General features: G+C 46.2%; 3 protein-coding genes and 1 non-coding gene across 7 annotated transcripts; 3 read left to right on the forward strand and 1 right to left on the reverse strand.

The window, feature by feature from the left end:
• Positions 1-29,366: 29,366 nt before the first annotated feature.
• TRNAA-AGC (transfer RNA alanine (anticodon AGC)) lies at positions 29,367-29,439 on the forward strand. Its single transcript has one exon. It is a non-coding gene; the product is annotated as a tRNA-Ala (tRNA).
• Positions 29,440-31,783: 2,344 nt separating this feature from the next.
• On the forward strand, positions 31,784-47,718 carry LOC123046659 (uncharacterized). 2 transcript variants are annotated; one of them, XM_044470067.1, is made up of 8 exons: positions 31,789-31,968; positions 45,811-45,941; positions 46,039-46,098; positions 46,173-46,223; positions 46,341-46,994; positions 47,108-47,281; positions 47,416-47,501; positions 47,578-47,718. In XM_044470067.1, exons 2-7 carry the CDS (start codon positions 45,819-45,821, stop codon positions 47,461-47,463), a joined length of 1,110 nt encoding a protein of 369 aa, XP_044326002.1. In that variant the 5' UTR covers positions 31,789-31,968; positions 45,811-45,818; the 3' UTR covers positions 47,464-47,501; positions 47,578-47,718. The 2 variants fall into 2 exon arrangements, with proteins under 2 accessions (XP_044326008.1, XP_044326002.1); XM_044470073.1 differs by lacking the exons at positions 47,416-47,501; positions 47,578-47,718 and having other exon boundaries at positions 31,784-31,968; positions 46,341-46,435; positions 47,108-47,245.
• On the forward strand, positions 47,599-51,444 carry LOC123046647 (uncharacterized). Of its 2 annotated transcripts, none has more exons than XM_044470049.1 (15): positions 47,599-47,746; positions 47,862-48,181; positions 48,267-48,354; positions 48,455-48,517; positions 48,613-48,833; positions 48,939-49,010; positions 49,106-49,219; positions 49,344-49,490; positions 49,606-49,888; positions 49,970-50,138; positions 50,229-50,318; positions 50,421-50,552; positions 50,650-50,762; positions 50,888-51,065; positions 51,166-51,444. In XM_044470049.1, exons 1-9 carry the CDS (start codon positions 47,728-47,730, stop codon positions 49,807-49,809), a joined length of 1,248 nt encoding a protein of 415 aa, XP_044325984.1. In that variant the 5' UTR covers positions 47,599-47,727; the 3' UTR covers positions 49,810-49,888; positions 49,970-50,138; positions 50,229-50,318; positions 50,421-50,552; positions 50,650-50,762; positions 50,888-51,065; positions 51,166-51,444. The 2 variants fall into 2 exon arrangements, with proteins under 2 accessions (XP_044325984.1, XP_044325992.1); XM_044470057.1 differs by having other exon boundaries at positions 51,172-51,444.
• A 469-nt stretch (positions 51,445-51,913) lies between these two features.
• LOC123046673 (protein FAR1-RELATED SEQUENCE 5) lies at positions 51,914-56,648 on the reverse strand. 2 transcript variants are annotated; one of them, XM_044470088.1, is made up of 7 exons: positions 56,385-56,648; positions 55,304-55,375; positions 55,157-55,204; positions 54,969-55,067; positions 54,770-54,874; positions 52,271-54,668; positions 51,914-52,191 (listed from the first exon to the last, which is right to left on the reverse strand). In XM_044470088.1, exons 1-6 carry the CDS (start codon positions 56,520-56,522, stop codon positions 53,142-53,144), a joined length of 1,989 nt encoding a protein of 662 aa, XP_044326023.1. In that variant the 5' UTR covers positions 56,523-56,648; the 3' UTR covers positions 51,914-52,191; positions 52,271-53,141. The 2 variants fall into 2 exon arrangements, with proteins under 2 accessions (XP_044326023.1, XP_044326017.1); XM_044470082.1 differs by having other exon boundaries at positions 51,915-52,191; positions 52,271-54,674.
• Positions 56,649-70,693: the final 14,045 nt, after the last annotated feature.

The following is a 70,693-nucleotide window of genomic DNA, read 5'->3' on the forward strand; positions in this document are numbered from 1 at the left end:
AAAATTCCTATGGTTTATAATCCTAGGAATCAAACAACCATGATAGGAAAAATTCCTAATGATTAGAATCCTCCAAAATTCCTTTGAGAATCCTTTGAATCAAAGAAGCCCTTAATCTATTTTATGATTCATGGAATTGTGTGTTGTAAAGCATAAAGTAAAAAAAAATAATGGCAATTCAACTAGAAAAAAATTGGGCAGTTATGATACGGAAGATTCTAGAACAAAAGAGAACCACTATTGTTTTGAGGTTTGTGCATTATGCTTAAGTTCAACCATGGAGTCTGCTAGATTGTACATGTGGCAAAATCCGATGGGGGCTAGAAGATGGTGCGAGGGGCCTAGTGGAGGGAGACTATGAAGGAATGCACAAGTGCGAGATCGATATTTAGAGAGAGGGGGCGAACACGTGCGATGTTGCGCGAAGTGGCAGAGCCATGAAAAATAAATGAGCTAGGGGACCAAGCATTGCTAATCCTTTACGAGGAGGGTCAATTCATGAACTTAAACCATTTTTAGCAGCAATTGTCTAATGATCACATTCATATTAGCCTCGATATATAGTGATGTTAGGGGGGAGGGGGGCAGGGCCCTTACTGCCCCCTATCTTCGCCATTGTGCACGCGTCTGAGAGATGAAGCAGAAGGCATGGATGATGAGAGGGGGACGTTGGATATAAAATTAATGTGGGTGTATTAGCTATATATGTTAATCCTATATAGATAGGTATAGATTGATCGATGTGGACGTGGGAAAGAGGGTGAGACCTCACTGGATATATCGATTGATCGGTTTGTGTGGAAAACTATGAAAGACCTAGCTATATACACACATACAAAGAGGAACATCGATCGTTGCACATGCACGCGTGAGAGATAAAGAATGCCCGATATGATGGAGAGGGGGATGTGTGTGGGTGTGTGCCTTCATGGGAGACCGACCTGAAGAAAAATATTGCATGCGTGTGATGGATAATGTCGATTGGTAGTGTGTGTGCATGCATGCACGAGAGAAAGTTAGTGGTACAATTATAAAGAGAAGACTACTGTGTGGGTGTAAAAGAATAGGTGAGGTCATAATCAATGTAAAGTTGAATTCAAATATTTGAATAAGAGATCCTGATGTTTGAAACCCATGCATGCCTGAATATAACGGAGATCTGCGCGGTGTGGTTTGGAAACGAGCATGTTGTAATGTATACACATTGAAAAAGGTCAGACTGATTTGAATTTGAGATACCGATGGCAGACATCATTTCGCCACGTCGCATCCGTGCATGGACACACTATTCTAATTGGAGACGATGGGCGGCTTTCGCATCACATATCTATATCTATACCCCTATATATATTATATTATATATTTTTATATTATGTGCGGGTAACTTTAACTTTGAAAGATGGTCGTTGGATGAGGCGAATCCAATGGTCCAAAGATTGCAAATTTGAGCACTAGTGGCCGTTGGATATCATCTAGATTCCACCAGATTTCGCCACATGTATAATCTAGAAGGCTCCATGGTTGAACTTAAGCATAATGCACAAACATCAAAACACAAGCACTTCTTATTTATTCTAGAATCTTCCGTATCATAATTGCCCAAATGTCTTTCTACATGATTTGCCATTAGTTTTTTTACTTTATGTCTTACGACGCACAATTCATGAATCTTAAAATAGATTAGATTTCTTATAAAAACTAGATGATTTTGAATGAAAGGAACTATAAGAATTAAATGAACATCTACATCATGCATATATGACTCAAAGCTTTCATGCTATAACGTGGTATTTATTCATAATTTGGTTGCCAAATCTCATGCGTCCAATGCACGTGTACCTTACTCTAGTCTAAATGGTGTTTGTGTGTGTGTTGTGCGTGTTGAGGTGCAAATTGTCCTTTTTTGGTACACGTTAAGCTTGTTCTTTCGAAATTTCAAGCCGCGCCTTGTTATGCCGAAAATTCAAGCTAGTGTCTCTGTCTATCGTGCTGCGAAACTCCCGCCTCTTCAACCCGCGCCTTGTTAGCCCGAAATATTGAAGATATATCTTTGTCTCGTTGTGCTCCGACAACTCCCTCCATCTCAACCCGCGCCTTGCTATTCCGAAATTACAACGTGCGCAAAAACTACCACCTCCTGTGAAATCCCGACACGCGAAATGCCCGTTGTAACCCTGAACCGAAAGAACCGCCTCAAATTGGTGGGGGTACTTTCGTAACTTACCCCACATTTTGGACAAGCGCGTCTCTAAGCCATGGTTCCCCACTGCCATCCCATCCGCCCACCCATTTGTACACCGAGGCCGCAAAAACCCGCGATGAAATCCCACACCCTGCTCCGTCCGCCACCCAGCCGGAGCCTCTTCCCCGACGACGTCGTCCATAGCAACACCTCGATGTCCCTCATCCACCGTACCGGATGAGGATCCATCGTTGATCTCATCGTCCCGCCGGTTCAGCCACCCCGTCCTCCACCTCCAAGGAGCTGCCCCGACGTTCCCCTCGTCTTTCGCGCCACCTCCATTCCCACACCGCCATCTTCACCTACACCACCGGAAGAGCATCATCATCACCGTTTCCTCGGATGAAGCTGCGGCCTAATCGGCGCCACCAAAGAGGTTGTACACTAATCGCCGCATTTTCTTCTTGATTCGATCTCACGGTGCTACTGGTGCTCGGTCCCGAGCCGACACAGCGCGGCTCCATCCACGGCGGCGTTGCCGGCCACTTCCTCAATGGCGTCGCTCCCTCGGTGGCGACTTCCACATCAGTAGGAGTTGCTGCTGCTTTAGCTCTCGCTCACGCTGCTGCTCTCCTCTTGCTCTCGGTCCCCTGCCTGGTCTGCTCTTGCTATTGCTCTTGCTCGCGCTGCTTCTCTCGCTCTTGCTCTTGCTTGGGATGCTGCTCCGATTTAGCTACACTTCAGTCGACAGAATCGACTTTTGGGTTAGTCGATTTTCAGGGGGTGGGGGGCTCGCCGGGGTGAAGGAAGAACCAGCCTTAGCGGGGAGGGGGGCTCACCGGAGAGGTACCCCACTATCTATCTTAGGGTTCAGGATGGGGGTGGTGGTCGCCGGCGGTGGCGGGGCGTTGGCGGGGCGGTGGCATGGGGATCGCCGGAGAAATTTTTTGGCACGGGGGGCCTAGAGGGATGGCCGGGGCGGTGGCGGACCGGCGGTGGGGAGTGTTTTCGGGGCGGGCGGGGCGGCGCACCGCCGGCCGCGGGCGGTGAGGGGCTGCTATTTGGCCGGTGGTGGCTGGCGGCTCAGGGGGTGGGGTTGAAGATGAACCGCAGGCCCTTGATTTCGTATCCAACAGCTGCAAAATCGACTGACCAGAGATGGAAAAGTCAGTCGACCGACGCGTAGCCTCACCTTGCTAGTGCGTTCAGTTTTGACAGCAAAATTCAGTTTCGACAGTTAAGTTCAGAGATGAGTGGCTGATGTATTTTACATCTAGCACTTTGTGGTTATGTATTTTATGTCATGTATTGGACATGCTATTAGAATTCCACTCAGGTTAACGTTGTTCGTTGTCTCTCTTGTCCCGCTTCAGCCTCGGCATCGTACAACTCACCGGAGCTGCTCTAACGACGAAACCCTCCATCACAGCGGAGCAGTACCTCGCGCTCCATCTCCATATGCCTAAGATCTTCTTCCCCTCCTCCGACATCCAAGTCAGCCGGAGCATCCTCACCGGTCAACCCAATCACGCTGAGATCGACATGGCTTCACCAAAGAGGTTTTACACTTGTTGCATCTCTTTTTTACTCTACATGTTATATATATTGTCCACTAAGCACTCGTAGTAATGGGAAATACGGTTATTTTATCCTACTGTATGACAAGCAGTGAGGTACCAGGCAACTTAGCTATCCGTGATGGACTCTCTTGAATGCCATCATCATTTATCTCTGCGCGTTTGTGCTGTGCATTTGTCGATGGGCCTGGGAGTTGAGCTAGTATGGCAGTGGCCTGGGTCCAAAGTAATAGAAGTAGCACAATAACATTTTTTAGTGTAGGATTTTCCTTGCTCAAGCCTGCCTACTAGAATTGCCAGTGCTTGAAAGGAAAAGTGAATGAAAAACATCGGAATTGGAAAGTTTCCTATGGAACTACTTTTCATGAATTTGGTGCAAAGGAATGGAGCAAAGGAAAACTGTAGGATTTGTTCCTTTAGTGTCTCCTTGAAAGAAAAACCATAGGAATTCTAATTTCCACTTCTACTCCTTTTCATATTCTTATTCATCAAGCACAAGACTAAGAGATAGTAGCATAATAGCATTATAACCATACATTTTCTTGTGGTTTGACTTAATCTCACCATGCTTTTTTGCATCCTGTGGTCTTCCAATTGTTGTGAATCAAACACCCAGATTGGCAGAAATCCTGTGTTTTTAAATTCTCTGTTTTGCACGTGCATTCCTATCCTATTCCTGTCTATTTCCTATCCTTGCATTGTTAAAATTCTCAAATTCAAACAAGCCCTTACTCAATTATTTCTGTTACAGATATGTGTCAAAGAAAACCTTGTGTGGTTTGTCCTGCTCCTGCGGTGTTGTGTTCCACCCCAGCTCAGCTGCTCCAACGATGGAAGGGTTCACCACAGCAGGGTTCCGCTCTCCAGACTGTCTTTCACCGCCTCAGATCTTCTTCCCCGCCGCCGGCAGCCACGGCAACTGCATTACCATCATCAACTGAGCAGATGACCTTGAGGACTACACGGGTCCGCAAGAGAGGTCGCACTCTTCCGTGTCTGCTTATGTTATGCGTCGCTTAATATGATGACATGCTACATTATCGTTGTGTTCACCTATTAGACTCCGAGTCAGGTCCAAACAAATGCTGAAACTTGAGTTTTTAAATGGTTGTGGGGTACATATTGGGGCAGCAATCAGTACTATCTGTCTACTATCTGGTTAATCTCTGGTGTCTACTATGAGTTTCATGTTGGGTGCAAACAAACATTAAAGGAGCCATTATCTGTATTTTTTAACTAAAGCTATTATCTGCCCGCTATCATTGGTTTTGGGTCTATCCATAGTTTGCTACCATCACTCTGGATTTCTGCATGCACTCCTTACATAATCTCACTATGTTTTATTCCTATGCATGCCAGTTATTGTACACAATGAAACTAATCATGTAGAGCAAAAGAGACGAGCCTTGTGTGGCAATACAATTTCATGCAGACGTCGTTCCATGGTGGGCGCAAAGGCAGCCCCCCTCCACCCATTTCGGATCGTAATCAAGAGGAAGACAACTGTTTTGAGGGGGATTCAGAAGGAGAAGACCACTCCTTTTACCCCATGAGGTCTTCGCTCTAACTTGGCATGCTGATGTTGGTAATATCATGCATATGGTGCCTTGCATTGCTTACTGTATACATTAAAGATGTCATCTGCTTAGTTTAGACATGCTTTGTGTCAATGCCATCTATTTAATTTCTTTATCGTATATGTGAATCATGCAATGCCATCTTGTCTAGCCAGGCATCATATATGTGAATTTTGCAATGCCACCCTGGTTAGCCAGTCATCTTATATGTGAATTATATCATGCCATCATTTTTTTATTACATGTTAAATTTGCCAACAATTTTAGTACATTCAATTACTCTTCCTGTGCATCAGCCATTCGGCACGGTCATGGAAAAATCTGGAGTGGAAACAAGGTCTTCAGAGGAGACAATGCTATCTGACGAAGCGCATGTTTTGCTGGTTACCGATATCTCCTCAGAGCAGGATTCAGAGACAGATGACCAGTCATATCCCCCCCCCGAGGTGCATGCCCTAACTTGGCAGGGTTATGTTGCTCATATCGTGCGTATGGTATCTTGCATTGCTATGTCATTTGCTTAGTTTAGACATGCTTTGTGTGAATGCCACCTGTTTAATGTCTAATTACCATATATGTGAATTATGCAATGCCATCTTGTTGCAAGACATTATATATGTGAATTATGCAATCTTATTGCAAGGCATTATGTACGTGAATTATGAAATGCCATGTTGTTTAGGCAAGCGTCATATATGTGAATTATATCATGTCGTCCTTTTTTGTATCTCTCATTGCTTTTGTCGACAATGTTTGTATATTCAACTGCTCTTCCTGTGCATCAGCCATTTGAATTGGTGATGGAGAAATCTGGAGTGAAAACAAGGTCTTCAGAGCAGACAATGCTACCTGCTGAAGCAGATATCGTGCTGGTTACAGATAGCTCTTCGGAGGAGGATTCAGAGGCAGATGACCAGTCCTATTATCCCCCTGAGGTGTATGCTCAAACTTGGCAGGGTTATATTACTCATATAATGCATATGTTGTATTTCAATGCTTAGTTTTTACATCATATACACAATATTGAATGCCATCTCCTTAGTTGACACATCATATATGTGATTGCCCTTTGCTCACTTCCTTAGTATATAAATCATATATTTGAATTATATCATGCCATGATATTTACATAGACAGCATGTATCTGAATTATGGCATGCCAACCCATTTTCTAAAGACATAATATAGTTATATCATCTCATCCTGTTTACATAGTCATCATATTTTAAATTATGTCATTCTATCCGTGAATTATATCATGCCATCATGTTTCCATCAACGGCATGTTTGTGATTTATGGCATGCCAACCACTTTAATAGACACATCGTATAGTTATATCATGTCATCTTGTTTACATAGTCATCATATTTTGAAGTATGTCATTCTATCCTATTTAGTTAGCCATCATACATGTGAAATTGTGTCATGCTATCCTGTTTAATTAGCCATCATATATGTGAAATTATGTCCCGCTATTCTGTTTGCTTAGACAACATAAATGTGAATTATTTCATGCCCTGTTTTCTTCCCTACTATCCATTGCACCTGTCTATCTTACAATGTCTGTACATTCAATTACTTTTCTTGTTTATCGGCCATTTCAATTGGAGGGAGTGATGGCAGTATCTGTGGGAGTAAAAACACGGTCTTCAGAAAAGATTGTGCTACCTGTCGATGCAGATAGAACCACGGTTGTACTTGCCCAAGAACCAACCCCACCACACATAACCCAAACTCATGCAGATTGTACCCCTACCCAGTTGGACAGAGAACCAGCTACACCCCTTCTAACCCCAACCCCAATAGATAGACACCTAGTTCCCATTGACACAACACCGTCTCCACCACAGAGCACCCAAACACGAGCAGTGAGTAAGGTAACTGCAGTGCCCAAATCACGAGGACCACCACTCCGAACCCGAAGTCAACGCTTAAAGCAGAAGAAGAATTGTTCTCAGGTCAGGTTCCATAGCTATGGTTCATACTACTTTGCTCTTGCATCACTGTATTTACTGATACCAACTAATTTCAAATTTGAAGGATGCAATTGAAACTCCAATGGCGCAACCGGTATGTTTTAAACCTGTTTCTTCAACATGTTTGGCTGTTTGCTGTTGTAACTTGCTCTATGTTGATTTCAGTTTCAATTGAATAAACAGTTATGTTCTCATGCCATGCACATTACAAGTGTTGTTATTGCTGTGTAGTTTCCCACACTTATATTCTGTCTATGCTGCTTTGTCTTAAATAGATATGATTCGAGTTGTATCTATCTTGATTTGGCAACATAAACTAGAATGATATAGACCATACAGTGACCATACTACATAGATATATGTTTGTTTCATGCTGTTATCCTGTCCACCTTACTACTGAATTGGTTTACCAAAATGACTTTCATATACTACATTGTAAACCTAAGATGTGTTTGTTTGTTTCTCTTTTAGAACGCGGATAAAATATTGGAGAAGAGTACCCTGTTATGCAATGGTAAAGGAAGTAATGCAGATAAGGTTCAAGATAGTGATACATCCCTGTTGGTCTCCAAGAAAGCTGATAAAAACTATATTGAAGACACTGAGACAACCCCAAAGTCCTATCTTGATGTAGTGTTCGAGTTACTGGCTACCACTGCTGGCACCAGCTCTTTGAACTCGTTGCCAGAATCAGTTCGTCTTCTTGAGTCTCAACTTCAAGTTGAAAGACATCGATCAGATGTTATGCGACAGGAAGCCGAAGGACTGAGGAAGTCCCTGCAGAATTCAGATGCATACTTTCTAGTGCAATAGTAGCGCTGGAGGACTTAAGCGCCAAACAAGAGAAAGTTAATAAGCTTGCTAAGCATCTTGCCAGCATTATGGGTACCCAGGATATTGTTGCTTGAGCTCTTCTGAAGTGGTTTCAGTTCTGGACTTGTTTTGCTGCGGCGTTTATATGCTGTTGTGTTCCCTATATTTGCACTGGTGGCGAACTTTGATGCAGAGTGGATGTAATATGTGTAATAGCCGTGATAGCCTAGTGTAAGTTGCTTGCTTATTTATTTCTTTGTTGTCTTGTTTATTTGTTTGCTTGTAGTCAGTGCAGTTCTTTTTCCGCGGTTTGCTAGTGGCTGCAATAACCTATTTTTAAAAACTAGGCCACAATAACCATGGGCTAATATTTACAGTAGTGACACTGGGCCTCCTACGGGCCGTAGAAACAGTGGGCCTTCTACGGGTCGTATAAACAGTGAGCCTTCTACGGGCCGTAGAAACAGTGGGCCTTCTATGGGCCGTAGAAACAATGGGCCTTCTACGGGTCGTATCGTCAATGGGCCTTATACGGGCCGTATGATCGATTGGCCAAACATGGGCCAAACAGACCGCATTCTGGCCGTAAACGGGCTAGAGTTGGAATCCTCCGTTCATGGGCCGACCATAACGGGCCATCGTTAATAGGCCGTATTTGATGACGCTATGAAAACGGCCCAGCGTATTAACGGACCACAAACGGGCCGACTGTAACCACGGGCTGAATTTGGCCCACAAGCAGAAAATTACAGTAACGTGTCGTAAGTAAACGAATGCTGGAAAATAGCCCAAGAATAAATGGGCTCTGAGAAGGCCGAAAGATAACGTGGGCTGGAAACGGCCCAATGGAATAACGGGTCGTTAATGGGTATAAAGTGATACACTGTTCTTTACGAGCCAGTTTCACCATGGGCCATTAATGGGTGTAAAGTGATACACTCTTCATTACGGGCCAGTTTCACCACGGGCCGTTAATAGGCCAAGAGTTACATAGGGCCTCATATGGGCCGAAAGACGTCATGGGCCATACATGGGCCAGAAGTGAAAACGGGTTGGAATCATATTGGATGGCTTAGGGAGTCCTGGATTAGGGGGTGTCCGGACAGCCGGACTATAACCTTTGGCCGGACTGTTGGACTATGAAGATACAAGATTCAATACTTCGTCTCGTGTCCGTATGGGACTTTCCTTGGCGTGGAAGGCAAGATTGGCAATACGGATATGTAGATCTCCTGCCATTGTAACTGACTCTGTGTAACCCTAGCCCCCTCGGGTGTCTATATAAACCGGAGGGTTTAGTCCTAGGACAACAACAATCATACCATAGGCTAGCTTCTAGGGTTTAGCCTCTCTGATCTCGTGGTAGATCTACTCTTGTACTACCCATATCATCAATATAATCAAGCAAGAGTAGGGTTTTACCTCCATCGAGAGGGCCCGAACCTGGGTAAAAACATCATGTCCCTTGTATCCTATTACCATACGCCTAGACGCACAGTTCGGGACCCCCAACCCGAGATCCGCCGGTTTTGACACCGACATTGGTCCTTTCATTGAGAGTTCCACTGTGTCGTCGCCAGAAGGAAGGATGTCTCATCTCGTCTTTAAATACGGTACTACTGTTGGGGGAACTTTGGCTGTCGGCCAAACTCTCCGGCTAGGCGGTTTCATCATGACCGCCTGTTCGGCCACCGCGCCGACGATGACTTCTCGGGTCATCGAAAACAGCCTCCACGTCAAATCGGCACTCGTCGAACAGATGGATCCAATGGAACTCGCCTCCCTAAACGAGCCCTTGGATCGCATCACCGCCCTGGGAGTCGCTACGGACTATGATCGGATTGGGCTTAAACCCGATCAAAGGGAGATTAACTCTCCGCCGGTCACCCATCATATTGCAGTGGTGGAGGAACAATGCGGCGACCTTCCTCCATATTGAGGACCAACTATGTCCGGATTCCTGAGCTCTCCGAGCCGGATACCCGTTCACGGGAGGACAACATCCAATCCCTGAACTTAGAGTCAGGCAGCGGGCCAGGATTATCGGGCAACACCCCGGAACCAAAATTTCCAAAATTGGAAATCCTCGGCCCTGGATCCCAGATCGGGTAAGGGTTCGGATTCAATTCCACCCACCCACCCAAACATAAGCGATCTTTCCCACATCAGGCAAGAGCCCCAGGAAACAGTACATCACTATTGGGCCAGATTCCTCCTTGCGATGAACAAGGTTAAGGACTGTCGCGAGGAAGACGCAATCTTATTTTTCTGCAATAATTGCACGGACAAGGGAATCCTTAACGCCATAAATCGCCGTGAGATATCACGCTTCGCTGACTTGGCGTCCATAGTACGAAAGTACTGTGCGATGGAAAGTGCCTGGAAAACCGAAACAAACTTTTGGGATAATCCGGCCCTAAATACGAACCCAGTCCGAAATAAAAGGGTGCACTATCAAAAGACACCCGGGTCAACTACCAAAAAGCAAAAAACCCTCTATAGGGCATGGAACCGTACTGGAGGGATGGCTCAATGGACCCTGTAAAATTCACAGTACAGAGGGCGCCATACCAACACATAGCCTTAGAGCATGTTGGATACTCCGGCAGGTAGCCAAAAGTGGCGAGGATCTCCTAATTCCAGAAGCCACAGAGCACCATCCCAGGAATACCAGTACGGTATTAACAGTCTTCGAGACCTTCGCATCAAATAATAGGCGAAAGCGAACACTCCGCAGCCTTGCCGAAATCTACCACGTGGCAACAATAAACCCATGGAGTGACACGGCTATTACTTTCAATGCCAGTGACGAACCTAAATTCCGAACAGCCCGAGCACCAGCCGCATTGGTCCTCAGTCCAATTGTGGACGGCTTTCGACTCACCAAGGTACTCATGGACGGCGGCAGCGGATTAAACCTCATCTATGAGGAAACCCTTCAAAAAATGGAAATAGACTGGAACCGCATCGAGCGAAGCAGCACAACCTTTAGAGGAATAATCCCCAGTCGGGAAGCGCGCTGTACAGGCAAAATCACACTAGATGTGGTGTTCGGCACGCCGGAGAATTACAGGTCCGAAGAGATTACGTTCCAAGTGGCCCCGTTCAGTAGCGGTTACCACGCCCTGTTAGGGCGGGAGGCGTTCACAATCTTCCAAGCCATACCCCATTACGGGTACATGAAGCTCAAAATGCCCGAGCCCAACGGAATTATCACTCTTGCTAGTGATCCGGACACAGCACTCCGCGCCGAAAACAAGACAGCCGCACTGGCCCTCGAGGCATTATCCGAAGCCCTAGCGGCTGAGGAACTGACTGCGCTGCGCTCCACGGTGAATAGGGACGATGTGATACTCGATAAGAGATCCAAGTCCACCTCCTTTAAACCGGCGGATGAAATAGTCAAATTCCAAGTCCATCCAACGGACCCTACAAAAACAGCTTCCATCGGGGCACAATTAAACCCTGACGTAGACGCCGCACTACGAGAGTTCCTACGCGAGAACTGGGACATTTTTGCCTGGCACCCTTCAGACATGCCAGGAATCCCACGCAGGCTGGCCGAGCACAGCCTCAATATTCTAAAGGGATTCAAGCCGGTCAAGCAGGCTCTTCGGCGTTTCTCTGAACCTAAGAGACAAGCCATGGGAGAGGAACTAGCCAAGTTATTGGAGGCCGGATTCATTAGAGAAATAAAACATCCGGACTGGCTAGCAAACCTGGTGATGGTACCAAAGAAGGACAAATCCTGGCGCCTGTGCGTCGATTTTAAGGACCTCAACAAGGCTTGCCCAAAGGATCCCTTCCCCCTCCCCCGCATCGATCAAATTATCGACGCTACCGCAGGACACGATTCATTGTGTTTCCTCGACGCATACTCCGGCTACCACCAAATTAAGATGGCGGAGCCCGACCAAGCCGCAACGGCATTCATCACACCATACGGCCCCTTCTGCTTCAACACAATGCCCTTTGGGCTCAAAAACGCCGGCGCAACATATCAGCGCATGATTCAGACATGTCTGGCAAACCAGATCGGCAAAACAGTGGAGGCATACGTAGATGACGTGGTCGTCAAAACCAAACATGTCGAATCTCTAGTAGACAACTTGAGGCTCACATTCGATAACCTCCGAACATATGACATCAAGCTCAACCCGGAAAAATGCGTTTTCGGTGTGCCAGCCGGAAAGCTCTTGGGCTTCATTGTATCCGGCAGAGGAATTGAAGCAAATCCGGCCAAGATCCGAGCTCTGTCACAATTGGATATCCCAACGGACCTCAAACAAATCCAGAAATTAATTGGATGCGTGGTGGCTCTAAGCCGCTTTATCTCCCGCCTGGGAGAAAAGGCATTACCCCTTTATCGCCTCCTTCGGCGCACCGAACACTTTGAGTGGACGGATGCCGCCACAGCCGGATTGGAAGAAATAAAAGCCATATTGGCAACCTACCCAGTCCTGGCCGCACCAAACATTGGCGAACCAATGCTGTTATACATTGCGGCAACTCATCAAGTTGTGAGCGCAGTGCTCGTCGTCGAACGAGAAACGGACGGACATAAATTCCCCCTTCAAAAGCCGGTCTACTATGTATCCACTGTCCTTACTCCATGCAAGTCACGGTACCCGCATTATCAAAAGATAGCATATGCGGTATTCATGGCATCCCGGAAGCTGCGACACTACTTTCAAGAGTGTTAGATAACAGTAGCCTCGGAAGTGCCACTTAATGATATTATAAACAACCGCGATGCCACGGGCCGGATTGCCAAATGGGCCATTGAGCTCCTCCCGTTTGACATAACTTACAAGCCGCGGCGAGCCATTAAGTCGCAAGTATTGGCCGACTTTGTCGCCGAATGGACGGAAGCCGAACTCCCTAAAGATTACGGCGCATATTCCAATTGGATCATGCACTTTGACGGCTCCAAAATGCTGGCTGGTCTGGGGGCTGGCGTCGTTCTGACGTCCCCAACCGGAGATACAGTCCAATACGTACTCCAGATAATGTATACAGACTCCAACAACGCAGCCGAATACGAGGCCCTTCTACATGGTCTCCGGATGGCAGTATCCATGGGCATTCAACGCCTAGAGGTGCGGGGGGATTCGAACCTCGCAATATCCCAAATAAATGGAGACTTTGATGCCAAGGATCCGAAAATGGCGGCTTATCGCAACGCCGTCCTAAAAATGTCAGCTCGGTTCGAGGGGCTCGAATTTCACCATATAGCCCGCGAAAACAATCAGGCGGTAGACGTCCTCGCACGCATCGGTGCAAAACGCGATGCGGTCCCCCCTAATATCTTTTTGGAGAGGCTTTTCAAGCCATCCATGGTATGGGAAGGGGACACTGGTAACAACAAACCGGACCCAACCGCAATGCCCGATACCTTACACTCAGACATAATCGGAGGCTCTGCCACCGAAATAACATCCCCAACCCACGTTATAATGGCCGTCATCGCCCCGTGGACAGAACCATTCCTGGCCTACTTAACTAGGCAGGAACTCCCTGAGGACCAAAACGAGGCACGCTGCATAGTGCAGTGATCTAAAGCCTACAGGGTCCATGAGGGAGAGCTTTATAAGAGAAGTACCACCGGAGTCCTTCAAAGGTGCATCTCCGAAGAGGAAGGGCGAAAGCTTGTGGCAGAAATTCATGCCGGACTCGGCGGCCGCCACGCCACAGCCCGGGCCCTTGTAAGCAAGGCCTTTCGTACAGGTTTTTACTGGCCTACGGCCCGGGCAGATGCACTGGACCTGGTCCAACGCTGCGTGGGTTGCCAGCTTTTTGCAAATCAAAGTCATATGCCGCCCACCGCCCTCCACACAATCCCCATTACCTGACCCTTCGCGGTCTAGGGCTTGACATGGTTGGACCCCTTAAAGGAGGAACCCACAAGAAAAAATACTTGCTGGTCATGGTGGATAAATTCACCAAATGGATAGAAGCCAAGCCTGTTAAGACGGCCGAATCCGGACCGGTGATAGACTTCATATCCGGGGTCATACACCGTTATGGCGTCCCCCACAGCATCATCACTGATAACGGCACGAACTTCACGGCCGACGAGGTAAAACTGTGGTGCAAAAACATGGGCATCAAGCTCGATTATGCTTCCGTCTATCACCCACAAACCAACGGTCAAGTCGAATGAGCAAATGGTCTTATCATGAGCGGCATCAAACCCAGATTAGTGCGGTCCCTAAAGGAATCTAACACGCACTGGGTAGAGGAGCTCGACTCCGTACTCTGGTGGCTGCGGACCACGCCGAATCGCACTACCGGATACACACCATTCTTTATGGTATACGGCGCAGAGGCGGTTCTGCCCTGCGACATAATTCATGACTCACCTAGAGTGCGCATGTACGAAGAAAGAGAAGCCGAGCTCGATCGGCAGGACAGTTTGGACGCCCTGGAGGAGGAGCGTGACGTGGCAAAAGCCCGTTCCGCATTCTATCAACAGCAGGCTCGAAGATACCAAAGCAGAGAAGTACGGGCCAAAACTTATAATGTTGGCGAATTAGTTCTACGCCTACCGGAGAAGAAAAAGGACAAACTCAAGCCCAAATGGGAGGGTCCCTTCATTATTGACCAAGTTCTGACCGGTGGGGCGTACCGTCTGCGGGATGCATCGGATAACCGACTCGAGCCGAACCCATGGAACGCAGCCAGACTCCGAAGATTCTACGCCTAGCGCCGGACTCTGTGTTCGTCTCCTTCCTCTGTCCATTTTTTATACACTATCTGTCTTTTATTTCTCTCCTTCTCCCCTTCTTTTATCACAGCCTTTAGGGGCCAATTTGTGCTTTGTTTGCACACAGCTGACGCGCTATCCGCGCTCATTATACCTGGGGGCTTCTTTCACAGAAGCTTATTTATTTATACGGGCTTCATGCCCAGCACATGTGTCATCCTTCCGCATGTACCTTTTATTCACCATTATATGCATCGATATGACTTAAGTTTTGGCCAAGCTGGGTTGCCTGGCTCTTGTATTTATGCCCTACGTTCCCGTTAATTCGGCTAGGGCATAAGGGGAGCACCTCTGCGATTGTTACTGCCGGGTCAGCCGGATGTGTACCTCAGACTGGGTGAAGCCGAAAGCTAGCGTTCTTAAGGGAATATTCGGTCGGTGAACAAAAGACGATTTTTTTACCTATTTTGTATATTTGCCCCCAGATGTTTTCTACTGCGATTCTTTTAGCAGTCCGGACATGCACTTTAGGGCATGCATACCCAGGGAAAGGAACCCCTAACGGAACTATTCTCCCTGGAAGATGTTTCTTACTAACCATGTAATATAACATAACTAGTTGGGCACTTGTCTGTTCAAGCACTGATGAACCCTACGCTTGGTTTCCAAGCATGCCCCGGTTCTTATATAATTCGGATACACTCCGGACTATCGGGTCCTGAGGTTGAAGCGAAAAGGTCTGCCATGACAAATGATCTACAATCCGACTAGAAGGCATTATACATGTCATTTTAATTACATAGTCAACTGGACTGGCTAAATTCCTCTTCAATACCATCCAACAGGTTGTCTAGTCTACAATCCTGTTGGGAATACTTTGCGGCCAATTCTACTTGCTCGTACACTAGGCTAACAAGTATCTCTTTCCCATCGGGCCCCACAGGTCCGACATCGGCCATGTGGTTTGGGTCAGCCTTGGTATACCGCGTCTTCACCATGGCCCAAGCTTCCCTGGCACCTTGACGGCAGGCTGATATCTTCCACAATCGGAAGCGACGCCGTGCTCCCTTCAGCTTCTCTGCAAGCTCTCCAAGGCCTTCAGGCACGAAGGCAGATGGCCACAAGGCCTGGGCAATGCCTTGCATCGCCTGCCAAACTCGCTCGTGCAGCTGTAAAAGCTTGGGCAGAAGATCACCCGCAGACCCGGGCATTTCTTCCACGGGACGACCTATTAGCATACCTACAGACGTAGCTCTGTTAGTCAACTTCTTCACCGAACTCTTCTTAAAAGTTCGTTCAAGCACTTATGAAAATGCCGCGTCGAAGCCGCTGATTCTCCTTCACGGAGTCTGACAGTTGGGCATGAACATCCTTTAGTTCCACGCCCAGTTGGGTGTTGGCATCCTGGAGATTATTCTTCTCCTGCCTAACCCTCGTAAGCACGCTCTCGCCAGCCTTTAGCCGGCATAGGAGATGTTGCTCATCCGGATTTCCTCCGACGTCATCTACAACTTCATTGTAATATTTGCACATATGCCGCACTTTATATGGTATCTATCATTTTAAATATGTGTTACCAGCGGGGGTCTTCTTGGACTTCTCTTCTGCGGCCAGTGTGGCCTGAAGTTGGGCTTTGCACTCTTCAAGCTCATGGGACAGTTGGGTATTCTTTTCTATAAGAACCTTCATAACAAATGATCCTTAAATCAATTATTCTAACTGTTTCAAGTCTCAGGGGCTACTGATATATATAACCATCAAATTTTCTCACCTGTATGTCCTTTACATACTGATTCGTGGCTCTGGCTAGACCATTTTGAGCAGCACGGAGGTACGCGTCTCCCGAGTTGAAGGCATCAAATGCCTCTTGGGAGAAACAAGCGTCACGGAGAACGGCTTGGCGATGCCTGTGGTTCATGGCGCTCTCCACCTCGGAATTTGTGGCGGACAGTCTTTCCGCATCCTCTGTTGGAGGAGCATCCGGCGTGCGCCTCATATTCACTTCCGCTTCCGGGTCCGGCCTTGGAGCCTGACTGGTGGAGACGTGATTGGCGACCTCTACGGATATAGTCCGGCGAGCGTTCTTCTTCCTAAGAAAGCGCGGGCGTTAATATGCCTTTAAAGAATGATATCATGGAGTAAGGCGGCACGCCATACCACTGCGTCGGTGTCTCAGTCCGGACTGCATTTCTTTTTAGCCTGCCCGGCCTCGCAGCCCCTTGTTGGCTAGTCGCCGCGGGCTCGGCATGACGTCCCAAGGGCCTCCCGTGCAAAACACCGTTGGTATACAGTAAGCAAAGTACACAAGGACGGATCCTTTTCAAAATGTCGGGACTTCGGTCTCAGTTACCTGTGAAGCTAGGAGCGGCCCAGGGTAATCGGCCGTAATGGCTACCAAGGCATTATCGCTGCTTAATTGGTAAAATACCCTATCAATTAGCTCCACAGATATGTCCGGATCCTCTTGGGAGGCCGGGTCGAGGGACCGCTCTGGATCCTCTAGTTGTGGAGGCGGGCTGTTGATCTCCCTTACAGCCTTACACAGCTCCTGCGTTGGAATCGCAAGGTAAGATACTTAACTCTGGGAATATGGAACGGATGGGCATGAAAAGTGTCGACTTACCCAGCTCGGAGGATTGTACATAGAAAATCCGCCCTGTGGATTGACACGGAGGAATTCCTCCTCTTCTTCCTTGTACAAATCGGACAAGATTTTTGCTAGAGCAGTGGTCGAGTCCGGCCCCTTGCGGCCGCAGCGGGTGGCATCATCCTCCCCGTTGAAATCCCACATGGGGTGGCCTCGATATTGAAGCAGTTGCACCCCCCGCATAACGCATATCGCCATGACTTCGATCATGGTCAGTCCTGATTGAGCCAATAACTTTATCCGGCTCATCAGGTAAAGAACGTCGCTGTCATCTTCCTCCTGGGGGCTCCGTGGACGCCAGCTCAGGCGCTTCTTCAAAGGAGCATTGTCGAACTCAGGAAGGCCGATCCGAATAGGATCCGGAAGGGGGATGTCTTCTATATAAAACCACTCTGAAGGCCAGTCTTCGGACGCCTTCTTTGGGGTTCCGGATAGATATCCGGTCCCGGCGATGCGCCATACTTCGGCTCCGCCCACTTGATATATTGACCCCCTCTAAGAACGGGGCACAAGGCAGAACAGCTTCTTCCACAGTGCGAAATGAGCCTCGCGACCCAAAAACAGCTCGCAGAGGGCTACGTAAACCGCGATATGTAGTATGGATGCAGGGGTAAGGCAGTGCAACTAGAGGCCGTAGAACTCCAGGAGCCCCGGGAGAAACGGATGAATTGGAAATCCGAGTCCTCTTATCAAATAAGGGACATGGCATACCCGCTCTCCTTTGGAGGGATTGGGAAAGCTCTCCGCTTGCTCTCCGCCATTGTAGGTGGCGAGCCCGGCTCGAACCGGGACCATATACGCTGGGGGGAGAAATCCCTGGGTCTGAAGATTCACTAGTTGGCTGTGCGGGACGGAACACCTCTCCCAATCTCCGGTCTTGGGGCTGGAGTAACGAGAGGAGGAGCTACGTCGACCGGCCATGATGGAATGGATTGCTTCCGGGTGCGCTCCGATGAATGCTCGCTAAGGGAGGAGGGTGTGGTTTGGATATGAATCCTCGTCTCTTTAATAGGCAGCTCATTTGCATAGCTAGGGGGTAAGTGTAAAAACACCCTGGCTCTTCACATTAGCTTGACACGTGGAAGGTGGCCATTATTGGGCGTGGAAGCCAAGGAGCGCAGCAGTTACAAGAAGCCGGACACTATTTAACAAGTATTCAGAATTTGGAGAAGAACCCGCCTTGCAATGCCGAAGACAATCTGCGCGGCGAACTCATCGTCATTGAAGCCTGGTTCGGGGGCTACTGAGGGAGTCCTGGATTAGGGGGTGTCCGGACAGCCGGACTATAACCTTTGGCCGGACTGTTGGACTATGAAGATACAAGATTCAAGACTTTGTCTCGTGTCCGGATGGGACTTTCCTTGGCGTGGAAGGCAAGCTTGGCAATACGGATATGTAGATCTCCTCCCATTGTAACCGACTCTGTGTAACCCTAGCCCCCTCCGGTGTCTATATAAACCGGAGGGTTTAGTCCGTAGGACAACAACAATCATACCATAGGCTAGCTTCTAGGGTTTAGCCTCTCTGATCTCGTGGTAGATTTACTCTTGTACTACCCATATCATCAATATTAATCAAGCAGGAGTGGGGTTTTACCTCCATCGAGAGGGCCCGAACCTGGGTAAAAACATCGTGTCCCTTGTCTCCTGTTACCATCCGCCTAGACGCACAGTTCGGGACCCCCTACCCGAGATCCGCCGGTTTTGACACCGACAATGGCCCAGATGACGCTACTGGGCCTAATTCGAATAGGGCGTAACGGGCCTTGGGTTAGCGGGCTGTAAATGGGCTATATGCGAACAGGTCGTTAACATGATTTCCATGGGCCGGCCCGCCACCTTTTGACCAAGTCAAATGGGCTGGCCTTTTCACAGGAATGGGCCTCTGTTGGGTCGTTCCACGTGTCGACGTATCATAGGCGCCTTCTGTCCAATGAGTGGATGACATCTATCCCAACGATGAGCCGACACGTGTTTCCTCCAGCCAATGATGATTTTACACGTGGAAAATCCCTATTGGTCGAGGCTGTTAACGGGCTATCGGATCCAAAACCCGACCCGATAACTTAACAGCATTCCGTTACGGTGGACGCCACGTGTCGGTCACCCTTGACGAAAGCACTTCTGTGACGCGTGATTTATCGTCATGGAAGTGGACACTTCCGTGATGATAATTTTGGTAATGTCACGGAACACTTCTACGACAACACAGGTATGACTATCTTGATTCTGTCATAAAATCGTCATGGATGTACATGTATGACAGAAAACGTGACCTACTGTGACAAACACGTATCGTCACAGAAGTGTATTTTTTTGTAGTGCTCCTCCAGCCTCCATGGGCTCCTGTTCATCCAGTCTCCACCATGCGCTACTCCACCGGCTACTGTTCAACCACCCCTCCATAGGCACCCCTCCACCGTCTACTGTTCATCCAGCCCTCCACAGCACGGGGTCCTGTTCAACCACCCCTCCACCATCTACTGTTCATCCATCCCTCCACACCACAGGGTCATGTTCATCCAGAGGAAACGCCACCGCTCACTGTTCATCCACCCCCCTTGCAACGCTCACTGATCATCCCAGAGGCAATATCGATCGGCTTCAGTTAGCAGCAGTACCGAAGGAATCGCTCGATCGGGTTCAGTTAACAGCCATCGATCGATCGCTCGGGTTCAGTAACGCGTAGCCCACAGTGCAATCGCTCGGGTTCAGTAAGAGCCAATGCCTTGCACACACATGCGTACGTGTACGAGAGAAACGCGCACGCTCGGCCCCCGACCTCCCACCGTAACCGGGAACTCCCCAAAAATTTTCTCGCCCTCGCTTCTACCATGGTTTTTTCCGTCATGGATGGCCCAAAGAATGTCATGCAGCTGCATCTCCGGCCCGCCTAGGACGAAAAGCCCATTTTTTCATGATTTTTTGTCATAGAAGTAGGAGCGCACCACATCTATGATGATACCGGGTTTTGTCACAATTATCGTCATAGAAGTGTCATGTATGACAGAAAAAAATTTTGTTCGGCCCAAAATGTCACGGATGTGTCTTTTTTTTGTAGTGTGTGTGCAAAGCATGTCGGTAGAACCAGTCTCGCGTAAGCATACGCGTAATGTCGGTCTGGGCCGCTTCATCCAACAATACCGCCAAACCAAAGTATGACATGCTGGTAAGCAGTATGACTTGTATCACCCACAACTCACTTGTGTTCTACTCGTGCATATGATATCTACGCATAAAACCTGGCTCGGATGCCACTGTTGGGGAACATGGTAATTTAAAAAAAAATCCTACGCACACGCAGGATCATGGTGATGCATAGCAACGAGAGGGGAGAGTGTTGTCTATGTACCCTCCTAGACCGTAAGCGGAAGCGTTTATCAACGCGGTTGATGTAGTCGTACACCTTCACGATCCGTCTTGATCAAGTACCGAACGTACGACACCTCCGCGTTCAGCACACGTTTAGCTCGATGACGACGGCGTGGTGACCGTGTTGGTGAAGAACAATCTCCGCAGGGCTTCGCCTAAGCACTATGAAAACTATGACAGAGGATAAACTAGAGGGGACGGGGTAGCCGACACACGGCTTGGTGTTTCTTGATGTGTCTTGGGTAGTAGCCCTGCCCCTCTATTTATATGTTGAGCCTTGGGGTCGAAACTTGGAGTAAAAGCCTCCACAAAGTCGGTTTCACCTGAAAGGCAAGAGTCCTTCTCGGACTCCAGGGCCGGACGCCAGGGTTCCCGACATCTGGACCCAGACGCCAGGGACCCTGGCGTCTGGCCCCTGGACTCCGCAAAACTTCCTTTTGCGCTTTCCAAAAACCTTGTGGGCTTTCCCCTTTGCCCCAAATAAAGTGTTCTCGTACCCAAACATTTCGGGAAACATCCGGAACCTCTTCCGGTGAATTCCGGAACCTTTCCGAAGACCAAACACTATTATCCCATATATCAAACTTTATCTCCGGACCATTCCGGAGTTCCTTGTCATGTCCGTGATCTTATCCGGAACTCCGAACAACATTCGGTTACCAACATACATAAGTCATAAATACTATATCGTCTATGAACTGTTGGGGAACGTAGTAATTTCAAAAAAAATCCTACGCACACGCAAGATTATGGTGATGCATAGCAACGAGAGGGGAGAGTGTTGTCCACGTACCCTCGTAGACCGAAAGCGGAAGCGTTAGCACAACGCGGTTGATGTAGTCGTACGTCTTCACAATCCGACCGATCAAGTACCGAACGCACGGCACCTCCGAGTTTAGCACACGTTCAGCCCGATGACGTCCCTCGAACTCCGGTCCAGCCGAATGTTGAGGGAGAGTTTCATCAGCATGACGGCATGGTGACGATGATGATGTTCTACCGACGCAGGGCTTTGCCTAAGCACCGCTACAGTATTATCGAGGTGGACTCTGGTGGAGGGGGGCACCGCACACGGCTAAAAGATCAAATCAATTGTTGTGTCTATGGGGTGCCCCCTGCCCCCGTATATAAAGGAGAAAGGGGGAGGTGCAGCCGGCCAGGAGGAGTCCTACTCCCACCGGGAGTAGGACTCCCTCCCTTCCTTGTTGGATTAGGAGAAGGGGGAAAGAGGAGGGAGAGAGGAAGGAAAGGGGGGGCGCCGCCCCCCTCTCCTTGTCCTATTCGGACTAGAGGGGAGGGCGTGCGGCCCTGCCCTACCCGCCTCTCCTCTTCTCCACTAAGGCCCACTATGGCCCATTAAGCCCCCGGGGGGTTTCGGTAACTCCTCGGTACTCCGGTAAAATCCCGATTTCACCCGGAACATTTCCGATATCCAAATATAGGCTTCCAATATATCAATCTTCATGTCTCGACCATTTCGAGACTCCTCGTCATGTCCGTGATCACATCCGGGACTCCGAACAACCTTCGGTACATCAAAACTCATAAACTCATAATATAACCATCATCGAAACTTTAAGCGTGCGGACCCTACGGGTTTGAGAACTATGTAGAAATGACCGAGACACGTCTCTGGTCAATAACCAATAGCAGAACCTGGGTGCTCATATTGGCTCCCACATATTCTACGAAGATCTTTATCGGTCGGATCGCATAACAACATCATTGTTCCCTTTGTCATCGGTATGTTACTTGCCCGAGATTCGATCGTCGGTATCTTAATACCTAGTTCAATCTCATTACCGGCAAGTGTCTTTACTCGTTCCGTAATACATCATCCCGCAACTAACTCATTAGTTGTAATGCTTGCAAGGCTTAAGTGATGTGCATTGCCGAGTGGGCCCAGAGATACCTATCCGATAATCGGAGTGACAAATCCTAATCTCGAAATACGCCAACCCAACAACTACCTTCGGAGACACCTGTAGAGCACCTTTATAATCACCCAGTTACGTTGTGACGTTTGGTAGCACACAAAGTGTTCCTCTGGTAAACGGGAGTTGCATAATCTCATAGTCATAGGAACATGTATAAGTCATGAAGAAAGCAATAACAACATACAAAACGATCGAGTGCTAAGCTAACGGAATGGGTCAAGTCAATCACATCATTCTCCTAATGATGTGATCCCGTTAATCAAATGACAACTCATGTCTATGGCTAGGAAACATAACCATGTTTGATCAACGAGCTAGTCAAGTAGAGGCATACTAGTGACACTCTGTTTGTCTATGTATTCACACAAGTATTATGTTTCCGGTTAATACAATTCTAGCATGAATAATAATCATTTATCATGATATAAGGAAATAAATAATAACTTTATTATTGCCTCTAGGGCATATTTCCTTCACGAACGTTAAGCGTGCGGACCCTACGGGTTCGAGAACTATGTAGACATTACCGAGACATTTCTCTGGTCAATAACCAATAGCGGAACCTGGATGCCCATATTGGCTGCTACATATTCTACGAAGATCTTTATAGGTCGAACCGCATAACAACATACGTTGTTCCCTTTGTCATCGGTATGTTACTTGCCCGAGATTTGATCGTCGGTATTTCAATACCTAGTTCAATCTCGTTACCGGCAAGTCTCTTTACTCGTTCCGTAACACATCGTCCCGCAACTAACTCATTAGTTGCAATGCTTAAGTGATGTGTATTACCGAGTGGGCCCAGAGATACCTCTCCGACAATCGGAGTGACAAATCCTAATCTCGAAATACGCCAACCCAGCAAGTACCTTCGGAGACACCTGTAGAGCACCTTTATAATCAACCAGTTACGTTGTGACGTTTGGTAGCACACAAAGTGTTCCTCCGGTAAACAGGAGTTGCATAATCTCATAGTCATAGGAACATGTATAAGTCATGAAGAAAGCAATAGCAACAAACTAAACGATCAAATTCTAAGCTAACGGAATGGGTCAAGTCAATCACATCATTCTCCTAATGATGTGATCCCGTTAATCAAATGAAAACTCTTTGTCTATGGCTAGGAAACATAGCCATCTTTGATTAACGAGCTAGTCAAGTAGAGGCATACTAGTGACACTCTGTTTGTCTATGTATTCACAAATGTATCATCTTTCCGTTTAATACAATTCTAGCATGAATAATAAGCATTTATGATGATATAAGGAAATAAATAATAACTTTATTATTGCCTCTAGGGCATATTTCCTTCAATTTTTCCCATGAGAGATGTACAAAGCACTTCTAGACAAGAATCTAAGGAGACTCCTGAACCTGACATTCCGATGGATTATTATGAACAAACACATGATGAAAATCCTGAGGAGGATAATGAGGAAACCCTTGGTAGGGGCAAAAGACAAAGGACTGTAAAGACCTTTGGTGATGATTTCTTCATATACCTCGTGGAGGATAATCCCACTTCTATTTCAGAAGCATATGCATCTCCAGAAGCTGGCTACTGGAAGGATGCGGTCCGTAGCGAGATGGATTCCATCATGGCTAACGGGACTTGGGAGCTTACTGAACGTCCTTATGGTTGCAAACCATTGGGATGCAAGTGGGTGTTCAAGAACAAGCTTAGGCCCGACGGTACGATAGAAAAGTACAAGGCTAGGCTTGTGGCCAAGGGCTACGCCCAGAAAGAAGAAGAAGATTTCTTCGACACTTATTCTCCTGTGGCCAGACTGACCACCATTCGAGTATTACTCTCGTTGGCGGCCTCACATGGTCTTCTCATTCATCAGATGGATGTTAAGATGGTTTTCCTAAACGGACATCTAAAGGAGGAAATCTATATGCAACAGCTTGATGGCTTTGTGATAGATGGTCAGGAAGGAAAGGTATGTAAGTTGGTGAAATCTTTGTATGGCCTGAGACAAGCGCCTAAGCAATGGCATGACAAGTTTAATGAAACGTTGACATCTGTTGGCTTTGTTGTTAATGAGGCCGACAAATGTGTATACTATCGCTATGGTGGGGGCGAAGGAGTTATACTGTGTTTGTATGTTGATGACATACTGATATTTGGAACTAATCTCAAGTTGATCGAGGAGGTTAAGTCCTTCCTATCTCAGAACTTTGAGATGAAGGACCTTGGAGCGGCTGATGTTATCTTGAACATCAAGCTATTGAGAGATGACGAGGGTGGGATTACACTTCTGCAATCCCATTATGTTGAGAAGGTGTTGAGTCGCTTTGGATATTCGGACTACAAACCATCTCAAACACCATATGATTCTAGTGTGCTGATTCGAAAGTCTAAAGGCACAACTATAGATCAATTGAGATACTCTCAGATTGTTGGTTCACTCCAGTATCTAGCGAGCGCAACAAGGCCTGACATCGCATTTGCTATTAGCAAACTGAGCCGATTTGTTTCCAAACCGGGCGATGTACATTGGTGTGCTCTTGAGAGAGTTATGCGCTATTTGAAAGGTACTATGAACTATGGACTTCACTATACCGGATACCCGTCGGTACTTGAAGGGTATAGTGATGCGAATTGGATCTCTAATGCTGATGAGATGAAGGCCACAGCTGGGTATATGTTTACTCTTGGAGGTGGTGCTGTTTCCTGGAAGTCTTGCAAGCAAACGATCTTAACAAGATCGACAATGGAAGCAGAATTAACATCATTAGACACGTCGGGTGGCGAACCGGAATGGCTTCGAGATCTATTGATGGACTTGCCAGTGGTTGAGAAGCCGGTTCCGGCCATCCTTATGAACTGCGACAATCAAACATTTATTGTCTAGGTGAAGAGTTCAAAGGACAACATGAAGTCCAACAAACACATAAGAATGAGATTGAAAGCTGTCAGAAAATTGAGGAACTCCGGAGTGATAGCGTTGGATTATATTCAAACGGCTAAGAATCTGGTAGATCCCTTTACTAAAGGGCTATCACGTGTTGTGAAAGATAGCGCATCAAGGAAGATGGGTATGAGACCCACATGAGTTGCCATGGTAGTAACCCAACCTATGTGATCGGAGATCCCGTGAAGTAGGACCTAAGAAAACAAGCCAGTGGTGAACTGAGGAGAGTAACTTTACTAACCCACTCCGTTGGAGATGCAATACTCTCGGAAACTGTATGGAAGGATGACTATTGTCTTAATGTGTTCCAAGGCTTATATGTATAAGCAAGATGCTATCCTACAGAGCGATCTTTGGAGGAACACACCTATATGAGCCCGACTGCTGGTCACAGTCTATGAAATTGGGGTGATCTCTATCAAGCTCATGAACATGCCAGGAGTGTGACTAATATACTCCACCCGAGGGGTCGGCCTTTGGCAGCCTCGTATCAGTGAGACTTATGGTGAAACTTCTTGACGCCAAATTGACAATTCAAGGCATAGTCCATTGTTCAGTTGTGAAGGAGTGTAACTACTTGGTCTAGGTCGAGCTCAACCTTAATCGGCCTCCACTGAGATGCTGGTATATCAAAACAGCGTTTGGAACAAAGGACAAATGGGCCCCTGAGATCTGGTGGGGGATTGTTGAAATATGAGATGGGCCTAGAGCCCATATGACAATTTCAGATTTAATCTCTAAGGACCCATGTAGGTGGCATGACAAGGTGGTGGGAAGTTTAGTCCCATACCGCTAGTGGAAAGAGAGTTGGAGTGGTTTATAAGGGATTCTCTCCCTCATGCTATTGGAGCTTGAGAAGAAAAAAAGCCCTCGCGCACTCCTCCTCCTTCGCTCGACTCGTCACGCCACGCCACGCCTCGTCACGACGTGCCGCGCCGCGGGTTGCGGGATTGAGCCGAGCCGAGCTCACTCCTATGCGCTTCTTTTTGCTGGCCAGGAACAGAGAGTCTTTAACAGGTAGGGCCACGATCTGAGACATGTGGGGTGCTGCCAACCCTAGCCGCCACGAAACAGAACGCATCTCCATCTCCGCCTCCACGTCGCGGTTGACTGGAGAGCAGGCCTCCGAAACCCTGCCTCTCTGGTTCCTGTACAGGAGAGGGGCGATTAGGTTTTTGGGTACCGACTACGCGACTGCTCACTTCTGTTCATCTACGTCCGCATCGCCTTCGTCATCACCATGTCGACCGACGCCGACCGTGCCGCCGCTGAGAAGGCCAAGGCCGACAAGAAGGCCGCCGAGGATGTCGCGGCTGCTGCCACCGCCACCGCCACCGCCGCCGCATGGCCGATTGGAGGGTATACATCGCTTATCCCTGTCATGTTTCTTTCTGTTGTAGCAGTACTAGCGATATGCGTAGATATTTCTACTATGTGCATAGTACATGCTCTGTTAGATCGTAATCAGTATGTTATCAATGTTGTCCATGTCATGCTCATGATTTATTCATGGATTAATTTAATCGAAAAACTGTCTATTTTCTTATCATGGAGCACCTAAATCTCACGAAACAATTGGACGTTTAGGGTTCTGTAGAGACGCACATTCGTCCTTGGGCAATCCATGTCGCGGAGAACAACCGAACGAGGCAAAATTCCTTGTTTCCACCAACCTCCCTTGTTTGTCAAGAAAAGAAAGGGCTCCTGTCATGGAAAGGTCTCGTCCGATAACAAAACACCCGCAAGCAAACAATGGAACTGCTTTCGTCAATCATAAGATCATGCGCACGCAACTCCCCAACTGATCTAATCTAGATCTGTCTGCAGGCCTTGCTGTCAGATCCTCCGTGACGTCCGTTTTCCGTATAATTTCTCGGTAACTCTCCACAAGGTACACTACACAGAGGTGAAGCGCATGCAGCAGTCACATAATTGCGTTGCGTGATCACTCATGCGGTGGCGCTTTATGATGGCCTTCCCATGTGTGTCCATAAAAGTGCAGACCCCATCCAAGTATGGATGGACTCGAGAGCCTGTCATGCGTGATGCATGCAGCAAACCCATAGATCGATCGCTCGCTCGGCATTCTTCTACGCACATGACAGGCACACGGTGGACTGTTATTACTCTCGTGCTATGGCAGTTGTGGAAACACCGGAATGATATAGTGTTCAATGAAGCCCTGCCATCGGTTCAGGGAGTGCTTGTGAAGAGAGCTGAAGGCCCAAGATTGGAGAGCGGCCGGACTTCTCCGAGAACAGGGTTCCGTCGTTTGTATGGTAGATAGGAAGGACATGGGTGAGTAGTTCGCATGTGGTTTTAAGGCTTTTATAGCCGTGGAGGAGGTTGTAAAAAGGGTTTGTAAAACGTTTGGCCTTTCTTGGCCTCTTCTATCTAGACGCATCCCTTGACAGGCACACGGGCTCTCTCTCTTCTCCTCGGAGCGCAAAAGTTAAGCGCCCCCGGCCGGCCGGATCGATCGACGCGACGTCCCCGTCGTGGTCACCGCTGGGACGCAGCGGAACACATGCGGCGTTGGGCGCATCTCCGGACATCCGGGCCCCGGCCGCTGATCCCAGCCGCGGGGGCCCATTTCTGTTGATCCGTAGGATGGGCCTGGCCCCACGCACGAAACCTAAAAAGAGCAGGACCCAGCTGCATGCAGTTGACAGTACAGTACACCTCATTTTCCCAGGAAAAAACATGCTGGCAGAGAGAGCGAGCGAGAGCGGGCGAGAATAATTTATGGTTGGCTCCGATCATGTGTTTTATTTATATATACACCTACTCGATCTCGACGGAACCATTGATGGATGAAGCAGCATATGCATATGCATATGCATGCACAGCGACAGCGTGGTGATCCGGACTGGATGGACCATTTGCGGTTTCCCAACAGGCAAGCCGCCAGCCTCCACGGGGGTCGACGTGGACGCCCATGCAACTGTTGACAAGAGCCTTTTATCTGTCATGTTCGTGCTTCCTCTGCGGTCCCTTGCCCTTGCACAGATCGACCGATCCGTTTATATAGGCAAGCAGATATCCATGCCATGCATGCACATGCACGGAGACGGAGGACGGAAGAAGCTATAGGCCGAGAGAGATGGATCTCATCTCTAGCTCTAGATCGGCTCCGGCGATGATGCACGACGCATTAGATTGTGGCAGCTACGTCTCGACAGGTACATGCATGCATTACATTATATATGGTTGAGCAGTCTGCGTCGGCCGGCCTGGGCCTGGTCTCGTGCCCATGTTTTAGTTGGAACAGCGAAACACAGACGTGGGCGTATGCACCCTAGTTAATGCACCAACGCGCTGCTGCAGTGACTGGAGTGGAGTACTCTTACGATGATGATTATGGCAGTCTGTTTTTAAGGTGCGATCGATTATGGTAGTCATTAAATTGGAGGACGAACGTAGGAGTACGTATGAGCAACAATATACTACAACTACTCCCTCCTTTCCGAATTACTTGTCTTAGATTTGTCTAGATACGGAGATATCTAGCACTAAAATGAGTCTAGATGCATCCGTATCTAGACAAATCCAAGATAAGTAATTCGGAACAGAGGGAGTACCTAGCAAGGTTATAGATTAAAGTTTGCTAAACTAGGCAAAGATGGCACAATTATGCCTCTATACATTATCTTGCGCGATTGGGGATGTAGCTCAGATGGTAGAGCGCTCGCTTAGCATGCGAGAGGTATGGGGATCGATACCCCACTTCTCCATTTCACTTTTTTGTTTTCTATCATTTTCTGAAGGTGGAGTAGGACGTCACGTCGCATCTGCGAGTTGAATGTCATCAACTGCTTCGATCGAGAAGTTAGCCCGACTTAATTACCCAACTTTTTCATCGTCTTTTCCTGAATGCACTTGGTTAATTAGTACTGCAAAGCTGGTAAGTTCCTAGTACAAATGAGATATCGACCCGCGCAAAAAAAAGAACAGACAAACTAATATCACTCCACCTTAGCATCTACTAGTACTAACTGCAGGCAAAAGTTCCTACCTACGAATGGCACTTAGCATGTTTTAATTTGGTTACATACTACTCCAGTATAGCACCAAGCGGGATATGTGTGTGTGTGTGTGGGTGTGTGGCTTAATTGCGCAACAGCAGAAAGCGTACGTGTTGCAGCCAAACATGTGTAGGCAATAGGAACAGAGCCGCAGATGAGGAATCCCGCGTTGTACCAGTAGTAGTCCTACTGCTAACTCTTACTCCGCTTAATTACTAGCTATAGTTAATGGCCCTACCTTAACTAGTGTGTCCTTACACTTATCATTTTGTTGGGCCAACCCATGTGCCGGGTGATCTTCTTTACAACACAGCCATATGCACTGTGTTGGCGAGAATACATTTCTTCAGGGTAATGCTGAGAGGTTCTTCATTTGTCGATTCGGAAACTGCAACCATTTTATTTTCCTTCACTGGAAACTCACGTGTTGAGACTTGAAACACCAGAATAGATTCGCATGCAGAATTGATCCGTACAATAGACAATGCGGGCTCCTTTGATTTAGCACCAAGACATTTTTTTTAGCATCAACAGTGTTAGCACTTAGCAGGCTGCAGGGAACCAAATAATGATCAGGGAATTTTTTTTTTGCTGTGCTGTGAAGTGCAGGTTTTCTTTGTATTTAGTGTAGTTTTTCTTTTTTTAGCCGTTTTGAAGTTAGTGTGCTTTGGTCACAACTCACAACTGATAGATCTACATGGGCCGACTAGTAGATCTGATAAAAATCTCATGGAGGCCCATAGTCGGCGATTCCTATTTTGACGATTTAGGCGTCAATTACTGTGTATTTTACAACCAGCGTCTGAAGCGCCCTGCACTGGCCGGCCCATCTATCTGTGTTTTAATCCCCAAAACCAAGCGCGTCGATTGAGATTCGAACAAGCAACCTCCCGCATATAGTATGCTGGTGTAACCCCCGTGCCACCCAGAAGGATCCGGTAAGATTCAACTTTTTCCTTCTTTTATTATTATTTTCTTTTCTTCTTCATAGTTCGATGAATTGCTTGCAAATACGTGAAATTTTTCTTCAAGTCGATGATTTTTTTTAAAAAAATTGCACATTTTTTAAAATCATGAACTTTTTTCAAAATCCATTAACTTTTCTTTAAATTCATTGAACTTTTTTCAAATTTGATAAACTTTTTTTCAAAATCAATGAACTGTTTTCAAAATCGAAGATTTTTTTTCCAAATTTGATGTTTTTTTCAAAATCGGTTAACTTTAAAAAAATGCTTAATTTTTTCAAATTGATGAACTTTTTTTCATGTTCATGATTTTTCTGAAAATCCATGAATTTTTTTGAAACCTAGAATTTTTTTGTTCTTTGTGATTTTTTTCTGTTTTCTCTCAAATGTCGACGTGTACATGGGCCAACCCACCAGCGCCGGCGCGTGGGTGCCGGAAGCGCCCCCATAGTGGTATCCTAGTAAGACCAGCTGCCTCCAAGTTGGGCCCATAATTTGTATATTTCATTTTTGTTGTGGGCCTCTGCCCTGTTTTTTTTTGAACTGTAAGAAATTGTTCTTCCATATGAGGTTGTCTCCAAAGTTTACAAAATATGATTTTTTGGGGGGAACAATTACATCGTTTACTAGTTGGCTAAGTAAAAACCCCGAAGGTTCATTGGCCCAACTATCGTCACACCTATTATAAAAATTGAACTTAGCTAGCTCATGAGCGACAAAAATTGCATCACGAAAAGAATGCTTAAAGATGACCTTCCCTATTAACCACAAAATATTAGTTTGTGTAGTTGTGTTCTACTCCCTCCGTCTCATAATATAAAAGCGGTTTTTACACTACACGGATGACCTTATTCCCAGGTTTATTATGAATGTGTATGGTCCTCCTCGAAGAAGAATATTTATAGTCCTGCATATCCAGAGTTATGAATACGGATTTGCTATTTTACAGTCGACTGTTTTTCAATTCGTTGACATTCAAATCTCTGTCCGTTCGGTCTCGCTTTGAGATTCATGCTCGGTCTTGTTTGCTTTGTGTCGGTTTTTAGGTCGGGTTTTTTTTATCGGGCGTGGTTTTTTTGTTTCCGCCCATTTTTGTCGTTTTTGAATTTAGGAGCAGGGTGTCGTTCCCCATTTCCATTCCGATAAGGCAGAGGGGAGAGGTCGAGCGGCGGAGGAGAGGAAGGCGATTCCTTGTGTTCATGGCGATTTCGAGCTCATCCACGGCAGGATACTGACTTCTTCCTCTTGTTTCTCGTCGTCCGCGGCTGCTCTGGTTGGTTGTCCCCTCTCTCGCGCGCTTTTTGCCTGTGGTTTTTGTGCCTTTGTAGTTTCAGATCTAGGTGATTTCGCGTATCCGCGGGCTGCGCATGTTGCTGTCGCGGTGTCGCCTTTGGGGTGTGCGCGTGAATTTCTGGTAGGAGCCTGCAGTGCGCCACGGGCAGTTTTCGCCGTGATCCCGTGTGTTGTTGTTGTGGTCTCACACGAAATCCCTCCCCCCTGCGGTTGTTTGGTTCTTGTTGTTGATGTGTAGGTAGGCGTAGAGGCTAGTTTTCCTGCAGTTGATGTTGAGGTAGGCGTTGTAGGCGTTAGTTTTTAGCGGCGGATCCCGTAGCTTGTCCCTGAATAGTTCCTGTTTGTAGCCCCAGAATTTTGTCATGTTAGTCTCGTTTTCTACCATGTTGTTGTTCATCCCAGATGTTTTACTGAACATCTCTATGTATTTTGCTCCTTTTGTTGTGCATTTTCCTGAATTTCGTGCTTGTTTTTCAGTGTTTTCTCCATAATAGGAAGTGTATGTAAGATCAAGGGTCTGCAGTGGTATGCGCATGAAGTTCTGCTGTGCATTTTGTCTACCTTCATCTCTGTGCAGTTGACCTATATGCATCTCTATGCTGTAGAACTTCACTGCTTGCTTATGTGCCTCATGTAGCTTTGCTGTACTTTCTTCTTTTTTAGTTAATATTGTACCCCTTGCAGTATTTTGCCCAGTGTTTATGTTGTCATAGTTGATGTGCAACTTTCTCCCTAATTAGTGTGTGGGTATTGTATCCTTTGGCCTTTGTAAATATTGTATCCTTTGGCCCTGTTCTAGTCTATAATACCCCTCTTGTTCTTCACTATGCATGTGTAGTAGCACTGCCTTTCTTCTTAGTGTGATTGCTATTGTATTTTTTCTTAATTTTTATTTGATGTATCTCTGACTTAGACTGTACTTCCCCTAGTTTTCTTTTGATGTAGTTGTATGCCCGATGAATTTTTGTAATGTATTTTTTGAAGTTCAGTGTATTTCCCTGGAGTTTTACACTGTAATTTGTGTGGGTGAGGAATGTAATTAACCATATGGCTTACACTGCAACTAACCATAGTGCTTACACTGTAAATTAGCAGAGTTTTCCACTGTAACTAACCATATGGCTTACACTGCAACTAACCATAGGGCTTACACTGTAAATTAGCAGAGTTTTCCACTGTAACTAACCATAGGGCTTACACTGTAAATTAGCAGAGTTTTCCACTGTAATTAACCATAGGGCTTACACTGTAAATTAGCAGAGTTTTTCACTGTAATTAACCATAGGGCTTACACTGTAAATTAGCAGAGTTTTCCACTGTATTTTGTGTTGATGAGGTGTGACGCCCCCGATTCAATCGTACACTAATCATGCACGCAAATGTGTACGATCAAGATCAGGGACTCACGGGAAGATATCACAACACAACTCTACAAATAAAATAAGTCATACAAGCATCATAATACAAGCCAGGGGCCTCGAGGGCTCGAATACAAGTGCTCGATCATAGACGAGTCAGCGGAAGCAACAATATCTGAGTACAGACATAAGTTAAACAAGTTTGCCTTAAGAAGGCTAGCACAAACTGGGATACAGATCGAAAGAGGCGCAGGCCTCCTGCCTGGGATCCTCCTAAACTACTCCTGGTCGTCGTCAGCGGGCTGCACGTAGTAGTAGGCACCTCCAGTGTAGTAGGGTCGTCGTCGACGGTGGCGTCTGGCTCCTGGACTCCAGCATCTGGTTGCGACAACCAGAAAGAAAGGAAAGGGGGAAAAAGGGGGAGAAAGCAACCGTGAGTACTCATCCAAAGTACTCGCAAGCAAGGAACTACACTACATATGCATGGGTATATGTGTAAGGGGCCATATCAGTGGACTGAACTGCAGAATGCCAGAATAAGAGGGGGATAGCTAGTCCTATCGAAGACTACGCTTCTGGCAGCCTCCGTCTTGCAGCATGTAGAAGAGAGTAGATTGAAGTCCTCCAAGTAGCATCTCCAAGTAGCATCTCCAGTAGCATCTCCAGTAGCATCTCCAGTAGCATCGCATAGCATAATCCTACCCGGCGATCCTCTCCTCGTCGCCCTGTAGAAAAGCGATCACCGGGTTGTCTGTGGAACTTGGAAGGGTGTGTTTTATTAAGTATCCGGTTCTAGTTGTCATAAGGTCAAGGTACAACTCCAAGTCGTCCTGTTACCGAAGATCACGGCTATTCGAATAGATTAACTTCCCTGCAGGGGTGCACCAACTTACCCAGCACGCTTGATCCCATTTGGCCGGACACACTTTCCTGGGTCATGCCCGGCCTCGGAAGATCAACACGTCGCAGCCCCACCTAGGCAAAACAGAGAGGCCAGCACGCCGGTCTAAACCTAAGCGCACAGGGGTCTGGGCCCATCGCCCATAGCACACCTGCACGTTGCGAGGGCGGCCGGAAGCAGACCTAGCCCTAGTCAGGCGTTCCAGTCCAATCCGGCGCGCGCCGCTCCGTCGCTGACGTCTGAAGTGCTTCGGCTGATACCACGACGTCGGGATACCCATAACTACTCCCGCGTAGATGGTTAGTGCGTATAAGCTCGTAGCCAACTCAGATCAAATACCAAGATCTCGTTAAGCGTGTTAAGTATCCGCGAACGCCGAACAGGGCCAGGCCCACCTCTCTCCTAGGTGGTCTCAACCTGCCCTGTCGCTCCGCCACAAAGTAACAGTCGAGGGCCGTCGGGAACCCAGGCCCACCTCTACCGGGATGGAGCCACCTGTCCTTTCAGCCCCCTCATCAGAATCACTTGCGGGTACTCAATGAGCTGACCCGACTTTAGTCACCATCTGTATAGTATGTATGTATGTATAGTATATACCCGTGATCACCTCCCAAGTGATCACGGCCCGATAGTATAGCAAGGCAGACTGACAAGAATGTAGGGCCAATGATGATAAACTAGCATCCTATACTAAGCATTTAGGATTGCAGGTAAGGTATCAACAGATGTAGCAACAATGTCAGGCTATGCATCAGAATAGGATCAACGGAAAGCAGTAACATGCTACACTACTCTAATGCAAGCAGTATAGAGGAGAATAGGCGATATCTGGTGATCAAGGGGGGGGGCTTGCCTGGTTGCTCAGACAAGAAGGAGGGGTCGTCGGTGACGTAGTCGACCACAGGGGCATCAGCATCGTCACGGGGTCTACCGAAGAGAAGAGGGGGGAGAAACAGTAAATACATAGCAAGCAAGTGCATAACAGGACAACAAGCAGAGCTAGACGTGTTCTAACGCGGTATGAGGTGATACCAGTGAAGAGGGGAAACATCCGGGAAAGTATCCCCGGCGTTCCGTGCTTTCGGGCAGAGGAGCCGGAGGGGGAAAGTTGCGAGTTCGATAGGTTAGGGGGGTGTGGCGGACGAACGGGTTGCGTATCCAGAATTGTCTCGTCGTTCTGAGCAACTTTCATGTTGAAAATAATTTAATCCGAGTTACGGATTAAAAGTTATGATTTTTTAAAAATTTTATTAATTTCTGTAATTTAATTAATTATTTAAATAAATTCGAAATTAGAGTTATGACATCAGCACGATGTCATGCTGACGTCAGCAGGTCAACCTGACCAGTGGGTCCCACTGGTCAGTGACACATTTTTAATTAGGCGTATTAGTTAACCTAATTAGTATTAATTAGGGGTGGGCCCCACTGTCATTGACTAACTAACTAACTAATTAACATATCAGGTTAATTAGGTAACTAATGTGTAATTAGATTAATTAGTTGCTTAATTTAACTAATCAAAATTAATTAAATTAATTAATTAATTAATTAATTATTAATAATTTTTGTTTCTTCTTTTTTTTTACTTAACAGAAACGTTCTGGGGGCCGTGGGGCCCCCGTGTCATTGGGTCAGGGCACAAGCTGGCACGGGCACGCGTTAACGGGCGCTGGGGCGTGCGTACCCAGCTACCAGTACCCGGCGGCTGGGGGGAAGGAGTGGGCGAGGCCAAGCGGGCGGACCAGCATGCCGCGGCGCTGACGCGGCTTGCTAGAGCCGGCGAGGTAGGAGGGAGGGCTTGCCAGCGGAGAGGGCGGCGATGGCCGGGGCGCGGGGAGGCCTGGGGCCACGGGGCGCCGACCGGTCGCCGGAGAAGGAGGGGGGAGGCTTGCCGGAGCGCGGGTGAGCAGGGGGCCACGGCGGCGTGCTCGGGCGTCGACGGGGTGATGCAGAGCCGCGGCAGGGGCGCGCCTGTGCGAGGACGAGGCCAGGCGCGGCGCTGGCAGATGGTTGCGTGCGCCAGCAGAGGCGGCGTCGGGCGCGGGACCGTTGTGAGCAGGGGAGGAGGAGGAAAGGTGCTCACGGGGAGGGCCGCGTAGGGTCTAGGCAGTGGGGGTTGAGGAGGAGGGCGGAGACGACGGCGTCGAGGAGGCAGTCCGGCGAGGGAGGGCGAAGCAGTCCGGCGGGGGAGGTTCGGCGAGGTGGCCTCCGGTGAGGTCCTCGGGCGGCGGTTGTGTCGTACGGCGACGGCGTCGATGAAGGGGGCATCGGGCTCATTGCCCCTTCCCGATCCAGATCGGATCGAGGAAGAGGAGCGGGGGGGGGGGGGTAGGCGAGCCGGAGACGGGCGGCGGCGGCGGCTCTAGATCGAGCGGGAGGGGTGCGAGAGAGAGTGGGGGGGATCGATCTCGATCCAGGGGAATCGGGGGAGGGAGTAGAGCGCGTGGGGGGCGAGTGGGGGTGTGGTGGTGGATTAGGGTTTGGGCAGGGGGTGTATAGGGAGTGGGGTGGGCCGGTTGGGTCGGTCGGCTGGGCCTTGGCCCAGTTGGCCAGGGGGAGGGGGGTTGTTTCCTTTTCTCTTTAGTTTTGTTAGGTTTTCTTTTTTTATTCCTTTTCTTTTATTTATTTCCTTTTATGTTTTAATTCAATTTAAAATATTTATGTATTCTGTAAAAGTGTGTTTCCTTCACCTTAAATATCTAAACATTATTTGGCACAACCAGAACATTTTATTTTTAATGTTTGAAAACTTTGATGTTTGCCTTTAATTAAATTTGAATTTGGATCGGTTTTGAACTATCGAGAGTTTATCAACAGTAAGCGAGGTGACGTGGCATCGTTAACGTGGGATTACTGTAACCTGATTATCCGGGCGTCACAATTCTCCTCCACTACAAGAAATCTCGTCCCGAGATTTAAGAGGGGGACTAAGGGGAAAATCCAGGTTACGAAATTCTAACGGGTCTTCTCAGCCTTGGTTGCTCTTCTCGAAGAGGCCGGTCCAATATATTGATGTCTTTATTTCTCTGCTTTAGGTCAACATGATGAAGTCGGCGTGCTTTCTTCAGGAACTCCATCGTACTTACGAATAGGTACGGGGCAGCTCTACAATGATAGGATGTTATAAGGGAAATTCATCTGGGGGTATCCCAAGAATGAACATATGATTATCTCTCGAGTTGAACAAATGACACACATCGAGAGCAAAGTAAGACGGTGTAATAAAAAGTTTCAAGCGGATAGGCAATCATTCATTGCCTGAAGCAGAGTGCGAAAGGGGTTCAGAGCAACGGGAATAAGTATTGTGTCCGATACCAGAATAGATCAACAGGCAAGTGGCCCGTGAATTACATACAAAGTCAAGCACGAGGAATAACTTTGACATCAGGTTGTACAGGAGAGTCAGGTTTCGATCCTGTGGAACTGTGGGTTATGGGCCCACCATGTGGTTTAAAAGTAGGAAGGCGGTGATGTCTTGCACGATCATGCAAGTAAGGCATGTCAGAGGTTAGCCTGTCAGTTATATGTCAGCAACTACATCGGTACCAAGGCGAGGGACAAGGAGAACCATTTTCCTGCTCGTTGAAACGAGGCGGACCAATAGGCAAAGTTCTCGTCCATCGGTGGTTACTGAAATGTCATCAACAATAGTAACAGGGTCTTACTGACAGAGTTGTACACCGAGGTGTTTACATAAGCAGGAGAATAATACTGCTTAGATTATATAGACCTCAAGAAAGGTTAAACCAACCAATGGAAAGGAAAATAAGATTATCAGATTAAACAGAACATATTTCAAGGGTATATCCTTCCCAAGGACAAGCAGAGCAAGATATCCATGGCAGGATATAAAGTAGAAAACCATTTAGGTAAGGGGGGAGGAATCTCATGATATTACCCATACCACGGTATTAGGATAAATGATAAATAAAATTTAGCATCGTGCTTCAAATGTTCCTGTTGAAAATCGAAGTACCATTGACATGCTTCGAGATAGCATTGACAAGGTCTCCAGGTGAAGATCAGACTTTGGAAACACGAAGGATCCATCAGGAATAACTTGTAGAATAAGTCTTATAATTTCCTCATGGATGAATGGATAACCTTGCTGAAAAAGGAATCTATAATGATAGGTCCTCCAGCCGGAGGGGGGGGGGTGCTAGGCATGACATCATGTTACCGGGTCATCAAAGGATCAACATCATAACTCTTGGAAAGTTGTCCCAACCATCATATCTGACCGAGATTCATATCCAATTGGTGTCATGAAACCTCAGACTCAGGGGGTCCGAGAGGAAAAAGGTGCAACACAAATCGTCGAAATGACATTGCCAGATCCTCGAAAAATGAACTATGGGAGCGGGTTTCTGAAGCAATAGTTCATCATTAAACCAAGGAGAGGACAAGGAGCTGTCTGGTGAACTCAACGGCAATTCACCGAGATTCCCAAAAGATGGATTTCCACAATTAAGTGAACAAGGAGATAACATTTGTCAGATCAAATGATATAAGGAAGTATGCTCGAGAAAAACATACACAATTAAACATTGGTTGAAAGGTGCGCCCGAAATATGGGTTGGGTTGCACGACCAATGTCAGAATGGTGATTCAATTAGCGAAGGACTTAGAATGAACTATCGCCCATTCACTTCAAAGCAATAGGGTTGTTAGAAGTTTTGAATTCACACGTCATAGCTCCATTGTCGGTATTCCGGTTGAAAACAATACGGGGACCAAGGAATGAACGAAGATGGCAAGAAGTATTATGATATCAAGAATTATTAAAAGGTGGTGAAATTCTCACCACATTCTTGACAAAAGAGATGGTAATACTTCCGAGGTAAGGAAGATCAACTGCTGGGTAGCAGTGATCTCAAGGTTTACACAAAACACGAACAAGTTGTGTTGAACGGAAGGCAATAAAGTGGTCGATGAGAATAGGAATCATCGAGGGCAAGGATGGTATTACCCATCATGAATTCAATTGAATTCCTGGAAGAGCTCATAAGGTTGATGATGATCACGACACAATTGTCGAGAGATTTCATGCAGATGTAGTCAACCAGCGACGACATCAAGTCAAAGGAATGATGAAGCAAGAGGTTATTGGAACCACAGTTACGACACAAACTCGAACTCAATCTTGTTGTTTAAGGTGAAAGGGTATGACGAGGAAAATCGACGTAAGGTTAGTTCATCGTCGAAAATTGGTGCTCCGAGAATAAGGACCAGGTAGCACCGTTAGAATCGTCACGACAATGATATAGCCAAACAGGCTAGGAATGGCGTGATCGGGTACAAACTCGTACTTATAGAAGCTTACTGAAGAGTTGTTGAACCGTAGAGCGGACTCGGTTCAGTTATCGGTGTCTTTGAGTGTTCAGTAACACAGAGCCCGCGAAAAATTGGAATCAGTGGGAAGGTAGCACTTGATGAAGAACTCATAAAAAGTTATGCAGTTCCATGATAATCTCGAGATACCAGGGGGGTAATACCCGACACAAGATCAAAGTAAGGTTGGACTGGTGTATTGATCCATAGAAGACAATTGTTTTAACTTGTCCGAGAAATGAGATCAAAGAAGAACAATCATGGTCGGAACCACGGTTGCAAGGGATCAATTCACAGATACCATAGGTTAGTTATCAAGGAAATAGTTATTGTTACAAGAAGCTTTCATGATAGGATATATATCGCGTCCATGGGCATGAGCACAAGGTTCAAGGTCGACTCCCACTTCTCCAATGCATACCCTATCATTCACTTCTCATTCTCAAAGAAGTTGTATGGTAGAAAATTATCTGCTAAACACTAGAAGGGTTGACTTGTCAAAACCTTCCGGTTCATACGGTTTTTAAGGAAGGTATAGGTTCAACCCAATGGGGCTTCTTAGAAACATATACCACAAGTTTCAAGAGTAAATATCACAAGCTCGAAAGCAGAGCAAGGTTGAGAAGGTAGATGATACAATTTACCAAAGGCATTATGTATCCAAGGGAAGGCTCACAAGGTTATTGAATATGAAGGGCGTTGTCAGGTAAAATCCAACAATGGATCGGGCGATCCACAACGGAGCTGATGTGAGTATCGGTACTCAATCAGAGGAAGAAAGAATGCACGGGCATCATATTATAGGACAACGGAATAATTTGATGCTTAGATAACAAAGGAATTATGATTTCCAAAACAAAGGATCAGAAGCAGACGCTCTGACCAAGGATGGATAAGTTCAATAGACTTAGGGGCACAATCGACGGCAATTGATTGGTCGAGAACCAGCTCATGTTCAAAAATGACGTCTGAGCCGGAAGGAGGAATTCTAGGATCTGTTTGAGGATTGCGAGCATTCGCAACAAATCGAATCAACGGACTCAAATGATAATGACAATGGATGTCAACAAGATTACTAGACTTATGGGATTAACCATAATGCAAGTAATCAAGCATTTCAAGAGCAATAGGATGCTCAGGATTTTCGGAAGATCGAATGGTATTTCGAGGATTCGTGACATACATGCATCAACTGGGGATGAGTGGATACTTGGTAAGTGCGAGAAATTATCCGTAGGGGTATTCATGGGGCAAGAAATACAAGGCGGTAAGCTCAAAGGATTCTCGGAATAACAAGAGCAGTTCGAGGCATCTTGTATTAACAAGATCAATGGGGTTGAACGTAAGACTGGCAAGTGTATACGGTTATCCCTAAGGATATAACAGTGGTAGGGTATGCAAAAAGCGATGACACAAGGTCTTGAGAGAACACTATAAAGTATCTTCGGAATCTCCTGGTGCAGTAGGCGATCATCTGTACTAAGGGGCCCTCCGGGAGGAAGTGATCACGAGATCCTAATGTTAGAGTTAGTAAAACCATTTAAACCCGAATAGAAAAGAGTTCAAAGTCCCAGAGTATAGATCGAGGAGTAAAAGATCCTAGTACCACCCAATGGCGACGTGGGCCCATAAGGCACACAGCCATGTTAGTAAAAGTTTTTGCAATGTCTAGACTCAACTTCGGCCAAGGAGTTGGAAAGGGGGATTCCTACAGGCAGTCGGCTCTGATACCAACTTGTGACGCCCCCGATTCAATCGTACACTAATCATGCACGCAAATGTGTACGATCAAGATCAGGGACTCACGGGAAGATATCACAACACAACTCTACAAATAAAATAAGTCATACAAGCATCATAATACAAGCCAGGGGCCTCGAGGGCTCGAATACAAGTGCTCGATCATAGACGAGTCAGCGGAAGCAACAATATCTGAGTACAGACATAAGTTAAACAAGTTTGCCTTAAGAAGGCTAGCACAAACTGGGATACAGATCGAAAGAGGCGCAGGCCTCCTGCCTGGGATCCTCCTAACTACTCCTGGTCGTCGTCAGCGGGCTGCACGTAGTAGTAGGCACCTCCAGTGTAGTAGGAGTCGTCGTCGATGGTGGCGTCTGGCTCCTGGACTCCAGCATCTGGTTGCGACAACCAGAAAGAAAGGAAAGGGGGAAAAGGGGGGAGAAAGCAACCGTGAGTACTCATCCAAAGTACTCGCAAGCAAGGAACTACACTACATATGCATGGGTATATGTGTAAGGGCCATATCAGTGGACTGAACTGCAGAATGCCAGAATAAGAGGGGGATAGCTAGTCCTATCGAAGACTACGCTTCTGGCAGCCTCCGTCTTGCAGCATGTAGAAGAGAGTAGATTGAAGTCCTCCAAGTAGCATCTCCAAGTAGCATCTCCAGTAGCATCTCCAGTAGCATCCCGCATCGCATAGCATAATCCTACCCGGCGATCCTCTCCTCGTCGCCCTGTAGAAAAGCGATCACCGGGTTGTCTGTGGAACTTGGAAGGGTGTGTTTTATTAAGTATCCGGTTCTAGTTGTCATAAGGTCAAGGTACAACTCCAAGTCGTCCTGTTACCGAAGATCACGGCTATTCGAATAGATTAACTTCCCTGCAGGGGTGCACCAACTTACCCAACACGCTTGATCCCATTTGGCCGGACACACTTTCCTGGGTCATGCCCGGCCTCGGAAGATCAACACGTCGCAGCCCCACCTAGGCAAAACAGAGAGGCCAGCACGCCGGTCTAAACCTAAGCGCACAGGGGTCTGGGCCCATCGCCCATAGCACACCTGCACGTTGCGAGGGCGGCCGGAAGCAGACCTAGCCCTAGCAGGCGTTCCAGTCCAATCCGGCGCGCGCCGCTCCGTCGCTGACGTCTGAAGTGCTTCGGCTGATACCACGACGTCGGGATACCCATAACTACTCCCGCGTAGATGGTTAGTGCGTATAAGCTCGTAGCCAACTCAGATCAAATACCAAGATCTCGTTAAGCGTGTTAAGTATCCGCGAACGCCGAACAGGGCCAGGCCCACCTGTCTCCTAGGTGGTCTCAACCTGCCCTGTCGCTCCGCCACAAAGTAACAGTCGAGGGCCGTCGGGAACCCAGGCCCACCTCTACCGGGATGGAGCCACCTGTCCTTTCAGCCCCCTCATCAGAATCACTTGCGGGTACTCAATGAGCTGACCCGACTTTAGTCACCATCTGTATAGTATGTATGTATGTATAGTATATACCCGTGATCACCTCCTAAGTGATCACGGCCCGATAGTATAGCAAGGCAGACTGACAAGAATGTAGGGCCAATGATGATAAACTAGCATCCTATACTAAGCATTTAGGATTGCAGGTAAGGTATCAACAGATGTAGCAACAATGCCAGGCTATGCATCAGAATAGGATCAACGGAAAGCAGTAACATGCTACACTACTCTAATGCAAGCAGTATAGAGGAGAATAGGCGATATCTGGTGATCAAGGGGGGGGGGCTTGCCTGGTTGCTCAGACAAGAAGGAGGGGTCGTCGGTGACGTAGTCGACCACAGGGGCATCAGCATCGTCACGGGGTCTACCGAAGAGAAGAGGGGGGAGAAACAGTAAATACATAGCAAGCAAGTGCATAACAGGACAACAAGCAGAGCTAGACGTGTTCTAACGCGGTATGAGGTGATACCGGTGAAGAGGGGAAACATCCGGGAAAGTATCCCGGCGTTCCGTGCTTTCGGGCAGAGGAGCCGGAGGGGGAAAGTTGCGAGTTCGATAGGTTAGGGGGGTGTGGCGGACGAACGGGTTGCGTATCCAGAATTGTCTCGTCGTTCTGAGCAACTTTCATGTTGAAAATAATTTAATCCGAGTTACGGATTAAAAGTTATGATTTTCTAAAGATTTTATTAATTTCTGTAATTTAATTAATTATTTAAATAAATTCGAAATTAGAGTTATGACATCAGCATGATGTCATGCTGACGTCAGCAGTCAACAGGGTTGACTGGTCAACCTGACCAGTGGGTCCCACTGGTCAGTGACACATTTTTAATTAGGCGTATTAGTTAACCTAATTAGTATTAATTAGGGGTGGGCCCCACTGTCATTGACTAACTAACTAACTAATTAACATATCAGGTTAATTAGGTAACTAATGTGTAATTAGATTAATTAGTTGCTTAATTTAACTAATCAAAATTAATTAATTAATTAATTAATTTATTTATTATTAATAATTTTTGTTTCTTTTTTTTTACTTAACAGAAACGTTCTGGGGGCCGTGGGGCCCCCATGTCATTGGGTCAGGGCACAGGCTGGCACGGGCACGCGTTAACGGGCGTTGGGGCGTGCGTACCCAGCGACCAGTACCCGGCGGCTGGGGGGAAGGAGTGGGCGAGGCCAAGCGGCCGGACCAGCATGCCGCGGCGAACGCGGCGCTGACGCGGCTTGCTAGAGCCGGCGAGGTAGGAGGGAGGGCTTGCCAGCGAAGAGGGCGGCGATGGCCGGGGCGCGGGGAGGCCTGGGGCCAAGGGGCGCCGACTGGTCGCCGGAGAAGGAGGGGGGAGGCTTGCCGGAGCGCGGGTGAGTAGGGGGCCACAGCGGCGTGCTCGGGCGTCAACGGGGTGATGCAGAGCCGCGGCAGGGGCGCGCCTGTGCGAGGACGAGGCCAGGCGCGGCGCTGGCAGATGGTTGCGTGCGCCAGCAGAGGCGGCGTCGGGCGCGGGACCGTTGTGAGCAGGGGAGGAGGAGGAAAGGTGCTCACGGGAGGGCCGCGTAGGGTCTAGGCAGTGGGGGTTGAGGAGGAGGGCGGAGACGACGGCGTCGAGGAGGCAGTCCGGCGAGGGAGGGCGAAGCAGTCCGGCGGGGGAGGTTCGGCGAGGTGGCCTCCGGTGAGGTCCTCGGGCGGCGGTTGTGTCGTACGGCGACGGCGTCGATGAAGGGGGCATCGGGCTCATTGCCCCTTCCCGATCCAGATCGGATCGAGGAAGAGGAGCGGGGGGGGGGGGGGTAGGCGAGCCGGAGACGGGCGGCGGCGGTGGCTCTAGATCGAGCGGGAGGGGTGCGAGAGAGAGTGGGGGGGGATCAATCTCGATCCAGGGGAATCTGGGGAGGGAGTAGAGCGCGTGGGGGGGCGAGTGGGGGTGTGGTGGTGGATTAGGGTTTGGGCAGGGTGTGTATAGGGAGTGGGGTGGGCCGGTTGGGTCGGTTGGCTGGGCCTTGGCCCAGTTGGCCAGGGGGAGGGGGTTGTTTCCTTTTCTCTTTAGTTTTGTTAGGTTTTCTTTTATTTATTTCTTTTCTTTTATTTATTTCCTTTTATGTTTTAATTCAATTTAAAATATTTATGTATTCTGTAAAAGTGTGTTTCCTTCACCTTAAATATCTAAACATTATTTGGCACAACCAGAACATTTTATTTTTAATGTTTGAAAACTTTGATGTTTGCCTTTAATTAAATTGGAATTTGGATCGGTTTTGAACTATCGAGGGTTTATCAACAGTAAGCGAGGTGACGTGGCATCATTAACGTGGGATTACTGTAACCTGATTATCCAGGCGTCACATGAGGACTGTAATTTGTGGTTTGGGCTTAGCTTGTATTTTTCATAAGGCTTACGCCGTAATTGAGTAGAGTTTTACACTATAATTTTTGTTGGTGAGGACTATATTTGTTGTAGGGCTTACAGTGTAATTGTAAAGTGTATTTTTCCTGTTGGGCTTACACCGTAAATGAGTAGAGTTCTACAATGTAATTTGTGTGGGTTGGGACTGTAATTGTACAATGTATTTTTCCTATTGGGCTTAATCTGTAAGTCAATGTAAATTCGGCGTGACTTGTCCTGAATTATTTCTGTAATATGACGCAAAATTATAGTGTAATTTCACTTTATTTTTTTCAGTGGTGTTACAGTGTAATTTCGCCCTTAATTTACTGTGTAGTGGCTCTGTAGTTATGATGCACTTTTACAGTGTAATTTTACCCCTAATTATAGTGTATTTTTGGCCATAATTTTTGTACTGCTATCTGCTGTTTTTTAATTTCTGTAAACTGATGCTCTTTGATTCACTGTAACTTTTACCTACAATTTCTTTGCGTTTTGCATTGTAGTTACTATGTGACCCCATATTTTTTTGCAGTGTTTTTTCCTCTTAGGTTAATGCTGTAAATTTGCATAGGTTTTACACTTCCACTTTAGTCCCTTTAATTGAGCCCCATTTGCTCTCTTGTTTTTCAGCTACCTCAATGGGAAGACTACGGAAAGCCTGTCCCAAGGATGTCCCGCTTGTTTCTTTAGTTGAGAGTGCTGATTCTTTAAAAGAACCTTTCGTGCCTAACGATTTTGCTGATGATAATGTTATGTCTTTGGTAGTTATTTTTGTCTTATTATCATATCTTTTTCTTCTTCTCATTTTTCCTTGCATTAATACTATTTGCTTATTTGTCTGAACTTCTTCTTTGTCAGGATTCTTCTGGTGATGATGAAGAGCTTGGCAAAGCACTTTACAATTTCTATGTGAAAAATGTAAGTGTTTGTCTGATCTAGTTTTTTTTCTTATTCTTTTGTTGGTTTGATGTTTATGTATTTGTTTTGTGCAGAAAGTCAAGCACCTGAAGAGGAAATTGTCTTCTGTTAGTAGAAGGAATGTTGTAAGTCTCTTTTGCTCTTCTCATGTTATATGTTCCATGTTCTTTTGCTAGGGATTCCCCCTGTATCTTCAATTTATTTTGGTTTATTAATGTATTTCTTATTTTATTTTTTTGTAGAGGCAGAAACGATCTTCTGATTTCCCTGTTTGTTCGACGTTCACTCGATACTCTGGAAAGTTCTTCTCGGGAGTTGTTGATGGCATGTGTTCTAGGTACAAGGATGTTATTCAGATGTATGACATGGGTTGTCTCCTTAATTTTGTCCGGATCGAGGTTCCTCTTAGGCTAGTTAAGTGGCTTGCATCTAGGTTCGACGTTCCTGCTTCCGAGTTTCAGTTGAAAAGGAAATTCATACCCTTAACTAAGTATGATATCCATGACATCCTTGACCTCCCAGTAGATGGTGAGCCACTTGTTTCAGATCGTGAGGCTGGTCGTGATTTTATCCTCTCTCATTTCAATCTTACTAGTATCCCACCAGTGTCCTTTTTTGCCAACAAGCTTAAATCTGTAGAAGTTGATTTTCTTAATGAGGACGTCTTCATTTGTTTCATGATTGTGGCTTTCTTTACTTTCCTTTGTCCCAACTCTAGCCTCAATCCTAGTCTGAAGTACCTCCACATCTTTCAGGATTGTCAGTCTGTGCGTTCCTATGATCTTTCTAGTTTTATTTACGAGTGGCTTTTGAGTGGCATCAAAAAATTCAAGGATGCTACTAAAGTTGCCTCCAAAAGATCAGTGACCTTCGGTGGATGCCATTATGCATTTGCCGTAAGTTTTCTTTTTTCTTTTATTTTATTTATGTTGTCCTTAATCTGTTTGAATGTTTATTATTTAGTTTAGTGCTAACTTGTTTTTGTTTTGTTATGTGTTTGTTTTTGTAGGTAGCTTACCTTGATCATTTGAACTTTGGGCTTCAGTCTGTACCTGATGTGAAACCTCGTATGCTTGCATGGAGAGGCAACAAAGTCAAGCAATTTGCAGAGCTTGACCGAAACAACAGTCGCTCTTTTGGAAAGAGGCCCCTAAAACGTCCATGTGCTCCAACTAATTTGCAGGTTATCTTCTTTTTCTTTTCATGTTCTGTTGTTATTTTTAGTTCATTGTTTCTTTATTCATCCATTTTTACTTTTATGTTTTGCCATGTATTTACTTTTGTTTTTGTTTTACGGTTCTGTTGAAAAATCCTCAGGCAGTAAGAGTTTTGATATTGGCCCTTCTGATGGTTCTTTTGCAATGAAAGTTCAAAGAACTATTTGCCCTCACTTTGGATCTCAGGTATTTTGTTGTGGTTAGATTGTACTTTTCTGAGCATTTTAATTGTTGCTTTTTGCTGATTTTGTCTCTTGTTCAGACTGCTCTTGAAGTCATTGAGCTTGTTCAGACTAGAAACCAAGACAAACCTAAGATATTCATTGATTGGGCAGAGTCTCTTGTTTTAAATGTTCTGGAATGTGTGTTGAATTCATCTATGCCCAAAGTGTCTGGAAGCGAGCATTAGTCTATGAGCAAATTCTCTTTTGGTTAGTTCATAATCTTTTTCTTTTTTAGTTGCATGTAGCTTTTGTATTTTTATCTTCATTGTTTTAGTGTTATTTTTGATTGCTTGTTCTGCTTGTCATTTATTTGTTTTTGTAGGTAACAAGTCTGTCTCATTTCATTCTGCTATCGCCAATGGTGTTTTTGCTAAATCTGATGGTATTCCAGAGGTTGCTATATCTGATGCTATTCCGGAGGTTGCTAAATCTGATGTTGCCCTAGAGGTTCCTACGTCTGATGCTATTCCAGAGGTTGCTACATCTGATGGTATTCCAGAGGCTGTTGTACAGCAAGAGAGTCGTCCTGCGGTCACTCCAGATGTCGTTACTCCCATTGTCCCTCTTGTTGTTATCTTTGGTGGTTTAGATAATCCAGTTGTTCTATCTAGCTCTTCAACACCTGCTAAAGTGCATAATGAGGTGTGCATGTTCTTCTTTCTTAGGATGCTTTCTTTCTAGTTTTTTTCCTTGTTGTAGCTCTTTCATTTTTTTGTTTGATTTGTAGGCTGTTGCAAAAGAAGGTCCTATTCCAGTATGCGCCTTGTTTTCTGAAGTTAAAACAAAAGATTCAATTGCTGCAGTTCCTGCCAAAGGTTCTATATGCACTTTTTGTTTTGTTTATTTTTCATATCAGTTTCCTCTGTATCTTGAGTTGCTCTGTTTTCAGGTTGTGCATTCTTTTCTTATTTTCAGGTATTTCTCCTTCAAAGTCTAAATGTGATATTACTGATGTCGATTCTTTCGTGTTGCTTTCAGGTATTTGTTTTAGTTATTGTTTTCATGTTTTTTTCTATTTCAGGTATTCATGTGCTTCTTTTAAGTTGAATTTTTTGTTTTTATTATTTGTCTAGATGGCCCTGCTAAGGATTGTAATGAGAAAGATGCTGCTAACAGTTTTGGGATTCCTTCCTTTGCCGAGCTTAATCGTGCTCTTGGTATTCAGTCTCCTTCTAATGTCTGCAATTACACCCCAGTTCATGCTCATGGAAAATCTCCTATGGAAGATACAAATTCTTTTAGAGACCTGTCACCCCTTGTTCCAATTCGCTTGTCGCAGTATTTCCGTAATGAGGTTAGTATTTCTTTCTCCTTCATCTTTGTTTTCTTGCATTTTAGTCTCTAAATTCATCTTTATTTGTTTTGTTTGATTTTTCTCAAGGGTTTTTTGTTTCTGTAGTTGGGTGATGTCCAGTGTTCTCAGTATGTTGCCGACAGATATCTGAAGTTGTTTAATTCACCTAATGATGAGGTTTGTTGTTGTATTTCCTTTTTTATTGTCGTCTTGTACTAATTTTTTTAAATCTTTAATTGATTCTCTGTTCTTTCTTATTCCCTTTATTCTAGGATTGTATTGTTATGGTTAATGTCGATCACTCTGATTATTCAAAGCCAACCAATCATGTGAACTTATGTTCTCCTGATGTAATCTTGCAAACTACTCCAAAAGCTGTTGTGAAGGTGGTTCTTACTTTCTGAATGTGTTTAGTTTTCTTTTTTCTTTTTCTTTTCAATAATGCATTTATCTATTTTTTCTAGCTAGTTTTTTGAAATTTTATTCAAGCTTTTTTATCTTTATCTGCAGCTCAATGAGGCAGTAGTTGATGTCCATAAAGTTGGTAGCTCAAACTTTGCAGCTAGGTGTCAAGAGCTATCTAGATCAAATGATGTTACTTACAACAAGCTGCACAGTTTTGCTGCCCCTGCAACAATTTATCGTAATCTTATAAAGGTATAGGTATTTCTTTATTGGTTTTAACTTTTTAAATGCTTGTATTTTGTTTTCATTTTTATTCTTTTTCTTTATGTGTCTGCTTTGTTTGATCTTTTTCCTTCTCATTTTACAGGTTGCTAATAGCCCGGAATTAGAGATCCTGTCAGACACGCCTGTTGTTTCTAGTGCTCATCTTCTAAGGTTCCTGCATGTTCGAAAGGTGCTCCATCATTTCAGCCCCTTGGTGGTTCTACAACTAGTTCTTCTGCAGGTCATGTCCCTCGTAGAATTGTTGCCCCTGGTAGATTCAACTCAGATCCTTATGTTCCTCAAGTGAATCGTTATTCAGTTACTGCTCAAGAAAGGCGTGATCATCTTGCAATGGTTCAGATTGCAAGTCATCCAGAGTGGTGCAAGTAAGTTTTCACCATTAGTGATGTTTTTTGGTTTTTGTATGTTCTTTTTTTATGATCCTGATCTTTTTGTATTTCTTGTAGGTACGAGGCTATCCGATATGAAAGAGCTTACTGTAGTTATCGTAACCTTTCTTCACTATAGTTCAAATCTCGCGTAAACAATTTGTTGATCTTGTGTGCGTGTCGGTATCTATTCAATGAAGCTCACCCTTCCGTTTCTAAGAAACATTTCTTCTTCTCTTACATTGGTGTAAGTAGTAATAAGCTTCTGTTGCATTTCTTGCTGTCTGTATTTGTTAGTTTTCTTTTTGACTTAGCATTTATTTTTTCTCTTGCTTAGGAAACAATTCTGGATGGTACTAATGCTGAGATTGTTGGTAATGCTTTCAATGGTGCTAATAGCGCTTTTCCTATGTGGAGAAGCAACATGGTAGGTGCTGATTAATATCATAGTTTTATTAAGTCATATTTTTGTGCTTAGTCTCATGTAGCTTTCTACCTAGGTTTATGATGTGTTGTTTGTTTTTGCCAGCTGTACTTCCCTATTTGTAGGTCCAGTCATTGGTTTTCTTTTGTGGTTTGCTTGAAGGAGAAACTGTTTGTCTTCCTCGATTCATTATATGGCGAGTTCTCTGATTTCCACCTAGCCATTCATGATCCGATTGTAAGTTTTTTCTCTGGCTTAATGCTCCCTCTGCAGCTGCCCTTTTGGTTTTTTTTCATTAGTTTTATGATTTCTCTTGTTTCCTGTGTTATTTCAGGTTAACAACTTCATCAATCTATGGGACACATATGTGACTCCTATATTGAGGAAGCGTATTGACTTTGAAAATTTCGACATTGTGTATCCTGCGGTCCCTCAGCAAAATAACACGTATGTCAAGCAGTATCTCTATACTCATGGCTGCACTTTACCTTTTCTATTGTTTCTTTCTTTGTATTTTTATTTTTCAGTTTTGATATGTGGCTTAATTGTTGTTGCTCATTATTCTTTTTCAGGTATGATTGTGGTGTTTTCTCTGTTATGTACATGAAGCACTGGTCTCCTAGGACTCCAATCGGCAATCTTTTTACGCAAGCTGATATAGATAACATCAGGATCAAGCTCGCAAATGAAGTTTATTTCAGCCATTTCAACACTGCTGACAAGTCTCTTGTCACAAACTTCTTTGGTGACGTGAGTGCAGTCTCTGATTTTTTATTTGTTTTGCCTTAGTCATGCGTTGATTGTTTATATCTTCTAAGTGTTTTTGACTAATGTATGACTTTTGTGGCAGGTGCAGAACTAGATAACTTTTTCTATCTTCGGTGGTGATTGAGTGTGAAGGTTTTCCTTGGTGGTCAACTGCAGAGTTTTCTTGATGGTCAACAAGTCTGGAGATGCTTCGGTCTTTTATTAGCTTCTATAGTTTAGGAATGTGTTGCTTTTGACCCAACAATATTATTTGGTGCAAGATTGTTCTAGGTTAATGTACTTTTTGGGCTGACGAGTTGTATCCCTACCTTTGTAACAGTTCAAGACCCTTTGTTATTGGGATTATTTTTTCGCATGTTTTTTTATAGTTTTATGTTGCACTATATTGATTCATTTAATCAATTTCTAGACCCTTTTCTTGGCTGAAATGATTTTCATGCTGTCTATTGATTCGTACGTATGTTGTAGTCTTTTTTTCTATTGATTTGGCTACATCAAGCTTACATCTGGTATTAAGTAAGTTCTCTCCTCATTATCTACTTTTATTAGTATATAGTAATTGTTTATAGCTACTTTCTACAGTTTTACTCCTTTTTCATTTTGCTTTCTTTAATATTTTTTTGCCTCGTCTTGTTTGTTGCAGTGTTGCTTTATAGTTCTAAAGTTCTTGTGGAAACTTCCAAACAAGCATATCTTATGGCTGTCTATGAAGGTATTTCAATTGTCAGCTTTTTCTTGCTGCATTTTCTTATCTAGTTTACTTACTGTATTTAGAAGTTTACTCAATATTCTTAAACAAGTTGAATGTTAAACTTTCATCCGTAAGGCACCAATGATGCACAAAATACATGCCTCATAAAGTAGTCTTTTCAAATGCAGTAGGTCGCAAACAATGCTTGCCCTCTTAGTACAAGCCAAGTATTTTTGTTCATAACCATCTCTTATTACAAGTCAACTATTTCCTTTTCCTTGTCGTCTTCCTTGCTTGTCCTTTCTGTCTTATCCTATGTCCTCCTCAGATTCTTGTCCCCTAAGCCTCTGTTTGTTGCTGATTCGTCCATCTTCTTCTTTCCTCGGTTCCTTTCCTTGCTGTCATCCTTCTCCCCACCTGCATTTTTTCTTGTTATTTTTAATTTCTTGAATTAAAGTAAGTGTAGCATAGGGGTACAACATGATTATTAAAATACCTTTCTTTACATTCCTAGGGTTCGGCTGCTTTCGTCTGTTGCTTCTGGATAGATTGTATTGCTTGTCAAGGTTGCTGCAATTCTTGATAGTGTGCTTTTGTGACCCACAGTGCGAGCATTTGTAGAACTTGTTCTGCTTTATTGCTTCGCGAATAGTTAGCATCCTTGGCCTACCCTTTGTTTTGGCTATATCTGGGTCTTGTATTGTCAGTGTCGTGGTTGTCCCCTCTTCACCCCCTGTTGTTGGTATAAAAGTGACTGTTCTTGTGGTTACACTCTGACCCTCATCTCCAGTTTCTTCTTCATCATCCATTTCTCGCAATCTTTTCTGTATCCTGTCCAATTCTCCCAGCAGATATTCATACTTCCTCTTCTTCTTTGAAGCTATTGATGCCACATGCACCAATTTCCTTGCTAACACATTGTACCTTAGTGTGGAGTTCTCTACTGCAATAGCTGGTGTCTTTGTAATATCGAGCTTGTAGTCATTTTTCCTCCATCTGTCAATGTTGTATTTTTCTGGTATCTTCTCGATGTTGAGATGGATCATTACTCTTAGTATGTGTGAGCACAACAGTCCATCTTTCTGGAATGAACAACAGATGCAGGAGTACTCTTCTTCGTTCAGTCCAACTTGCACTAGGTATAACCTTTTCCGGCGTTCTTTTACAGGGTAGTTCTCAGCTTGGGTAACTATGTAGTATTTGTCTTTTTCTTGCTCAAAGACAAGCAACCTTGTTGTGTCTGCCATTTTATGCTGGAATTTTCTGAATATTCCAAGGTTGTACAGCTCATGTGCTTGCCTTTCTATGCTGTATTTCAACCAGAAAGCTTTGCTTGCAACCTTCTTGTTTCTAGAAACATGATCACATTATTCTTCCTTGTCATGTACAACATCAAGAATCCGGTCATACTCTCTCAAAAAGCTGGTAGCACTGAATGTAGCTCCAACCCCTTTTTTGAAGAGGGAATTTGTTCCTTCACTTCTTGCTGTAGTTTGTATGAATGGGAAGAATTTGTCCTTGAAATACACTGGTATGAACTTTTTCCTATTTTCCCACATGTCGCTGAAGTACTTTATGTCATGAACTTTGTACTTTTCAATCATTTCTTGCCAGTGTGTTTCATATTCTTCCACAGTCAAAGAGTTGTCCACAATGTCCTGGAAATCTTCATATAGGCCTTCGTTAGCTTGGAAACATGGGCCAACTTTCTCCTCTGCCTTTTTCTTTATGTGAAACAGGCAGCTCCTATGGATAGCATTAGGAAAGACTTTTTCAATTGCTGCTTGCATAGCCTTGTCCTGATCTGTAATGATCGATATAGGATGCTTGCCTCCCATAGCCATTAGGAATTGTTCAAACAACCAAGCAAATGTTTCTTTCGTCTCGTTGATAATGAAGGCACAAGCAAACAAGTATGTGTTGCCATGCGGGGATATTCCAACAAAGGGTGCAAACGGTAGGTTGTATCTATTTGTCAGGAATGTAGTGTCGAAACTAATGCAATCACCGCAAATGTCATACATCATTCTTGACCTAACATCTGTCCAGAATAAGCTTCTCACTTTATTCTCTCCATCAATCTCAAACGAGTAGCAAAACCTAGGATTTTCTGCTTGCTTCTTGTTGAACATTTGCACTACTTCCATCATGTTAGAGTTTGTGATATCTCTGTTTATTGTTGCTGCATAGTTAGTCACATGCTTCTTTGTGTAGGGTAGATAAGCCATTCCTCCTCTCAAATAAGCTAGGACAGCAACAATCCTTCTTGTTTCTAGGTTTGTATGCTTCAAAACCCGTATCAAGCACTTCTCTTCATCTGACATGTACTTATGTGACCTGAAGAATCTACTGTTTGGTGTTAACTCATGGTTGTGTTCGAGTTGTTGTCTTGTAATTTCCCAAAAACCTCCTTTCTCTGATATGACCACCACGACTTTACAATCAGTTTTAGCAATGACTGTACTTTTTCTCATGGGTACAACGCTTTCTGCCTCTATTTCTTTTGTCTTGCCCCACTTGTTGCACTTCATAGTGATCCTTGTCACCTCATTGTTCCTCTTTTTGCTTGTTGTTCTGGAGATTGCTACAGTAGCCACTGAAAAGCCTGCTAGTTTTGAGTAGAAATTTATAGATTCCTGAGCTTCTTCTTTTGTTTTGAATTGCATGCCTAAATGTGGCTTGAAATTACTGTTGGTGTTCATCAGATTGCCTTCTGATGCAGCATCTTGTTCATTTTGTAGGAATCTCTCAACGTCTTCTTCATCGAGGAATCCATCATCTCCGTCTTGTTCAAGTGAGTGTTCTGGTTCTTTTATTTCTCCTTCTTCATTGCTACAGCCTGTGCTTGACTTTGTTTTAGCTGCTGCTCTTCTTATGTCAACATCCTCAGGCTCCTGCAACTTTAGGTTTTTGTGTTAGTTTTTTTCCTGATGTAATGTCTCAACTTTCTCATATGTTCATCGTTTGTTCTTTCTGAAGTTTTTGTAGTATGTACCTGTTGCAGATTCATGTTGTAGAACATGCATGTGTCCCATGGATTAGATTCTCCTCCACCATCTTCACTTGCTGCCACTTCGTGATGCAAGTCTCCCTCAAATGTCTGCAAAGTTTTTGAACAGGTTAGTGTAATGAATGTTACTGCGTTTCCTTTGGTATTTTCTTGTAATTCTCATTCAGCAGATATCCTTGTTTACCTTGGTGTCTATTGTTGTGGTGAAACTATCATCTGCTTTGGTCCTGGAGTTTTGCTCAATAGTTCCCATAATTTTCGTTGATGCATCTCCTGAATGTACCTGCATGGTTCATCCCAACTTATAATTCAGACTTTTTCGGTATCATTTTGTGCAGTAGTTGATTTTTTGTATTTCTTTGATTTTTTTACCTTGTATATAATGTCAGATTGAAGGAGGGCAGTGAATGAAAATGTGTCCTGTAGCATAATCATGTTAGCATTTTTTTTTCAAACTTAATGAACAAACAAGCTCATGCAGCATAAACGAAGGGGGAAAGTTTAGCTACTGCATATTACATTGAGTATCAGTTCTTCCTGTGATAGTCTCAGTAGGTTGTCTTCAGCTAGTGCCCTCATCGTGCTCCTGTCCTGAACCCATTTTAAAAAAGTAGAATGTCAGTGTTAGCATAATCATGAGCAACCAAGCGTTTTTTAGGAATAGAATGTGAGATGCAGGTACTTTCAATGTTCCATGTCCTTTTTTGTTTGTGATTTGATTATTTACTCTGGAAGATCCTAGTAGTTCCCTTTTTAGAAGCACATGCATTTTGCAGTAGTTTTTTCACTGGAAATTTCCTGGAAATTACAAGTTACTTACATCAGTTTTTACTATGGGATTTTACAGGAATTTTGCATTGTAAAACATTGTAATTACATTGGAAACTACTTACAGTAGTTTTTTACTGTTGGATTTACAGTGTGAAAACATGGTTTTACACTGGAATTGCATTGGAATTTACAATAGAATTTAATAGGGATTTACACTGGAATTTGTGATATTTTCACTGTAAATTGTTTATTTTCCCACAGTAATTGCATTGTAAAACATTGTAATTACATTGGAAACTACTTACAGTAATTTTTTACTGTTGGATTTACAATGTGAAAACATGGTTTTACACTGGAATTGCATTGGAATTTACAATCGAATTTAATAGGGATTTACACTGGAATTTGTGATATTTTCACTGTAAATTGTTTATTTTCCCACAGTAATTTACTAGGGATTTGCACTGGTAATTGTGTTATTTTCCCACTGTAAATATCTGTGGGATTTTACACTGTAAATCATGTTTTCACAGTGGAAATTTACACTAGAATTTACCAGGGATTTTTCTCTAGAAATTGTTTATTTTCCCACTGTAATCTTCTGTGGGATTTACATCTGCTTACACTACAATGTAAATTATCAGCTACTTACACTACAATGTTCTAGGGATTTATACTGCAATTTTGTTTTTACTGTTCCAATGTTTTCAATGTTAATTTCTAGGAGAACAGCAGATGTTAATCTATCTTCTTTTTGTTGATGAAGGAAATTCCTCCATGATCTGTTCATGCGAGAGGTGGAGAGAGAAGTTGGGACTTTTTTGCTGACCTGTGGATCCTGTTGCTGATTCCTCTCTGGCGATCTTCTTTCTTGCCGCTCGTCAGGTACAACATCTTCTTCAACTCCTTTCTGATTTGTGTTTGACCTCCCTTCTTCTTCTACCCCATCGCCCATGGCGGCCTCCATGTTCTCCCTTCTTTTTCTTCTTCCCCTTTCTGATTCGCTTGTCTGTGTTGTTAGGTGAGATCTGTCCAGTGGTTTGCAGGAGGGGTTTGGCCCTTTTTCGTGCGTTGCAAGTTGGGCACATGTTGTGTGGGCCTGGAGGTCGGGGTAGCTCCCTGATTTTTCTGGAGTGGGTTGTTGTCGAGGGTTACCGGGTCAAGTATTTTCCCCGACCCGTTTTGGCTGGTCTTTTTCCGCTGTTGGCTGTTTTTGTGGCTGTACAGGTGTCATCTGTTCATTTGTCAGGTTTTTTTGAATGTTGTTGAAATGGAAAACACTCAAATGTCAAATAGACAGTCCCTATGAATATGCTTCCGTTTAGAAAAAGAGATATTTTGGGAGTTTGGGTAGGCAATTAAGAATAGAGATCATCATCCATCAAATGTGTACTTCTACACGATCCTACTGCCCTGACCGACCGGTTATCAATCATACGGCGGTTGGAGAATTCGTAGACCGTAGTCCCCCGGCGGGTCAAGTTGTATTCGGCAATTGTGGGACTCGTTGGAAGCAGATTCTTTATCTGGGATATCAATCAATCAAAAGCCGCCTCAGAGACGAATATCAATCAAAGAGTTAGGTACTCTTGTATTTTATCCATGATTTACTAGTGAACTTCGTCAGAGAAGAAGAAACTGATGTGTCTGTTGGCAGTTACCCGACAAGATGTTAGTATAGACTAGCAAAAGAGACCGTGCGTTGCAACGGGAAAGAAAACATAACACACGCTCTTAACTCAACAACCATCACTCAAGACCACAATTGGTACATCTCCTTTATTTTTGCGAAGCATCATATTTGTGTTGCCGCTTATCCTCATTCTCATCCTCGCCGGCGATGGCCTCGGTGTTCACAAAAAACAACAAAAAACGTGTGTTGAATATGGTTAATCCTAAGGCGTCTCTCTCTCCCTCTCTCCTCCCTCCCCTTCTCTTCCTCTCTTTTCCTCTCTCTCTCTCTCTCTCTCTCTCTCTCTCTCTCTCTCTCTCGCACGCGCGCGCTCACTTTCTCTCACTCTCGCGATGGGAAATCTGTTGTTTTCCCCTGTGACATTTTTCAGAGGTATGCATGTGTAGTTATCGATGTTTTCTTTTCCATATATGGTTATAGTGGGGTGTTTATTTGCAATCCGGATCGCCGCCGGTATGAAAAAAAACAAATCTTGCGCTATAAATTATAAGTTTGCTTCCATAACAATATTTTAAAAATTATTTAACAGGTAAAATTAACATCATATTTAGATTCCACACATTTTTCTAATAAAATTTCATATATAATATGTTAAAATCGAAGTTACGGTTTAAAAGATACAAATAATTTAGAAAATCATTTGGTTTGACACAAATATATTCAAAAATAATATTTAAAAATACTTAACAGGTAAAATAATCTCATATTCATATTCTACATATTTTTCTAATCAAATTTCATATATAACATGTTTAAATCGGAGTTACAGTTTAAAAGATATGGATGATTTTAAAAAACATTTGTTTGACTTAAATATGATCTGCGGATGAATTACCTAAAACATCAGGGGGGGGTTCGAAAAATGTAAAATAACGGTTCGCGTGTGACTTAAATCCGGACGGCGGGTTGATTTCAAAAAAAGACAGGGACTTTTGTGTAAAATATGAAAATAACGATTCGTTTTAATTTAAAACGGGACTGCGGGTTCAGTTCTCTGAAATAGAGGGTGAGGGAGTCCTAGATTAGGGGGTGTTCGGGTAGCCGGACTATACTTTCAGCCGGACTCCTGGACTATGAAGATACAAGATTGAAGACTTCATCCCGTGTCCGGATGGGACTTTCCTTGGCGTGGAAGGCAAGCTTGGCGATGCGATATTCAAGATCTCCTACCATTGTAACCGACCCTGTGTAACCCTAACCCTATCCGATGTCTATATAAACCGGAGGGTTGTAGTCCGTAGGCAATCAACTCCATACACAACAATCATACCATAGGCTAGCTTCTAGGGTTTAGCCTCCTTGATCTCGTGGTAGATCTACTCTTGTACTACCCATATCATCAATATTAATCAAGCAGGAGTAGGGTATTACCTCCATTGAGAGGGCCCGAACCTGGGTAAAACAAAGTGTCCCCTATCTCCTGTTACCATCCGGCCTAGACGCACAGTTCGGGACCCCCTACCCGAGATCCTCCGGTTTTGACACCGACATTGGTGCTTTCATTGAGAGTTCCTCTGTGTCGTCGCTTTTAGGCCCGATGGCTCCTTCGATCATCAACAACGATGCGGTCCAGGGTGAGACTTTTCTCCCCGGACAGATCTTCGTCTTCGGCGGCTTCGCACTGCGGGCCAATTCGCTTGGCCTCCTTGAGTAGATCAAAAGCTACGCCCCTGGCCATCAGGTCAGGTTTGGAAGCCAAAACTACACGGCTGACATCCGCGGGGACTTGATCTTCGACGGATTCGAGCCACAGCCAAGCGCGCCGCACTGTCTCGATGGGCATGATATAGCTCTGCCACCGAACAGCGCCTTGGAGGCCGCACACGCATCGGTTCCGACCATTGATTCGGAGCCTACTGCACCGATCGAGGATCAGCGGTTAGACGCTGCCTCAGAGGCTGCGATCTCAGAGGCGATTGAGCCGAACTCCAGCCCTGCACTCCGCATGGACCGTGACTCCGAGGAGCCGGATTCCTCTCCAAGCTTCGAGCCCTCCGCGCCCCTGCCGATCGAATCCGATTGGGCGCCGATCATGGAGTTCACCGCCACGGACATCTTTCAGCACTTGCCCTTCGGCGACATCCTGAATTCTCTAAAGTCTCTCTCTTTATCAGGAGAGCCCTGGCCGGTCTGCGGTCAGCAAGGTTGGGATACGGACGACGAAGAAATTCAAAGCCCACCCACCACCCACTTCGTAGCCACTGTCGACGACTTAACCGACACGCTTGACTTCGACTCCGAAGAGATCGACAGCATGGACGACGATGCAGGAGACGAACAAGAACCAGCACCTGTAGGGCGCTGGAAGGCCACCTCGTCATATGACATATATATGGTGGATACTCCAAAAGATGGAGATGGCGATGGAACAGTGGGGGATGACGCCCCCAAGAAACAGCAAAAGCGCCGACGTCAGCGGCGCCGCTCTAAATCCCGCCAAAGCAAAAACAGTGATTCCGGCACGGGAGATAATACTACCCCGGATAGCGCCGAAGAACACCCACCTCAGCAAAATTCAGCACAGGAAGATGGAGAAACCAGCCCTCATGAAAGAGTGGCAGACCGAGAGGTCGAGGATGATAACTATACGCCTCCCTCCGAAGATGAGGCTAGCCTCGATGACGACGAATTTGTCATACCATCAGACCCCGCCGAACAAGAGCGTTTTAAACGCAGGCTTTTAGCTACGGAAAGCAGCCTCAAGAAAAAGCAGCAACAGCTTAGAGCTGCCCAAGAATTGCTAGTTGATAGATGGACTGAATACCTCGCGGCCGAAGAGTATGAACTCGAACGCCCCTCCAAGAGTTACCCGAAGCGCGGGCCGCTACCCCGATCAGAGGAGGAAGCACCTACATCACCAGCGCATGACATGGCAGACCGGCCACCTCGCGGCCGCGACAGAGAGGCTTGTCGGCCCTCCACCCAAGCCATGCCCCGACGCTGCTCAATTAAGGCACGGGAAAATGCGCCCGACCTGCGAGACATACTGGAGGATAAGGCAAGACAAACAAGATCGATCTACGGATCGCGCAGGCGCCCTACGGCATGTGACAATGATCTTCACTTCGGATACAACAAATCCGGCCGGGCCGAACACAACAGACATAGCTCTTCCGAGCTGCGTCGTGATATAGCCCAGTACAGAGGCGCAGCACACCCGCTATGCTTCTCGAATGAAGTAATGGATCATAAAATCCCAGAGGGTTTCAAACCCGTAAACATCGAATCATACGATGGCACAATAGACCCGGTGGTGTGGATCGAGGATTATCTCCTTCACATCCACATGGCACGTGGCGATGATCTACACGCCATTAAATACCTCCCGCTCAAACTTAAAGGACCAGCCCGACATTGGCTTAACAGCCTGCCAGCAGACTCAATTGGTTCTTGGGAGGACCTGGAAGCCGCATTCCTCGACAACTTCCAGGGCACTTACGTGCGACCGCCGGATGCCGACGACTTAAGCCACATAATTCAGCAGCCAGAGGAATCGGCCAGACAATTCTGGACACGGTTCCTAACAAAGAAAAACCAGATAGTCGACTGTCCGGACGCAGAGGCCCTAGCAGCCTTCAAGCACAACATCTGCGACGAGTGGCTTGCCCGGCACCTGGGACAGGAAAAGCCGAAATCCATGGCAGCCCTCATGACACTCATGACCCGCTTTTGCACGGGAGAAGACAGCTGGCTAGCTCACAGTAACAACTTATCAAAGAACCCTGGTAATTCGGATACCAAGGACAAAAGTGGCAGGACACGTCGGAATAAGCAAAAACGCCGCGTTAACAGTGACAGCAATGAAGACATGGCAGTCAATGCCGGATTCAAAGGCTATAAATCCGGTCAGTGGAAAAAGCCATTCAAAAAGAATACTCAGGGCCCGTCCAGCTTGGACCGAATACTCGATCGCTTGTGCCAGATACATGGCACCCCTGAAAGGCCAGCCAATCACACCAACAGGGATTGTTGGGTGTTCAAGCAGGAAGGCAAGTTAAGGGCCGAAAACAGAGACAAGGGGCTGCACAGCGACGATGAGGAGCCCAAGCCGCCGAACAACAATGGACAGAAGGGCTTTCCCCCACAAGTGCGGACGGTGAACATGATATACGCAACCCACATTCCCAAGCGGGAGCGGAAGCGTGCGCTACGGGACGTATACGCGATGGAGCCAGTCGCCCCAAAGTTCAACCCATGGTCCTCTTGCCCGATCACTTTTGATCGAAGGGACCATCCCACTAGCATCCGTCATGGCGGCTTTGCCGCATTGGTTCTCGACCCAATCATCGACGGATTGCATCTCACAAGAGTCCTCATGGACGGCGGCAGTAGCCTGAACCTGCTTTATCAGGATACAGTGCGGAAAATGGGCATAGACCCCTCAAGGATTAAACCCACAAGAACGACCTTTAAAGGCGTTATACCAGGTGTAGAAGCCAACTGTACAGGCTCAGTAACACTTGACGTGGTCTTCGGATCCCCGGACAATTTCCGAAGCGAAGAGTTAATCTTCGATATAGTCCCGTTTCGCAGTGTCTATCACGCCCTGCTCGGACGAACCGCATTCGCAAAGTTCAATGCGGTGCCGCACTATGCATATCTCAAGCTCAAGATGCCAGGCCCTCGAGGAGTAATTATGGTCAACGGAAACATCGAACGCTCCCTCCGTACGGAGGAGCATACGGCGGCTCTCGCAGCGGAGGTACAAAGTAGCCTTCTCAGGAAATTCTCCAGTCCGGCCATTAAAAAGCCAGACACTGCCAAGCGCGCCCGGAGTAACCTACAGCAGGACCGCCTGACACACTCTGAGCAAGCGTAGCAATGCGGCCCCAACCCCAGCGCTCGCAACATAGCGAAACCAGTACCTCGCGTACATAACTACGCCCTTGAAATACCATGGGCATAGGGGAAGGGGCACAATAACGGCACGCCCAAAATACGGCTTAAAACGTACCAGGGGCTGCCGGATTCTTTTTTTTTAATTTTTCTTATTTCCAGGACTCCATACTTCGGACGACCTGTTCGGCAATTCGACTACCGCACAAACGATGCAAGATCCAGGGAGGCAGACAAGCCATGCCGCATTATGGAACTCCCAGGTGGTCTCTGTTACGAGCGGTATACCTGTTTTAAATACAATTCCGCGGCCTGCCCCTGGTCAGGACATACTGAATAGTCCAATATCTTTTGCTTACCGCGCTATTTGTATCGTTCGGCTTTGATAAATAGCCTCTCTATAAACAATGCATAGCTTTTTGTCTATTTTTTGCATTATAATCTCTTTTATATATGTTCATTAATGACATGTTGCACCCGTACACTGTGGTACGGCAAATACGCCAGGGGCTTCAGTACCCTTTAATATGGTGTGAGAAGCCCGTACACTTTCACAAGTGCGGCACCCTGAACTTATAGCACTATATGCATCGGCTCCGAATCATGATTTGGGTCGATAGTTGGGTTTGCCCGGCTCCTATGTTTTGGTGCCTTACGTTCCGCTATATCGACTAAGGTAGCACTAGGAAAACCACTGCGACTGTGCCCCGGTTGAGCTGGGTTAAGCACCTCAGTGGAGAAAGCTAAAACTGACTGTCATGATGAGGCGAGAGACCGGTCGCTATTCAAGAGGTTTTTCGAGTCCCTAAAGACTTATGCCGCTTCGAGCGAGGAGCTGGATAACCCCAGCCAAGGCGTGGATAGCGCCCCGAACTCGGTCTTCCGAACTAGGGGCTTCGTCGAAATTTAAAATTATAAAGTTCTATGGCTAAGTGAGAGTGTTCAAGCATTATAGTCCGATTGCCTGGTTCGCCGTGCTGAGCGCCTCCCTCGAAGGACCCAAACATGGGAAAAAGAGCGCACAGGTTTATCACCGAACACCCCAGCACTAGTGGCATGGGGGCAGAAGCCGACGACTGGCCATCTCTCAATTTTTGATAAACGGCCGCACAAAAAATAATATTTTAAATTCAATAAGCATTGCTTAGAGCATATGAACAAGTTTTCAGCGCACAGGATAAAATCGAGCGAGTTCATTCAAAAATTACATCCTTGGTACATTCATCCGCCACAAGGCAGGCACCCGCAAGAACATCCTTATAGTAGTTCTCGGGCTTGCGATGCTCCTTCCCCGGCGGCGGCCCGTCCCTCACAAGCTTCTCACCGTCCAGCTTCCCCCAGTGCACCTTTGCACAGCCAAGGGCCCTACGGGCACCTTCGATGCAGACGGAGCGCTTGATGACCTCGAGCCTTGGACATGCCTCCACCAGCCGCCGCACCAGCCCGAAGTAGCTCCCAGGCAGGGCCTCTCCGGGCCACAGCCGAACTATGAAGCCCTTCATGGCCTGTTCGGCCGCCTTGTGGAGCTCAACCAGCTGTTTCAGCTGGTCGCTCAAGGGCACAGGGTGTCCGGCCTCGGCATACTGAGACCAAAACACCTTCTCCGTCGAGCTGCCCTCTTCAGCTCGGTAGAATGCGGCGGCGTCGGATACGCTGCGGGGAAGATCTGCGAATGCCCCTGGAGAGCTCCGGATTCGGGTAAGTAACAAGTAGTTTACTTTTATATTTCTGCTTTGCATGAAGAATGCATTACCCGTTGCTATCTTTTCACCTCCTCCAACTCTTGGAGGGCCTTTTGGGCTTCAGCCTTGGCAGACTTGGCAGTCTCAAGGGCCGCCGCGAGCTCGGATGCTTGGATCTTTGACTCAAGCTCCAAACTCTCATGTTTTTTCATGAGAGCCTGAAGCTCTTGCTGCACCTCGCCGACCTGAGCCCCAAGTTTCTCTCGCTCAATGCGCTCCGCGGCCGTTTTCTTTTCGGCCTCAAATAGCGCCTGCTTGAGGGTCGCCACCTCAGTCATGGCCCCTACAATAAGCACTACAATCCTATTATTTTTTGCAATTGCGCCTCTCTATAGGCACCTTTTTCTGTAAGGTATTTCTTACCTTCTTTCTCCTTGAGCTGCCGCTTGGCAAGGCCGAGCTCTTGCTCGGTCCGCCCGAGGTCCTGTTTCAGGACACCCACCTCCGCAGTCAGTGCAGCGGTGGACAGCAGCGAAGCCTGCATACGCATATTGACTCTTTATTGTTAGACTCCTGCGAAATTTAATAGATCCTCTATTCGGCTTTTCTTTCCAAACGCCAAACAGAGCATCAGGGGCTACTGTCTATGCGGTAATATTTTTACATATTTTTTACTTACCTCGAAGCCTGTTAGGAGGCTAGCACAAGCTTCACTCAGTCCGCTCTTGGCGGACTGAACCTTCTGGATCACCATACTCATAATAGTACGGTGCTCCTCGTCGATGGAGGCGCCTTCAAGCACCTCCAGCAGATTGTCCGGCGCCTCCGGTTGGATGGAGGCTGCCGGCTCAGAAGACTTGCTCCTCTTGGAAGGAGTTTGCCTACCGCAGTCCGGAACTGTTGAAGATTCCGGCGCGGTGTCCGGCATAAAGCCGGACTTGGAGCCCTAGGGGGTCTTGTCCCCTTTACTCCTGGAGTCCGGGAGGTCGCCTTGCGGCTCCTCCAGGACCACCTCCTCCTGCCCCGGAGCTCGTTGTGACGCCACTTCGGCGTCATCCGCAGTGCGGGGGGAGACAGCGGGCGGAACTGAGTTCACGTCCGATGAATCCAGGGAGCCGCTCGACGACTCGTTGAGTTCGGCCCGGGGTGGGCTGCATGATTATATTCGACATTAGGGAAAGCTGTGCAACAAAAGGAATATCATGAGTTACTCTGGTATCCGAACACTTACGATTTCACCGGACGCCTGGCCCTGTCCGGCCACTCCTCTTCGTCCTCGTCGGCGTCGGGGGCGTAGTCCGGCGGAGGGGTCTTCCTCTTCTTGGACCCCTCGGCCTTCCCCCTTGGGGCGGCCTTCCTTTTCTTTCCTCCCTCTGCTGGGGGGGAGAGCTTTCTTCTTCCTCCTCCTCGTTTTCACGGGAGGAGGGCGTCTCGGACTCGTCGGATGATGAGTCCGACAACACCACGTCGTGGTCTTCTTCTTCTTGGCCTTCTTTTCCGGCACCACATAAGGTGCCAGAGCCAGCAGCTTCACTAGTAGAGCTGGGGCTGGGTCTTCGGGCAGCGGAGCCGGACAGTTAATCGGTCCGGATACCGCCCGCCAAGCCTGTCAAAGGTAAGGGAGTTTAGATCCCGCATAGAGTTAAACTATGAAAAAAGCTGAACATCCTGTAAAAGGTGAAAATAGCTTACCTCGCTAGCGTGACGCTGCGAGCTGTATCCGCGGTCCTTGGAAGCGGATGCGGGAGCCTCGACACCTTTGATTAGCACCTTCCAGACGTCTTCATACGTCGTGTCGAAGAGCCTGTTAAGGGTTCGGTGCCGTGCCGAGTCGAACTCCCACAGAGTAAAGTCCCGTTGTTGACACGGGAGGATTCGGCGAACGAGAATGACCTGGACTACATTTACAAGCCTGATTGACTTGTTTACCAGGGACTGGATGCATGTCTTCAGTCCGGTCACCTCTTTCTCGTTACCCCACGATAGGCCCGTCTCTTTCCAGGACATGAGCCGCGTGGGGGGTCCGGATCAGAACTCGGGGGCTGCGATCCATTTCGGATCGCGTGGCTCGGTGATGTAAAACCACCCGGCTTGCCACCCCTTTAGGGTCTCTACGAAGGAGCCCTCGAACCACAGGACGTTGGCAATCTTGCCCGCCATGGCGCCTCCGCACTCCGCCTGGTTGCCGCGCACCACCTTGGGCTTGACGTTGAAGGTCTTGAGCCAGAGGCCGAAATGGGGGCGGACGCGGAGGAAGGCCTCGCACACGACGATAAACGCCGAGATGTTGAGGATGAAGTTTGGGAACAGATCGTGAAAATCCAGGCCGTAGTAGAACATGAGCCCCCGGAAGAATGGGTGAAGTGGAAAACCCAGTCTGCGGAGGAAGTGGGGAAGGAATACTACCCTCTCATGGGGCCTTGGGGTGGGGAGAAGCTGCCCCTCCTCGGGAAGCCGGTGCGCGATGTCTTTGGACAAGTATCCGGCCTTCCTAAGCTTTTTGACGTCGCCCTCCATGACGGAGGAGACCTTCCACTTGCCTCCCGCTCCGGACATGGCTGGAGAAGGTTGAGGTGGGGAGTGCAGGCTTGGGCGCTGGAGCTCGAGTGTGCAGGAGATGGATAGGCAAAGGAGGAAGAAGGCGTAGGTAAAAAGGTGGATCCTTATCCCCATATATGGGCGGATGCGGTTGTGCGTCCCCACCTGCCTAATAAAACTCGCTTGCCTCCCAAGCGCCATGGTAAATGGCGCGGTTAGGGTTACCCATGTCCGTATGGATGAGAATCCCGTAAAAAGGGCAGACGATCTCTGCTTTGACAAGACGTGCCAAGGAAACCACCTCGCAAAACATGCTGAGGTAGAAAAGTAAAAACGATTCGAGTAAAGGACTTGGCCGTAGTGTGATAGCGCACTGCAGAATACGTCAGCATATTTGATTTGTGTTAGTATTATTCTCTCTATGGCAATATGTGAAAGCTTATTTTGCAGAACCGGACACTACTCTTGGTGTTTACAATCTTCTACGAAGGACTTGGAGGAGGAACCCGCCTTGCAATGCCGAAGACAATTTGCACGCCGGACTCGTTGTCATTGAAGCCTGGTTCAGGGGCTACTAAGGGAGTCCTGGATTAGGGGGTGTTCGGGTAGCCGGACTATACCTTCAGCCGGACTCCTGGACTATGAAGATACAAGATTGAAGACTTCGTCCCGTGTCTGGATGGGACTTTCCTTGGCGTGGAAGGCAAGCTTGGCGATGCGATATTCAAGATCTCCTACCATTGTAACCGACTCTGTGTAACCCTAACCCTATCCGGTGTCTATATAAACCGGAGGGTTGTAGTCCGTAGGCAATCAACTCCATACACAACAATCATACCATAGGCTAGGTTCGAGGGTTTAGCCTCCTTGATCTCGTGGTAGATCTACTCTTGTACTACCCATATCATCAATATTAATCAAGCAGGAGTAGGGTATTACCTCCATCGAGAGGGCCCGAACCTGGGTAAAACAAAGTGTCCCCTGTCTCGTGTTACCATCCGGCCTAGACGCACAGTTCGGGACCCCCTACCCGAGATCCGCCGGTTTTGACACCGATAGAGGGACTTTTTTGAAAAATGCCATGACGGCCGAAAGAAACCCAATTTGCTTTATTATTATAGCAAAAGAGCCCGTGCGTTGCAACGGGAGAGAAAACATAACACACGCTCTTAACTCAACAACCATCACTCAAGACCACAATAGGTCCATCTCCTTTATTTTTGTGAGGCATCATATTTGTGTTGCCGCTTATCCTCCTTCTCACCCTCGCCAGCGATGGCCTCAGTGTTCACACAAAACAACAAAAAAACGTGTGTTGAATATGGTTAACCCTAAGGCGTCTCTCTCTCCCTCTCTCCTCCCTCTCCCTCTCTCTCTCCCTCTCTCTCTATCTCTCTTTCTTTCTCTCTCCCTCTCTCACTCGCTTTCTCTCACTCTCGCGATGAGAAATCTGTTGTTTTCCCCTGCGACACTTTTCAGAGGTATGCATGTGTAGTTATCGATGTTTTATTTTCCGTATATGGTTATAGTGAGGTGTTTATTTGCAATCTGGATCGCCGCCGGTATGAAAAAAAAACGAATTTTGCGTTATAAATTATAATTTTGCTTCCATAACAATATTTAAAAATATTTAACAGGTAAAAGAAACATCATATTTATATTTCACACATTTTTCTAACAAAATTTCATATATAATATGTTAAAATCGAAGTTACGGTTTAAAAGATACAGATAATTTAGAAAATCATTTGGTTTGACTCAAATATATTGAAAATAATATTTAAAAATATTTAACAGGTAAAAATAATCTCATATTCATATTCTACATATTTTTCTAATCAAATTTCATATATAACATGTTCAAATCGGAGTTACGGTTTAAAAGATATGGATGATTTTAAAAACCATTTGTTTGACGTAAATATGATTCGCGGATGAATTACCTAAAACATAAGGGTTTTTTTCGAAAAATGTAAAATAACGATTCGGGTGTGACTTAAATCCGGACGGCGGGTTGATTTCAAGAAAAGACAGGGACTTTTCTGTAAAATACGAAAATAACGATTCGTTTTAATTTAAAACAGGACTGCGGGTTGAATTCTCTGAAATAAAGGGACTTTTCTGAAAAATGTCATGACGGACGAAAGAAACCCAATTTGCTTTATTATTACTAGCAAAAGAGCCCGTGCGTTGCAACGGGAGAGAAAACATAACACACGCTCTTAACTCAACAACCATCACTCAAGATCATAATAGGTCTATCTCCTTTATTTTTACGAGGCATCATATTTGTGTTGCCGCTTATCCTCTGTGACGCCCCCGATTTGACTGTACACTAATCATACACGCAAACGTGTACAATCAAGATCAGGGACTCACGGGAAGATATCACAACACAACTCTACAAATAAAATAAGTCATACAAGTATCATATTACAAGCTTGGGGCCTCGAGGGCTCGAATACAAAAGCTCGATCATAGACGAGTCAGCGGAAGCAACAACATCTGAGTACAGACATAAGTTAAACAAGTTTTCCTTAAGAAGGCTAGCACAAACTGGGATACAGATCGAAAGAGGCGCGTGCTTCCTGCCTGGGATCCTCCTAAACTACTCCTCGTCGTCATCGGCGGGCTGCACGTAGTAGTAGGCACCTCCCGAGTAGTAGTAGTCGTCATCGACAGTGGCATCTGGCTCCTGGGCTCCATCGTCTGGTCGCAACAATTGGGTATAGAAAGGGGAAAAGAGGGAGCAAAGCAACAGTGAGTACTCATCCAACGTACTCGCAAGCAAGGAGCTACACTACATATGTATGCATTGGTATCAAATGGAATAAGGGTATCGTATGTGGACTGAACTGCAGAATGCCAGAATAAGAGAGGGATAGCTAGTCCTATCGAAGACTACACTTCTGGTAACCTCCATCTTGCAGCAAGAGAAGAGAGTAGATGGTAAGTTCACCAAGTATCATCGTGTAGCATAAACCTAACCGATGATCCTCCCCTCGTCGCCCTGTGAGAGAGCGATCACCGGTTGTATCTGGCACTTGGAAGGGTGTGTTTTATTAAGTATCCGGTTCTAGTTGTCATAAGGTCAAGGTACAACTCTGGGTCGTCCTATTACCGAAGATCACGACTATTCGAATAGATTAACTTCCCTGCAGGTGGGCACCACATAACCCAACACGCTCGATCCCATTTGGCCGGACACACTTTCCTGGGTCATGCCCGGCCTCGGAAGATCAACACGTCGCAGCCCTACCTAGGCACAACAGAGAGGTCAGCACGCCGGTCTAAATCCTATGGCGCAGGGGTCTAGGCCCATCGCCCATTGCACACCTGCACGTTGCGAACGCGGCCGGTGAGCAGACCTAGCAACCTCCATTACAAAGGAAGTTGCGTTACGCGGTCCAACCCGACGCGCGCCACTCAGTCACTGACGTCACGAAGGCTTCGGCTGATACCACGACGTCGAGTGCCCATAACTGTCCCCGCGTAGATGGTTAGTGCGTATAGGCCAGTAGCCAGACTCAGATCAAATACCAAGATCTCATTAAGCATGTTAAGTATCCGCGAACGCCGACCAGGGCCAGGCCCACCTCTCTCCTAGGTGGTCTCAACCTGCCCTGTCGCTCCGCCACAAAGTAACAGTCGGGGGCCATCGGGAACTCAGGCCCACCACTACCTGGATGGAGCCACTTGCCCCTTCAGCCCCCATCTCCGAACAGTATCATAAGTAATGTAACCGTATAAGTATATATCATATGCCCGTGATCACCTCCCGAAGTGATCACGGCCCAGTAGTATAGCATGACAGATGGACAAGAGTGTAGGGCCACTGATGGAACACTAGCATCCTATACTAAGCATTTAGGATTGAAGGTAAGGTATCAACAGTTGTAACAACAATGACAGGCTATGCATCAGAATAGGATTAACGGAAAGCAGTAACATGCTACACTACTCTAATGCAAGCAGTATAGAGGAGAGTAGGCGATATCTGGTGATCAAGGGGGGGGGGGGCTTGCCTGGTCGCTCTGGCAAGGAGGACGTGTCGTCAACACCATAGTCGAACTGGGGGGGGGGTCACCGGTAGTCTCGGGGTCTATGGGAAAGAAGTAACGGAGGGGGAACACAATAAATAACAAAGCAATCAAAGCAACACAAGGCATAACAAAGCAATACGTAGTGCTAGGTGTGCCCTAACGCAGTATTAGGTGATACCGGGTGATAACCCACAAGTATAGGGGATCACAATAGCTTTCGAGGGTAGAATATTCAACCAAAATTTATTGATTCGACACAAGGGGAGCCAAAGTATATTCGCAAGTAATAGCAGCTGAGTTGTCAATTCAGCCACACCTAGAAACTTAGTATCTGCAGCAAAGTGTT

The sequence above is a fragment of the Triticum aestivum genome, chromosome 1A (assembly GCF_018294505.1).
Source record: "Triticum aestivum cultivar Chinese Spring chromosome 1A, IWGSC CS RefSeq v2.1, whole genome shotgun sequence".
In the NCBI taxonomy this organism is placed as follows: Eukaryota; Viridiplantae; Streptophyta; class Magnoliopsida; order Poales; family Poaceae; genus Triticum; species Triticum aestivum.

Excerpts from the sequence above, each read along its gene's own strand:
- LOC123046659 (XM_044470067.1), top strand. The coding sequence starts at position 45,819 with ATGGGAAGACTACGGAAAGCCTGTCCCAAGGATGTCCCGCTTGTTTCT. Across the intron at positions 46,099-46,172 it reads ACAATTTCTATGTGAAAAAT|AAAGTCAAGCACCTGAAGAG; the intron begins GTAAGTGTTTGT and ends TGTTTTGTGCAG. Across the intron at positions 46,224-46,340 it reads CTGTTAGTAGAAGGAATGTT|AGGCAGAAACGATCTTCTGA; the intron begins GTAAGTCTCTTT and ends ATTTTTTTGTAG.
- LOC123046673 (XM_044470082.1), bottom strand. The coding sequence starts at position 56,522 with ATGGAGGCCGCCATGGGCGATGGGGTAGAAGAAGAAGGGAGGTCAAAC. Across the intron at positions 55,068-55,156 it reads AATCTGACATTATATACAAG|GTACATTCAGGAGATGCATC; the intron begins GTAAAAAAATCA and ends TGAACCATGCAG. Across the intron at positions 54,875-54,968 it reads CCACAACAATAGACACCAAG|ACATTTGAGGGAGACTTGCA; the intron begins GTAAACAAGGAT and ends AAAACTTTGCAG.
- LOC123046647 (XM_044470049.1), top strand. Across the intron at positions 48,518-48,612 it reads TTCTTTCGTGTTGCTTTCAG|ATGGCCCTGCTAAGGATTGT; the intron begins GTATTTGTTTTA and ends TTATTTGTCTAG. Across the intron at positions 49,220-49,343 it reads CTCCAAAAGCTGTTGTGAAG|CTCAATGAGGCAGTAGTTGA; the intron begins GTGGTTCTTACT and ends CTTTATCTGCAG.